Here is a 60,948-nt window from a genome sequence, read left to right on the forward strand (position 1 = left end):
CAGCAAACAAGCTGTTGTGTGGAGGTTAACCCCACAGAGCAGGATCTGCTTTATCAGGGCTCTGGTGCTGCCAAGTCCATTCATTGGGTGTGTCATTTATGGAGCTAATTGGGTGGTTTGAAACTGGTCATCATATGTGTTAGTTCTGAAGCCTCTTAGCAGTAGCTCTAGTGGAGACCCGGTCCTGGGTCCACCTGGTAGGAGTTACAAGGTGATCTGTGGTTGGTAGTTGCCTGTGCTGGACTTAGAGGTGCCTGAGAGTTATGCTGTGAACCAAAGCCAGTTGCCACTAGTGTCGAAATTGGGGCCACTTAGCACGAGGTATAGGGCATGCCGAGGCCAGTCACTGCTTGTTTGGAATTTGTGCACCTTTGAGAGATTTTAGGAAAGTCCAAAGCCTGGGCCAAGGTAGGCAGCTTGTGAGGAACAGCTACTGAAAGAGATTTATTCCCTTCCTGACTGCCTGCTCTGCAGATTTTGAACTTAAACCAACCCTCACACTTCTGTAACAATTCCTTGTTTTACACACATACACACACACACACACACACACACATTCATCCTACTGATTCTACTTCTCTGGTGGTGAGACAAGATAGAATGAAGTTAGGGAAAACTGACAGTGAAATAAGGAAGAAGAAGCAGACGTCACAGGCTGATAAGCCACTAGGTCCTCTCATCAGAGCCCCACCTCCATGCATGATCAAAGGAAAAGCAGCTTATGATAGGAAGCCCCTGCACTGGTCCAGTGGTCACAGAAGTCAACAACAGCAAGGACTGGCTAAAACCAGATCAACCCAAGATGGAAGAAAACTGACCAGAGAATGGCCCAAAGCCATTACATCATCATTATAATGAAAGCTGACACCACAAGTAGAAGGAGACGAGGGAGAGGAATGACATGACACTTCTGGACAACCATATTAGGAAAAAGACCCCCTTCCAAACAAAAGGCAGAGTCAGAGCTTGGCACCACAAAGTTCAGAAACAACCCACCCTTAGAAATACATAAAATCCCCCAAAACTGACTGACTCAGGAGGAACTCACTCACCTAGCCTGCCCACATCCACTCAGATACGTACTTTCACAGCAGCACCCTATGAGACTTGCAATGGGGAGTGAAGGGATGGAGGGGGTGGGGGTAGCGGCAGATCAACCCTTAATCCTTTTTTCAGGTACTCATGTCCTAGACAAGGGGTGGGCAACCTTTTTGTGAGTGCGTGCCAAAACCAGCAAAATCTCTGACTCAAAATTCTTCTGCGTGCCAACCCTAATTTTTTGAGAACATGTTACGCCTACTTGATATCTCTTAAGGTGTACGTATGTGAAGAACCTTGAAGAAATAATAAAATTCATTCGAGCGACAAAAACACAGTATATGATGATGAAAAATACATTTATTTTTTAATGTATACATGTACACTGATAGTCCGACAGAAAGCTTTATGACGACTCCGTTTGATATTATCAGTGGGACTTTTGCTGCTGCATCACTGATGACAGAGATTTTACATCAGGTTTATATTTCATGACCTTCAGAGATATGCACGAGTTACTACTTTCATCTGTCAGGCTACTCCTATTACGAGACTTAACAAAATTCATCACTGAGAACAAAGATTCACAAGCATATGTGGATGAATCCAAAACACTGGTCGGATCTAGGAAGGCAGGGAGAGTTAAGGCAGAGGCATAGAAATTGCTCTTCCCCTCTCTCGTCAATCCATGTCTATGGTCTTTAAGATAACTTGTTATGTAAAATTATTTATTTATCTAAGATGCACCTACACTGAATTTATCTGAAAAATAAAAAAGTCAATATTAAGAAAAAAATTGTAAATGGAAGATTGTAAGAGAGGGTTTCGCGTGCCAGCAAAAGTTACTGGTGTGCCATGTTTGGCACACGTGCCAGGGGTTGCCCAGCCCTGTCCTAGACTCATTGTCTCCATCTGAATAAAACCTGCTTTTGCCCCTGATGGGGCAGCTCAGTTGGTTAGAACATCATCCTGATTTGCCAAGATTGGAAGTTCAAACCCCAGTCAGGGCGCAGACATGAAGCAACCAATGAATACATAAATAAGTGGAACAACAAATCTCTCTCTCTCTCTTTCTCTCTCTCTCAAATCAATAAAATTAGATTTTAAAAGAAAACTTGCTTTTGCTTCACTCAAACCCTCACTGGGGCTAATTATTGAATTCTTTCCTGTGCAAGTCAAGAGCCTGGAGGTCCGGACTCTGTTGGGCAGGGCCAGCCCCCAGCATGGAACCGGTCCAGTGATACTAAACGCTGACTGATTCAATAGTAAGTGAAGAGAACCATCTTTTCTTTTTGAAACTCCCACCATATAACACACACACACACATATATAAATTCACATTTTACATACATAATTAGTATCACTAAATAAACCTAAGACATTAAAATTGTAACAAAGCATTACATACATGAAAAAAATTCAGGATAAATTGGGTAAACAACTGCTGAGTAATAGGAAAAAAATTTTACAAGAGTAAGCCAGTATAAATCATGAACTCTGTACAAAGAAAACTTTTGAATGAATTCAGTGAGTAAATTTTGAATGTAAACTGGTTGGGATGATAGTGGAGAACAAAATGAAAAATATACTTCTTAAACAGTGGCAGTACAAGTAAACGATGAACCATATGTATATCCACATATTTATGTGAACATAGTTCCAAACAATTAAATTGCAACAAAGCATGTATTTTATCCAAATTCTCAATTTTGGGTTCATTCTATCAAGCTGTCATAGTGATAGGAATAATTGATGTTTACCATTTTAATATTAAAGTTTTCTCACTAATGGTATTAGATATAAATGACTTTGGTTAGTGATTTTCCCCCAACACTGTGCTTTTAGAATGCATGACATGATTATGTATGAAATGGGAATTGGAAAGTCCCTTAATATCCATGAGCATGTATTTATGCAGTCTTTAAAATTTAGAATTATGTAGGTTGTCTAAGCACTATATTCGAACATTCAAGAATAAACGATTACATATATATGGTAATTGTCCCATATGTGAAGGAACTGCAAGGACCAGGGACAGAAGCAGTGAGTACGGAAGTTCAAGGTTATAACTTTCTGAACATGCCACTATCTACAGAGCATGCACATTTTTAAGATATTCTAAAGCTTGCAGTTAACTCTGCAATGACTCAGAACTGGCACACAGCATCACCATAACCAAACAAAATGCTTTTGGTTTGAAAATTGGTTTCTTGTGTCAGCTAAAATTCAGAAACACATTTGCTACTCCAACCTCATTCTCCCCCCAACACACTATTATGTAAAATTCTTTTAATCAAATGAAACTATGTAGATCCAGCTTAACTTTTCACCAAGTTGTAAACCCTGAGTACAAGATGTTGTAGTCTTTTTATTATATTATTTTAGAAGCTAGAGAAGAACTTCTGCCCCCAAAATATTAAATTTAGTTCAAATTCAATTGAGCAAACATATATGAAGTGCCTACTATTTATTAGGTGCTGAGTTGACAAATGTGACTAAAACACAGTTGTTGCCCTCAAGAAGATCTCTGTGTAATAGAAACAACAGCTATAAAGCAATGTGACAAGTATAATAACAGCGATCTATACAGAACATTATAGGACCAGAAAAGAAAGTCTCCTTCGAAGTACAGGAGTGTCGAGGGTGACCTCCTAAAGTGGTTATCTCTGAGCTGAGTCTCAAAAGATGAGAAGATAGCCAAGCAAAGAAAAGGGAGGAAGCCCTTACAAAGGAGGGGATGGCATAAGTAGAGCAAAAAGCAGAGTCAGCATGCTGGGTGTAAGCCACTGTAGGTACTTCAGGGTTGTTGAAGCGGAAGAGTGGGACAAAGAGGGCCAAAAGGTAACAAACACCAGCATGTTGACTTAAGTCCATACTGAACTATCCGCATGAGAGAGAGCAAAGCCTCTCTGACTGAATAGAGGCACTTGACATCTAAGAGCGTGGAGAAAAGGAAGACCAGCTCCAAAAAGAAGCTTAAGCCATTAAAGACAAGCATTGCTCCTTTGTAATTTTGGTTAAGCAGGTCCTAAGCAGTTGTAGCGATAGATAAACAACTTCCCTGCTAACATCAAAAAGCACCATCCACATATGATTAAGCTTGCCTACAACATAAACACTGTAGCCACAGACACACTTAGACAATCTCAGAAATATCAGCAATGTTATGATTAAGCAAAATATTATTTTGACGGTGGCATTCATTCTCATTACAGAAAAACTGTCCAAGTTGTATAATATCTCATATACTATTAAGTCATTATAATGACAAATATATCCCTAGGCATTAGATTCCCTAATTGTTTTCCATGAACACAATGACAATGCATGTGACAAGTAATGCTTTCCTTCAAGAGACCATAACTATTACATTTGCTGTAACTAGTCTGGGAACTAGTTACTAGTCTGGCAGGAAAATCTACTTGTTAACATCTTAAATCCTAGTAGCAGTCTAATGATGGATAGAATTGAATAGACGTAATGACCAAACAATAATGCATCCTATTGCATCCTTGAATTCACTCTCCCTGCTCTCTGTATCAACTCCCTCTCCTGCACTCTAGCTCCGTGAGTGAAAAAATACCCAAAGAAACTACTTCCAGGCTTTGTTCTAAAGAGACACTAAGTTAAAGAAGTTGAAGCTATTGACTTACTGTAGAGTGAAGTCAAAAGTTTTCAGTTTCTCACCAAACTAGAAAGGTTCCCAAGGAATCTAGGTCCTTCAAGGGTCTGGAAGGGAAAAAGCAGTACTGAATTAGATACTTGGGCCTTTCCAGGACATTTTTCCCCTCAGATGTTCCCTATGTGGCCAGGAACAGCCGCTTCCAGCTGCACCAGGAGGGCTGCCGTGGAAACATGCAGCCACTCCGGAGCATGAGCTCACCTGGAAGTGTGCAGCAATCAGCACACCCCACCAACAACTCAGGACCAGCAGGGTTGGGCATGCATGGCCTTCTCTCACCTAGATTGTGCAGTCATGAGTACTTTCATAAAGCACCTTTTGATTGGCTTTCCCTTTTCCCTGGTTTTGCACCTCCCAGTCCCTCAGTCCTTTCACTTGGAGTTACTAACCAAGATAACAAGCAGAGTCAAGTCTTATGGGGTCTATAAGAGGGGGACAGACTAATGTCTACCAGCAGATTACAGAATACAATTACACACCCTAGGAGCAGGTCATGGCCTCAGGTTGTCCCAGAGGGTTGGCCTATTATGGTCAACAGGATGAATCCCTTAATGGCCAGACACATGAAGTGTCACTATCCCTTTAAAATATATAGTAAAAATAAAAAATTAAAGGGCAAAAAGCATACATTTCAAGTATAGCATTGGCTCCATACTCAAACTGTATGTTTCATGACCAGATTATGTCAATCAGGTTTATTTTGAAGGCCTCCAATCTTCAGCTATGTTGGGGGTAATCTGTTGATGAAAGTAAAAAGGTCTCATCATAACTGACATTAGTTCAGGAGACTCCCAGCCTCAGTGAGATGTTATTCCCCTGACCTATTACCAAATCAAATGCCAGGGGCCTTTGTTTAATAGAGGAAACAAGACATATAAGTTTAAAAAATGGTACCAATGTATAATTTTATGGATATTATCGCTTATAAAAGTACATATATGTATTAACTATTAATAATATAATTATTAATATCAAAGGAATATAAAGGACTAATAAAATCTTCAATTCAATGAGTTAGATAACAGAGTGGAACAGTAATTATGAAGTTTAAGTGGAGGAAATGTACAAGAAAAGGATATAGCTTAGCCGGTGGTGGATTCTATATTATCCCTCTCAACCACTAATTGAAGGCCAGTTAGAAAGAGTAGTCCATGGTTACTTATAAGCCATAATCAACAAGAACTGAATTAGTTTACCCTCCTCAAGACAGAGATCTGTGGTCCTAATGAAGAAAACTAAAAGAAGCAGGCACTAATAAAACACAAAAAGATGGGAGATGTTAGGAGCTCTGCCCACCAAAAGGGGAATGGACACTTCAGAGCCCAATATAGCTGCATTGCTAATACACAAAGTGGTTCAATCCTTACTGAGGCACATAACTTCCAGTACACATCTCCTTTAATGTGAGTGCAATTGAGGGAGAGAGGGAGGGAGGGAAGGAGGGATTGGAGGAGGGGGGATTACCTAAACTAGTATGGATTCTGTAATTTGCCAGGCATTTTGCTAAATGGTTTACACTGACTACTTATGTTGGAATATTCATATCAAGTAAATATTATAAATCCATTTTGCAGATGAGAAAGCTGAAGCTTGGGTTTTAAGCAACTTTCCCCAAGACGAAATAATTAGTAAGTGATAGAGCCAGTCAGGCCTGATTGACTCCCGTATCATTCTTTTTCACTACACAAGGCTGCTCATCTCTCTTTTTGTTTAAGTCAGGGAAAAGTCTTACCAAACTTTTCATTTATATCCCAGATTTCATGTGTAGAGAAGTGCTATCTCTACAAGGATGCCAGAAGTGTGATATGTGGTGTCTAACCAGCTTAGTAACAAGAATAATTCCTGCACGTTCCAATATTTACACACACATTGAGAATTGTAGACCGTGTTTCTGAGTTAAATTGAATTACATAGATATTGACTAAAATAGGCCTGACTTAATGACTTTGGAATACAAGTAATTTGGAACTAAAGAATTACGTTTTTTGATTTTATAAATTAAAGAAATGTTCTGAAGAGGAATAAATAGCCAGGGCTAATATCTTTTCTTAAGAAGAGATAAAGCAAACACAGCAAAATGAAGTCTTGAAATGACAGGTTCTGGAAATGAAATTTAAGCTCCGGGTCTTCGATGATTTTTTTTTTCTAACTCTAAGACCACTTTCCAGAGAATGATCTGGAAGACTCTCCACTCTGAGCAAATCTCTTTGGAGACAGCTCTGCATTTTCCTGCTCAGCTTCTTCCCTTTCTAAAAATGTTTCAGCTTGTCTTTGAAATGTTGTGGCATTAAAATGCAATTCTGTCTTCCCTCTTGCCTATTCTCTGAGCAGCAGTCCATAATTACTCCCTCTACCACCACCCATAAACCCCTAGAATGTCTGCATGTATAATGTATCATGCCTGTGCTCAACAGAATTTTTCTATGTAGAGAAAGCTTTGGAAATCTGACAGTCTTCAAGTTTCTATAACAGTATATTTTTTCCTGCATTTAATATTGACCCCAGGCATCTTCTGTGGCTTTAAAGTCTACAGAATTATTATTCAATTTACATTCTTAGGGTTACATGAATGCCAGTTCCTCACAGGCATTGTGGCTGGCTCATCCTGAGATACTTGAGTGGCTTTACCCCCATTTCTCTTGCAAACTTGGTCAAGACTTTTAAAGTTCATGATTTTTATGAGTCTTTTGGATGTTATGTTTCATGAAGTGCCGCTGGTCTGGAGTTCTAAACTGTGTGCACAGTCACGTGCATCATCAACAGAAGCAACTTTGCTTTGGGTGTTACACCACTTGGGAAAGCTCCAGATAGAGAAAAATCTATCACAATAATATTATAGTATGAAGTGATTTGCAAAGAAATGAATTACCAGATGAATAACCAGCATGAATATTGGGTGGATTAGCCCTGCATGCCATTTAAAGAAAGAAAACTACTTTGTAATAGGAAAATTATTTTTATATCTCAGATCTCACCTGCTGCATTTCCCTTCTATTCTGCTGATAATTTCATACACTTTTATGCAGAGCAATTCCAGACTCCATTATTGTTCCAGAAGTTCTGATCGTCTCATAGAAAATGAAAACCTGCCATAACCGTCCTTCCTGCTCATAAAAGTCTTAGAAAAGGTGAATCATACCAGAGGATCTTGACTTAGGGTAATTTTATTTTTTATTCTTCTACGTAAGTTCCCCAGGCAGGAAGAAGGAAGAAGTATTTCAAACCCAATTCCAAATATTTCACTTGGAATCACTCCTTGAGAAGAATGGAGCAGCTGCCAATTAGCATATCTGCAAATTTTCTGAACAAACTCAGTAATATCTATAATAATAAAAGCATAATATACTAATTAGACCAGACATCCTTCCAGATGACCTTCTGGATGAAGCCAGGGCTGCAAGGGAAGCCCTGATCCTGGGTGCCAGAGGGAAGCTGGTGCTGGCAGCCGGGGGAAGGAAGGCCTACTCTTGCACAAATTTCATGCATCGAGCCTCTAGTTTTCATTAATAAGTTGACTGAACAGAGCCCCCAGCTGTCTGTCATCTGGGTACACACCCAACAGGAGAATTTTAAAAATAAAGAAGGTCAGGTGATTATTTCTTAAAATGCCTTTGTAAGACATGGAGTCACAGAATTGAAAGGGTTCATAAAGTCCAACTGGTCTACCCTAGCTCTCTTATTTTATAGATGAAGAAACTAAGGTCCAAGGAGGTAAGGAGAGCTGTACAAGGTCACAGAACCAGCACTGGTGCCCAGTATCCTAACCATTGATCTCGGTTTCTTCTCATGCTAATAGAAATAATCTCTAATAAGTTGTTTCATTATTTTCATAGCTTAGAATTAAAACAGTGATTTGTTTTGTGTTTCTCAAGAGTTTAATTATACTTAGTAATCACATGTTATTGCTCTTTCAGATATCCACTTAAATTCTATAATGTCACTAAATGTAAATGTTGTGGTCCCATTTTCTTTTTTAGCCCAAATGTTTATTGCAAAGGTCTCCCACACATCTTCATTCAGGGGCTTTTAGTGCTGCTTCCTGCTGAAGGAGCATCCTCCTGTCAGCCTTGCTTTTCATTCTGGAAGCTGAGAGAGCACAGTGGAGCAGCCAGCACACAAAATTGCCCTTGTGCGTGGCTACTGGCAGTGATGGCTTTATAGCACCCGGGGAATTTCATATTCATGAAGTAGGAATTGGGGCTCTGCACCAGGCACTTCTTGTAGTTCCTCTTTTCTTCTGGAGAGGGATAAAATAAATCTTTTATGGGAAGCATGTTCTCATGGGAAGGCCGTCTCTGCAAGCAAGGTTACGGTCCCATTTTCCGATAAGAATACTGATATCACAATCACAAGGCTCAGTCTATACTCTCTCCAAAATTATATTACAGAAATCAAACTACACATTATACCATAACATTATCTAGTTTTTGTTGTTTCTTATTGCTCTCTGATTACCTCATGGATGCAGCAATTCCCCTCTTTTATCATGTCCTCATTTTGTGCATAATCCTTGACCTGTAACAGGCACTCTTTTCCTATTACAATAAGTTGAATTCCTATACAAGACTTCCTTGGTGAGCAAAAGTAAATAAATAAAGTCATAATTTCAAGAATGTTTGAACATCCCTTAACTGATTGAACATCAGAATAGATAGGAAAGGGCAAACATACGGCCATGAAAATCTTTGGAGTAGCCATGAGTTCAGCAGCCCCAACATCAAGCTTCAGAGGAGCCCAATTTGCAGAGCCCATTTCAGATGCACCAGGAGCAAACCATTATGTAGATGGCTAAATGAAAGGAAACTTCTTTCTTCAGAAAAACAAGTCATACTATTTTGCACTACCATTAAAAGCCTTTGCAAAGAAAAGAAAAGAGATGACAGACAAATCAATGTAAGATCCACCCAAACTTAAGTCAAATACAGTATATCCTTTTCCCTGGCCCATGTGACTGACTCAGTTGGTTGAGCGTCATCCCATGCACTGAGAGGTCACAGTTCGATCCCCAGTCAGTGCACATGCCCAGGTTTCAGGTTCAGATAGGGGTGCAAACAGGAGGCAGTCAATTGATGTTTCTTTCTCATATTGATGTTTATCTCTCTCTTTCTCTCTCTCTCTCTCTCTCTCTCTCTCTCTCTCTCTCTCTTCCTCCTCCTTCTAAAATTAAGAAAAACATATTTTTTTTAAATTAAAAAATATAGCCTCTTACCTCAATAATCATAAAATGGTTCTCTATCCAGCGATTCCAGGGCACAATGAGTGGCCATTGCTTATTGCCAGAATACCTGTAATGAGAGGAGCAGCCAGCAAACCACAGCACTTACCTGACTCAGTTGTCCTCAAAAATCACACCAGCTTTAAATTGCAGTATTCCCAGGACATCCAAAACTCAGGTTGAGATCAAATCGGCCAATACCAGAGGCGGTCTTTCTGAGGACCTTAAATGAGCAGTTAAGTAAGGGCTGGTGAGATACAATGTCCTCAGTGTAAATTTGCCCAAACTAGAAGAAAACATCAAGTTGGATTCCAGGTTTAAAAGTAAAGGAGTTATCTCAGGAAGCATCTTAGCTCAATCTGCTATAACAAAAATAACATGGACTGTGTGGCTTATTAACAACAGGAATGTATTTCTCAGTTCTTTTTTTAAAAATATGTTTTTATTGATTTGAGAGAGAGAGAGAGAGAGAGAGAGAGAGAGAGAGGAAGGGAAAGGGGGAAAGAGAGAAACATCAATGTGAGAAAAAAATATCGATCAGTTGCCTCCCGCATGCACCTGAACCCACAACCTGGGCAAGTGCCCTGACCAGGAATTGAACCAGTGACTTTCGTGCAAAACTTTTCTGTGTATGTGATGCAACCAATGGAACTACACTGGCCAAGGCTATTTAGCACAGTTTTGAAGGCTGGAAGTCTAAAATTAGGGTGCTAGCATGGTTGAGTTCTGGTAAAGCTCTCTTCCAAGTTGTAGACTGCTGACAACTTGTCCTTATACCCTCACATGGCCAAGAGCAGAAAAAGGAAGCAAGCTCTCTCATGACTCTTATAAGGGCATTAATCTCACTATATGCATTCCCACCACATGATCTCATCTAATCCTGATTACCTTCCAAAGACCCCACCTCCTAATAAGGGGGATAAAGTTTTAAAATATGAATTTTCGAGGACAGGACAAATTTCAGCAATTAAATTATCACTCTTCAGGAAAAGTATGTACTATTTAATAATTCTTTAGATTCCATTACATTTATGTTTTGTGCTTTGTACTTCAGTTTTAAAATATGGCCAGATACATCCTTATTAACCACTTTAATCTTCTGGTACTTCAGATATTGCCCATAATCTACTCCAATTTTAAAATGCTCCTATGTATACATGTCAGCAGGGGTGGGCAAACTTTTTGATTCGAGGGCCACAATGGGTTCTTAAACTGGACCGGAGGGCCGGAACAAAAGCATGGATGGAGTGTTTGTGTGAACTAATATAAATTCAAAGTAAACATCATTACATAAAAGGGTACGGTCTTTTTTTTTTTTAGTTTTATTCATTTCAAACGGGCCGGATCCGGCCCGCGGGCCGTAGTTTGCCCACGGCTGGCATAGACACACAGAACACTTTGCCAATAATTTTCCTCTTTTTTAAATGCATTTGTACCTCTAGGATACAAGCTCTAAAGTAATCTATGAATATCATACAAAAATAAAATTAAGATATGATATGATTAATATCATACCAAAAATCTAGAGAAAGGAAATATGCTGTACAACATTTTAAGTATTTTACCATGACATACATTTTTACATTAAAAATTATATCTGGGAATTCTAATAGTTCCCAAATTACCCTTTGATGACAGACTTCAGAGACTGAATCAATTGGATTTTAGTAGCAGCAGGTACAGCGATGTTGTGTTAATAGAAACAGTAAAGTGGTCCCTTCTTTTAACAACATCCTCTCCTTTTAACTTAGTGCCAAATAAACACAACTCCTGGAATAAAGATTTAATAGTGGGGTGGGGGGGGGAAACTTCCCAACAAATAATAGCAGCAGCTCTTAAAACACACGAAGAATTAAGATACATCTCTGCCACCAGATTAGGAATGAATAAACAGGGCCCACTAATTTTTATTGTGCTTGCAGTAAAGCAGACCACACAGGCCTTCTCTTCTGGAATCTGTAAGTGGTACTTTAAAATCCTTACATGGCTTTAGCACCTGTAATGACTTAGGATGTTCAGGGATGTCTAGAGGAAAAGGTACTCAGCATTTTCTTACATATCCAGTTAAAAATAATTTCCTCGGTGTTAGCTACTGTGACCCGGAGAACAGCTTCAGGCCCAAACACCCGGTGTATTTTTCTCTACTCGCTTATTATCTCCATCAGCTTTTCTTTAATGTGACTCATCAATTACCTCTATATAAATTCATCCTCCATCCCTAATGATTGATATAAATGTTCCCCATCCGCGATAACATAATTTACAGTACTAACTTCCTTTCATCTACAATTCTGCATAGGTTTTTGACTTGTACTAACATCCCATATCACTTTAATTTTTCATATTGAATTCATTTCAGGAAGTGCACCCTGGGATCCCCACACACATGACATCTCATTTTCAGGACAATCTGTAAACACTATGGCAATCTGTAAGCCAACCTGATAGGGGGCTGTGTTTATAGAAACCCTAAGGAACTGCTGCTGCTGAAGGAAGAATCTTCTTACTGTGTGGCTGGCCCATATTTGTGAGTTCCTGCTACCAGCTGTGTTTTGACTGATCTGGTACCAAGCTAATTCAGGTATGACAGAAATCACTCTCTGGTGGATGTTTGGACAGTTGTACAGCCTTTAGTTCTCCAGGAACAAGGGAGGAACAGTAAGTTTATACACAGGCAGAAAACCCCTGCATTTCCCCCTTCCCAACCCCAAAACTCCCACTGTCGTCCTACTCTCCAGCTGTCTATGTTATGGAGGAAATTTGACAGTAGATAATGTCAGGGGGTCCCATAGATTCTGTGCATTGGCAACTTTTTTTCCTATAGCTCAATTCTAAGACTGCTGGTTTTTAAAAAGAGGCATGCTTTTTAAAATTAAAATTTGGATCTAGGACCTATGTCATGTGAAAACCCACTGAAATCACTGGGAGGCATATATAGGACATATTTAAGAGGGCATGAAACAGAGAGCAAAAGCCTGTCAAGGCAACCAGTGAACAGCTTTTAACCAAGGGCTGCTGATGTCATGGGGGGTCGCTGATGGCAACACACAGGAAGTAACAATAAAGTAAATGACTTCTGAGTAGTGGGGAAGATGTTTTTTCATGTGGTTTTTTTAACTAGTGCTCAGCCTGAACTTTGTTCCATTTCCCACCCCTAGAATCCAATAGGATCTTCAAAACCTCTCCATTGTTACTGCAAAGGAGAGAGATTTATTTCTAAGCAGCTGTAGAATAACTGAACAAGTACCAAATGGGAGGCTAGTCACATTTCCAGGATTACCATGAATCCATGTAGCAGGAGATGGAAAGCAAATAGCTGAAGTACATAGGAGTTTGCACTTCAAATGCTAAACTTTGTTGTCATAGATAGAGTAAGAATTCTCCATAATTCGTATATAGGCCCTGACACAAATAAGTGACCAGGCCTATAAGGACCTCTGTAATAGTAAAGCATCAACATGGGACATGGATCGATGGGACACCAGGTGATAGAAAAAGCAAGTGGCTGGACCTGGGGCAGGGCACAGATGTTTTCCTAGCCGTGCCTGCTGCTTCCCGTGGATGTGGTGAGAAGAAATATAGAAAGACCACAGAACTGGAATATCGTTATTTCCAAATATTACTTAGAGGTTTTTTTTTCTACAGCTGTGTTTAAATTAATGATTTAGTAAATACAGTATTTCATTGTATAATAAGCACTTAATTGTTAATTTCTTTACCTTTTAAAGAATATTGATAAATATTTTCAACAACTCCATGTCACCATTTTTAAAGAGAGAAAAGTCTACCAAAATGTCCCAAATTAGGTTTTCAAATAAGGTCTTTATGTCCAGGTAAGCATGTTAAACAAAATGATGTCTAACCTAGGCCTAGTTCTGTGCGAATATATCTTACAATACTTATTCCTTCATGCTGAGGGCATAATATTATCTCATATAAAACATATGTGTAACCTATGCTGTCTGACCAAACTGGACCTTCAAAAATGACTAGCATTTTGCATTTTATGTAAAGAAGTATGACGTTATCTAAGCTTATTTATCAGTGAGAGCTGCTAAGGTATCAGTTATAGAACTGATGCATAATTTGATTTTCCCCTCTTCAGCAGAAAATGCTTAATTTGATTTTCCCCTTTTCAGCAGAAAAAAAAATCCTCTGTGAAAAGAAAATGCTTTCTCCACCTTTTAGAAACCTTTTTTATGTAGAAATATTACCAAACTTACACAAGTATTGCAAGAATAAAATAACTTTTGTATTCACCCAGATTCTGTATTTTATTATATTTAACTTCTTTTCTCCCTCTCTCTCCTAAACTACTTGAGAACAAGTTGCACACATCACGCCCTTTATCACAGTACGGTTATCAAATCACAAAAATGAACATAGATGCAAACTATTTTTTAATATATTGATCATATTTAAATTTCACCAATTTCCCCCAGTAAATCCTAAAAATAACACATTTTTCTTTGATCCAGGTTCTAATAAGGATCATAAATTTCATCTGGTTGCATGTCTCTTTAGTCTTATGTAATCTGAAACAGTTCTTTGGCCATGCTTTGTATTTCTCAACATTGATATTCAGACAGGCCACTTGTTTTGTATAATGTCCCTAAATTTAGGTTTGTATGATGTCTCCTTGTGAACATATTCAGATTGTGCATTTTTTACAAGATGTCAAAGTGCATAATGACAACACCAGTGACATCTATCACATGGGGGGTTGGCACGTGGAACTGGTTAAGAGAGTGGGATTCAGTAGCAACTCCATCCCATTATGGAAAACACAAAGAACATTTTATTTACTTAACCTAAACCCAAACAGAAAATAAGCTGAAATCATCCTTTATACTTTGACTAAAAATAATTTATACTATGTACTGTTTTACTTGTATATTTGTGCTTTAAAATACTTAATTTATAATAAAGAGTGAGAAAACTGCCGGATGTCAAGAAAACATCAAGTAGAAGAGATATTTAGGAGGAAGAAAGACAGTCTTCTTATGTCTCGGAGTCTTACTTAAATGTCTGGCTGACTCTAATCTAAACATAATATTTCAGAGTCCTAAAGATCAGGCTTTTAGTAATAAAGAGCAGTGCTATTACTAGCCATTTCACTCACTTGCTCATCCCTTAATCCAATCTTTCCTTTATTTCTTCTGACTTTCTATCTTGCTTTCCTTTCTATCCTTAAATGCCTTCAATCCTTCCTACTTTGGACAATCAATTAACTTATTTTTTGTATTTCTATGCTTCACAGTCCCGATGGTTAGAGGCCAGAAAACCACGATATGTCTCAATCAGTACCCTTTCTTTCTCCAGTACCACTACCCTTGACCTGGACATAAAAACCCTCCTTAGGTACTAGATGGTTGGAAACACACACACACACACACACACACACACACACACACACACACTTTAAAATCATCTAATTCATTCTTTCATTATTCACCTAAATAGCTCCAAACTGATAACTGTGCATTTTGTATTACCATTCAGAGGACTCTAGTATGGCAGGGTGTCTATTGCTAATGTGAAGTCTAGAAGACTTCCCAAGAATCAGCTGAAAATCTCTTCATTGCTTATCACTGGAAGAACCTATTAACTTTCTCCATCCTCCCTTTATTCAAACAACTCCCTGTGACCCACAGTATTTCCTAGAATTTGTGGAGGATTAAATGAAACTAAATATGTAAAAGCACACTATAAACTGTAAAAAGCTAAACAAATATCAACCACTGTTTTCATTATACTTTTCAACAAAAGATTTTCCTTTGAGTTTGCTTAAGGCCCAAACTAATATGCATGCTTATGGACTGGTTTTGAATATACCAATTAAAAGAAGACATAGTGGCCCTAGCAGGTTTGGCTCAGTGGATAGAGCATTGACCTGCGGACCGAAGGGTCCCGGGTTCGATTCCAGTCAAGGGCACATGCCCTGGTTGTGGGCTTGATCCACAGTAGGGGGCGTGCAGGAGGCAGCTGATTAATGATTCTCTCTCATCATTGATGTTTCTATCTCTCTAACCTTTTTCCTTCCTCTCTGAAATCAATAAAAATGTGTTGTTGTTGTTGTTGTTTAAAAAAAGAAGACATAGCATCTCAAATGGAATGGTAAAATTTTTAAATACCAAAATATACATAGATTTTCTCTATGTATATCCTAGGAGCTCTACCTTTGAAAATGAAGATTTGGTTAAGGAAGATGAAAATGGAGAAGAATGTATTATATATCTATATCTATATCTGTGTACACATATTTATATAAATAGATTATATGTGCATATATGGAGAGAGAAATGATAGATAGATAGATCGATAGATAGATAGGCAAACAGACAGAGGGAGAGAAAACTTTTCTTGGTTTCACTTATAAATGTTCCAGAAGAAAAAGAAGAAGAACAAGACCAACAACAGCACTAAAAGACAGAATATCCCTGGGTCTGGACAGTTCTGACAACACACTGAGTATTTCTTATATAATGAACCCAACTTTAATGCTGCTTCTACAGTATACCTGATGATGACCCAGTGTCTTCTGCTGGATGCTAAGTGTTAAGTTGCTTGTTTTTCTTCCCTAAACAAAGAGCCAAATACATTGCCTGTGCTTTGCTTTCCTTAATGCCACTATTGTTCAGGGATTCCCTCCGCGAGCAAGGGGAATAGCATGTGGATACTGAATACAAAGAGGCAGCAGGTTCCGAATGCAGCCTCCAAAAGATGAGGCTGCTCCTGCACTCTTCATGGGATGAAATGAAACTGTCTTGTCCAAAATTAGAAAGCCTGACCTGTGGGTCCTTAGAGGAGAAAAAGATTTCCTACGAGGTGACATCTGGATTCTTTCCTTGCTTCTGCTACTACTGCTGTTTTTACCACCATTTTCTATATTCCCATTTCTTTGCTGCAATTGTCCAAATTTAAGTTTGGAAATATTTTATCCGGTCCTCTTGCAGTAAATAGTTTGGGTAAAGGGAAAGCTTATGATTTCTCAAGCGGATGTATTTTAAAAGGGTTTAAAGGCCCCACCATTTCTTCCAGAAATTTTAATAAGCATATAGAAATAGCCAGCTGGCTAATCCTGGGAATATCCCTCCTCCCTGTTCATTTTATAGAAAGATCCTGTGGTCAGGAAATATAAAGCTTTCAACACATTGACCACAGCTAGGATTATAGGCTCATATGGTAGAGATTTTTCCCACTGCCTTTTTCTGGGTGTTGGCAATACCCAGCCATCCTCTCGTCATTGTTGAAATCACCTTCACCCTTCACTCACCGAGGAGAACTTCAAGATTGACTGCACTAATGAGGGAGTCTGGAATTGAGACATTACATGGAAATCCATCAGTGTGATTAAACTTAGCATGCACACTGTGCATGCTTCGTACTTTCAAAGAGCCTGGCTATTAAATGGCTTCATATTTTTATACCTTTTGGCACCCTCATAAAAGGACTTAAGGAAACAGAACTTTTCCCTCCACTGCTACAGATGGACTAAGGCAAATCTGTGCTAAGAAGCTATAAAATAATTTGAAACGTCTCAGGTTCATTGATAAACCAAGTCAGTAGCTCTGCAGAATATTTTTAAATGTATAAAATCATATATTTTCATATGTACATGTAAAAGCAGATATATGGTGCAAAAAGTTATTAAATTGCAAATACAGTAAAACCTCATTAATTTGGACTCACTTAAATCAGAATTTCTGATCTAACAAAGGTCTGGCTGAGCAGAAGTTTGCCTTTACCATATCAATGGAGAAAAGGCTTGCTGAACAAATTACTAGTGTAAATAAAGATTATAGGGAGAGTACATAAACTACTTAAGAGGATACACTGTTTTTAGTATCCTCAAACATTTAGGAGCACCCATTTACATACAAATAATTGAGAGTATAATTACAAAGCAACCTTAGGTATTAATCAAAGTTAGCATTGTAAGGACTTCTAAACAGAATCTTTCATTACCGCAAGTCCACTTCTATATATTTGAAATAAGTTGAATCCTTTTAAATATTGTATAGTTCAAACTTCTCACATATGTATGCACATCTTTGTCCAGTTGATATAAATTAGTAAGCTATTAAAAATATATCATGTTATGTATTCATTAATATGCTACATTTGTTGTTTTTGCATTTCAAGTACTGTAACAAAACTTAGTATGTCTGCATTTCTCTGATACGTATGGATACATACTTACCTTATAGCAGTATGGAGCACAGAACTTAATCTGCTCCACCACTTTCTTGCAAGGTGAGCTTGGGTCCCAACCAAAGCCTAGGTTTCCTCACCTGTAAAATCAAGAGAGGGGCTTTAGTACTCATCTTACATCTCAGATTTGTTGCAAGGATAACATTAAATGATGTTACCTAAATAAATGAAAGCATTTCATAAAGTGAAATGCAAATAGTTTATAATTATTTAATCTATATAATAAATACTTGTCTTTGACTTAGAAGGAAATGTTGATGAGGCATACCATATTAAAATATTCAGATATAAATGTCTAATTTCTGATTACCTGGGAAATATACTGTGTCCTAACTCAGGGTGAAATGACAGTAAAAGAAATGAAAGCAATCTGTAAATACTTACTCATCCTACTTATCATCTAGAGTGCAGCATTAGGGATTAAAACCATAAGGTATTTTAGTAATTTGTAGAAACCTTTTAGATTTTGCAAATCTGAAATTCACTGTGTACCTAAGTGGGTTTTAAATAAAATTGTCACAGATGTACAGGATTTAGGAATCACAAGATGGGCCAATCCAAAGGGCGAATAAAACAGTCTGCCCAAACCAGCCTGGTTCATCTGTCCTAATACAGCCAGGACCTAGCACAATGTCTGGAACATACTAGTAAGAGGCACTCAACAATTATGTTGTACTAACATGCCTCTTGGCCAGCTACCAGCTAACCCTAGATAGATTCACAAATTCAGGATCAACATACTTGCCTTCAAGGATAGAAGACTATAAATTTCACAAGGTCAAAAAAAAAAAAAAAATCCAAGTCTGTCTTATTACTGATGTAGCCCCAGATTCTACAACTTAGTAACTGTTCAGTAAGAATCTATTGGGTGAATGAACAACTACTACAAGCCACATTTTACATAAGCTGATTAAGACATGGTCTTTACACTTAATATTTATAATTGAAGTGGCCAGAGAGAGACTTATAATAGAAGGGTAAGTGACATATTATGAAGAAAGTGCTCTGAGAACATAGGCATTGCTCTGTCATACCAGTTGTACATTAGAATCACCTGGGGATCTTCTGGAGTAATACCAGTGTCTCAGATTAAATAAACCAGAGGATGTGGCTTGGACATCAGTATTTTTTGAACTCCCTCTAGGTGATTTTAATGTGCAGCCAGGGTTGAGAATCATGGCAATAGATTTTAAAAAGATTAATTATAACAGGAGGTAAAAAGAGTTAGGAAAGAAATTTCTCCCAGATGAGGTGATAATTACATTAAGCTTGTTTATTCCTATGACCCATCGATCCCAGAAAAATGCTGAGATTTCTTCCCCTTCCTGATTTCCAATAGAGTATCTCTTCTCCAGGACTATGAGGACCAGTTCCTCCCACACGCTGTTCTTCCAGACCCTTTGAAGTTCTAAGTCCCAAGAATTTAAAGGGGCCTCAAAGAATCTTAGGAGTCCTAAATCACACTTCATTGGAGAATAAGATTAAATATCTCAATGTGAAACAAAGCTGAAAGGGAAGAACTAGGGCCTTGTGATTCTCAAGTGGATGAACTGCCTTATATTGTCTAATTTTCTTCACTTTTGGAGTTTTTCATAAGTAGTCATACTCATGGTTTCATAATTGCATGAGGACTGGCATGATCTGAAAAAACATTGTCTGTAAAATTTCAATCATGGTCACAGTTATGTTAACTTATACTCTTATTTATAATAAGTAAACAACCTGGTGCATTATATTAGGAAAGAAAACAATGGAGTTCTTTATCTTATTATCCTGATCCTCCAATCCCAACTACATTGGAGGAACAATTTTCACTCTATGCTTATAATTTATGCCAAAATCAGTGATGCCAAAAAGAATTTGTTGTAATGGATCTCATTTTTAAAATACTATACTTTTGCCGAAACCGGTTTGGCTCAGTGGATAGAGCATCGGCCTGCGGACTGAAAGGTCCCAGGTTCAATTCCGGTCAAGGGCATGTACCTGGGTTGTGGGCACATCCCCAGTGGGAGATGTGCAGGAGGCAGCTGGTCAATGTTTCTCTCTCATCGATGTTTCTAACTCTCTATCTCTCTCCCTTCCTCTCTGTAAAAAATCAATAAAATATATTAAAAAAAAATAAAATAAAATAAAATAAAATAAAATAAAATACTATACTTTAGTCCTATGAGGTCTGAAGTTTTTAAGGCCTGTTATTAGAACTACTGAAAGTCATGCAGAAAAAGATTCCACACTAACATATATACTATATAATAAAGAGCTAATATGCTAATTAGACTGGACGGCAGAACAACCTTCTGGAAAGACCAGTGGGCGGGGGGCGGGGCCAGCAAGCCTGCACCACCAGGCCAGCCATGGCAATCCCAGCACCCCCCCTTCTGAAGAGGAGGTGGGACAGGCAGTGGCGCCTTCTGGTCCTGGTGTCGCGCCTTCCACTGAGGTAGCTGAATAGGTGGCAGGAGAGGGGGCTGTGTGGTCCTGGTCCCGCACCTTGCACCTTCCACAGAGGCGATGGGAGAGAGGGCGGTGCAGTCCCGGCACCTCCACTGAGGTGGAACGATGCGATCGAGGCACCTCAACCTCCCACGGCCCCTCCCCTGGCTGCTAAGGAGCAGCAAACCCAGCTTCTGGTTGAGCGGCGCTCCTACCCCCTCACAAATCAGCCAGAAGCCAGGCTCACAGCTAGTGAGCACAGCAGCGGTGGAAGGAGCCTCTCCCACCTCCATGGCAGACAAGCAGTAAGAAGCAAGGGGTCCTGGACTGTGAGAGGGATGTCTGAGTGCTGGCTTAGGTCCGATCCCCAGATTGGACCTAAGCTGGCTGGCGACATCCCCCAAGGGGTCCCAGACTGCAAGAGGGCACAGGTCAGGCTGCGGGACCCCCCCTCCCCAACAGTGCATGAATTTTGTGCACTGGGCTTCTAATATATAGATATAGATATAGATAGATAGATAGATAGATAGATAGTTAGATAGATAGATATAAAAGGCTAAGTGTCCGTCCATCCGACCAGTAGCTATGATGCTCACTGACCACCAGGGGCAGATGCTCAAAGCAGGAGCTGCCATGACGTACACTGGCCATTTTTTAAAAAAATGGCACCACGGACCTGGCACTGACAAACCAACACTTGGTTTCTCCCAAGTGGGACAGGCCCCGCCACAAGCCCAGAGCAACACCCCACCAAGTCACAGCCAATGCTGCCAACACCCCATGGCACAAAATGCGGCTCACAGCCCAGCCAAGCCCAGAAACAGTTGCTGTGGGTACCAGGTAATGATGTCATGTAGCAACGCCAGGCTTCCTCTCCCTAGCGACCAGCCTCCTTGGAGTTTCTTCAGCCCTGGAACCCAACTTGCTTTATAGCCAGGTGCAAACATTTTACAGTTTAACCAGATATCTGTGAAGCATTTTCCCATGCCTCATCTCACGTGATCCTCACAGAAGTCCTGGAGTGGGTAGATAGGAGACTTGGTAGAATCCTATTTTTTTTTTCCGTTAGCAAGACACGAATAGCAACATTAAAATATTTCTTCTAATTAATTTCCTTCAATGTGCACAAATCCATGCACCGGAACGCTAGTATTAAAATAACAACCAAATTCCTAAGCTCTTTTGTAGAGGAAAAGAGCACTCTGGAACTAAAGTTCTAATTGCAGTTCTAGCAGGAGCTTCATGAATAAGGTTGGACAAGCCATTTTCTAAGCATCTGTAAAATGAAGTAATCAGGTTGATCATGTTACAAGAGCTTTTCCATATTAGTAGTCTATCCCATTTTAAACTCAACATATTGACGATTTCCAAATGCATTCAAGGCAGGCAAGAGAATATCCTGAGGTAAGAATAAGCCAAGCCTCCCCCTAATGCTTTCAACCTTTGTTTATAGATTTCAACATTAAAAACCATTTGAAGTTTGATCTCACCACCACCACCACCTTTGGATAGGGCCTTTAATGTGTCACTCTTAGTATCTTAGCACCAAGGCAGTTCTATCCTGACTAAGCTCTAAAGAATCCTGGAAGACTTTTTACATAAGTAATATATACCTGTAATATATACAAATGTAATATATATATTATGGGGATGGGCAGCCCATGTGGACATTATTGGTCCCTAGAAACTTTTTCCTACACAGCTATCACCCACCTAAATGAAAGAGCCATAGCTCCTATGCTCTAGTTCTCTGAGTAAATAAGGCTGTGCATGGATAAAACAAAAGGGCTGCTAGGTAGAGGGCAACATACAAAAGGTAGTTATTATTACTCTTACAGGTCTCATCATACTTATTCAAGGACTATAAATCAATGAATAAAAAGTACATGTGAACAGAATGACAGGACAGGTTAGACCTAAAGACCGTTATACCTTCAGGCCAACCGTCAATGGATCCAACAAGTGTGTCTAATTCAACTGTGCACTTACAGACCCAGCAAAGCCTGGAAAAATTCATGACCACAATTGGCTGTGTAAACTCAAAAAAAAAAGGTGCTTCTGAGGGAGCATAAACTCCTCTCTCTATCCCTATGATTTTCATAGGCCCTTTTCTCATATTAACAAGATTGTGTATATTACCTACAGGACCCCTAAAGCCTTTACTATCTGCCCTTTGTGGACATGTGCTTAGGGACCCAAAACTTGTCCAAGGACCAGTTGGATAGAAAAGGAAATTAACATGCTTTTGATCAGCATCATGAATTATATCATTAAACCAACCCAGGGTATGAATGATGGCAGATCCATAAGAGAATTAAAATCACCCAAATCATCCTCATAGCTGAGAAGGGCCACAAAGGACCTGATTGTAAGGTTAGAAATTACATTTTCAAGTTCCCATCTGGAGGCATGTTTGTTTCTTGCTGTGTAAGTTTGCTCCTCAGTTCTTCAATGGTCCGTTTTGAAAGGGTGAGACTGACTGAAACACATGCTTCTGTCTTAGGACTTAAAAAAAAAAAAATCACCGAAAACAATGTAGGATATAAATGTCTGTGCCCACAGCCAAGATAAAATATGCAAAGTCTGGGCCACCTTGCCTTTAATTTTCTAACTGCTGTTTTGTAAGGCTGTGTCATGCTTCTCAGTTCAAACACGCTTTGGCTCTTTATTATTCATGGACCTTTTTCTCAGTCAGTGGTGTTGAATAATAAAACAGCCCAGGATCAAATGGGCCAATTCTCCACGCCTGACACCAACTGCTACTGTTCGCTGGGCTCTGCCAAGCGTTGCCTCTGATAATGAGTGGGATTTGGTTAAACAGTAAATTAATGAATAATGAAATATCCAGGTTGATCAGTTAGAGAGCACGCTTGCTTTGCCCTGGGCTAAACGCTCGGGGCAGAAATTACTCTCAAACGGCACTTGCCTGGCTGCTGGTCTGGATAACTATTTTACAGCCTATTGCTTGACAGAATGCTGGGGTGGGGGAATCAGTGGGGGAGAGGCAAAGAAGGAGGACAGAGTTATTAACAGGGGGGAAAAAAGAGAGAAAGAATAACCTAGTTATCACCTTGTAGGTTTCTAAACTGCATATGTAAGAACAAAGTCACAAATATGATCTAGTGCAGTCAGAATTCCAAAATTCCCAACACATGTTTAGCATCAAGGAGAAACGATGAATGAAAACAGTCTTCTGTCTGTGCCTATACACATATGGGATTATATGTAGAAAAATTCACCTGTAAACTTATGTTTCTGTATAGACCTTAGAATGACGACAGGCCGGAAGGACATCCAGTGTCCAGTTGACAGGAAAACTCTACCCTCACTTTAAAGTTTCATTCTCTGGCTCTTAGACATACCCTTCTACAAACTTGAGAACATTAGACAAGACAGAGGATGGGTTTCCCAAGTCATCATTGCAACTGAGATTCCAAGAGACAGATATACAGTTATAGACAGAGACATCGTTTCACTTTTTCAACTTTAACATCACCCAGGAGTTTTAAATTGTTATGATTCATGCACCCATAGGTGGCTCATTTACGATCAGATGTATGTCCTCTATAAGAAACTAGCCTTGGATCATAAAATATCCACAGCAGAGTGCCATAGGGACAAGTTGTACTGAGAAACGTGTTATTGCACTCAACATTTGTTTTGGAGATACACGTCTCTAATTGGTTATATCTGTAATATCTTCTTTCAGAACGTTAACCCTTTCAAATGGCATCAAAATTGGTGGGTTTTGCAATTTTACACACTGGAAAGTGAAACACTTCGATTGATTAACATGTAGTGGGTGTTTATGTTTTGGCAAATTGTTTGGGTTTAGTTTGATTTTAGTTTGTTCTTAGGTGGAAGAGAGAGAAGAGCCTTAAAAAGGAGGGAGAATGTATTCAGACACCTCACTGAACAGTCCTCACAGCTGGAAGTAAATGCAAAGGCTGGAGTGAGGTAGACATTATCTTCTTTTCCTGGTACAGATGTGGCAAATGATAGGATTGAGGAGGAATGTCCACAATCTAAGAAGGAAAGGAGCAATATGACTTACCTGTAGCCTCAGTGCCCGTAATTGCCACCCTAGATTCCCCAGAGCCTGCAAAGTACCAAGGTCTAGTGGCTGTTCCCTCAGTTTCATCGTGCAAACACAGTACCATAGACAAAGTTTGCACCTCTCCACACCGGCACCCAGACCCCTCTACCCCAAGAAAAAATAAAAAGCTCTAATTGTCTTTATTACTTTCAGACACTGGCCACGGAACACAGATGTTCACTATTGGGAATTAAAGGAAGGGGGAAAGGTCACAGGGACCCAGATCAGCTTGATCCTTCTTTGGATTATTTGGCCCCATTGTCTTGAATGGCCCTGATCTTTGAAGAAGAGAAGAATATTTAGATTGAACATAAAAGTAAATGAATCACTCAGGGGTCCCATTTTGTTGGTAGGGCTCCTGACTTCTATACCTCCCCCTCCTAGAAATAGCAAAAAGGGAAGTGTGTGAAACCACACATAAAAAGAGTGAACTGTGCTTCTGCCTCAAACCGTGAACATTTCCTGTCTTTAGGAATCTCTGGCCAAAATAATTCTATCTTGAAAGCAAAAGCCCTAATCCCCAAGAAATGGAAAAAAAATCTTTTCTTGGAACCTTAACACATGGAACTCTCATGACAAAGTAAATTCACATGAGTAAATGTTTTGATATGGTTGTTGTATTAGTGCAGGTATTGGGGAGTTCCCATATTGTGATATTATGTGTTTGTTCTGTGTGTGTGTTTGGGGTGTGTGTGTGTGTGTGTGTGTGTGTAAACAACCCCAACTAAAAAAGGTCTCACCTGGTAGAATCATTTGTCTAGGACAGTGATGGCGAACCTATGACACGCGTGTCAGAGGTGACACGCAAACTCATTTTTTTGGTTGATTTTTCTTTGTTAAATGACATTTAAATATATAAAATAAATATCAAAAATATAAATCTTTGTTTTACTATGGTTGCAAATATCAAAAAATTTCTAAATGTGACACGGCACCAGAGTTCAGTTAGGGTTTTTCAAAATGCTGACACGCCGAGCTCAAAAGGTTCTGCCATCACTGGTCTAGGAGGATAACATGTACACAAAATTCATCCTAGTCCAAGATTGATACCTTGATCTCCAAGTTAGTGCTGGCACTTTTGGGGGGAAGAGGGTTGCTGGAAGGGGTGGGGGGGCGAGGAGATGGAGAGGCTGACTATTGGAGGGCTGAGATTTGGTTTGGTTTCATGGTTGTTTTCTTTGTACTGACTGGGATTTTTCCAACCATGTGGTACAACCCCTCTCTGCCCCTTTCCAAACCTAGAACAGCTTAGCAGTAAAACCCACCGCTGTGTATAAACTATCTAAAATCCTATTTCCTTGGAAACTCGGATTTCGCTGGCACTCATTTTGCCCACTTGAACAGCTCGGGCCCTTCCTGTAATGGGGTGTTTCCCAGCTGCCCACCTCTAATTGCACATCTGGACTCAGAGTTCTCGAGCTAAGGACTCCGTGGTTCACATGATGGGCGCTAGAACTCATTGGGTGAACCTGGTCCTCCACCTCAGTCTACGTAGTATACCCCACCTAATGTGGGTCCTAATTTCCACCCCGGAAAGACTTGCATGCCCGTGCCAGTCAAGCTCCCCTTCCCACATCTCTGTATCCCATTGCTCATGTGCCAGCACCCAGAGAGACGTTGCCCTGCCCTCATCCTTTACTCCAGCCACTCGATAAATGTGCAACTCAGAACATGTGGCTGTAACACAGGACAGACTCTGACCTCCCCAAAATACCCTACGCACATATGCCCCGACCGTGCCCTCCTCCCGGTTAAGTGCGTTGGCTAATGACATCTGACAGCCACACCCTGGCAATGTCTGTTAATATCCCCGTGAGCAGGCACGTCCAGGACGTTACCTGGTGGTCCAATCACAGATGACTGCCAGAGCTGCCCTCCGTGCGCCTGGGCAGGTCACGCTTTGCTAAGTCCATTGGCTATTCCACTGCTTAAAAAAAAAAATTTAAGAACATTTTTATGCAAAGGCCTCTCCCGGCAGCAGGTGTGACCCCTATTTGGGTTGGGTCGCCTCTCGCCTGAGTTACAGCTCCAGCCCTCGGAAGAGATGAGAAAAGGCAGAGTGCGCAGGGACCAACAGGTTTCGAACAAGTGGGCAAGAAGTTGCGGCCTGACCTTGCTCGCCTCTGACCAGCGTGGAACGTGCTGAACTTGTGTGACAAACCGGCTCCCACAGTCTGCGTATGAACAGCGTGCCCGCGCAGCAGTCCTTCGCAAACTGCGCCTTGACCCCAGGGCGCGCACCAGAAGCCCGGCGGGGAGGGCGGCTGAGCCCTGGGCCGATGCGGGGGCTGGAATTATGCCCGGGGGAGCCCCGGCGCGTGCGTGCGTGCGCGCGCCTGTGGGTGTCCGCGCCTGCGCGCTGCTCAAACCCTGCCCGCAACCCCGGGAACGTGCCTGCACGCGGGCAGCGGCGCCGTGCGCGCGTGCTGGGCGCAGGCGGGGGCGGCGCACGCGTGGTCCGTGCGCTCGCAGACCCTGGCGGGGTGTGCGGGTCCAGGCGCTCCAGCCCCGTCTCCGCATGGCCGTCCCTTTTGAAAACGGGCGAGTGCACCAGGCGGTGACCTGGGGAGGGGCAAGGAGGGCCGCGAGCTGAGCAAGTGCGCCCGGAGAGACGTGGCGCTGACCTCGTCCCGAGGCAGCCTGCAGGTTATTTATGAGGTCTGGTTTAAAAATAGTGGCTGCCAGGGAAGTGAAAAAGGAGCTCACCCCAAGCTATGAGGGAAGGATGGTTGCAAGAATGCTGTTTATGACGATATAAATCAACGTGGAGCTGGTGATGGGCAATAAGGAGTTTGGGAGAGAAACAAGGAAACCAAGTCAAGAAGGAAAAATGAGTTTTCCTCCTCTGTCCGGCCCACTCCCGCCATCCCTCCCTTCCCCGGGCGCCCACGGTGCCAGCGGGGAGGCTGGCGAAGGGTGAGCGCGCCCGTCCCCACCAGGGTCTCCCCTAAGTTAAATGAGGCTCGTTAGAGGGCGAGGGAATGAATACATGTAAATAAACAACTTGGAAGATTTATGGGAAGGAGTTCAATTTTATAGGACTGTATTTATAGAGCCAGCGCTGGCTCACTTATAAATAGATTAATGGGAAGCTAAAATTAATGGACTTGTGAGCTGCGCGTTTAATTTCTGAGGCTTCAACATGACGGACAAGCGCCCTGGAAGACCTGGCGCGGGAGGCAGCTTGTGTTGGGGAGTCCAGAGCGCCCTCGAGAAGGGGCAGATCCCATTGGGCCCCGCATTTCTCTGGTGGCTCTAAGCTCAGGCCGCCCTGGGTCCCTAGGAAGAGATCCCACGGAGCTGTTATTTGCACATGAAGAAAAAGAACGTGGCCTCATAAAAAAATAATGGGATCTTCCTCCTAGCATTATTTTTAACCAGGGCCCTTAAGCCGCTAATACCGGCAGGCAGGCCGGCTTTGGGAGAACTGTAAACAGCTCGAGCGCATGGGCTGCCTCCAGGCAGGCATGGGCAGCAGCCACACTTCTCCCAGGTCACCTAGGGTCCCCGCGCTGGGCCTGTGGTCAGGGTCCACTGCTGCAGGTCTTTCTTCGCCCCCTCCGCAGCCGGGTAAGACAGTAACAAAGGGGCTGAGGAGCTCAGACAGGCAGCCCAGGGCCCTTCTGTTAGCCAAGGTTGTCTCCGGCTTTCCGACCCTTTCCTTCCCTTCCCAATTTTTCCTTCCAGGTCTTTCCTCTAGATTTTTGTTGTTGTTGTTGTTGTTTGTTTGTTTGTTTTTCCCCTCATATTCAGGGCCCTCAGGATCTTGGGTTTTACTCAGTAAAGGTGATTGTCTCTGATCCTCTCCTTGTCCAGTGGTGATGGGTAGGGGTGAGGGAGGTCTATAATTTACCTGTGGGATAATAAATGGCAGGTCTGTTTCTCCGGAGCTAGAGCTAAACTTTATGTAGAGACATTTGCCATGGGATATGGAAATTACTCACCACCCTCTTTGTGTAATCCCCGTGGTAACCAAACACTCACTCTCCAAAACGCAAATGAAAAGGAAGCTCAATATAATACCGTTGAGCCAGAGACATAGATTTACGCCTATATTCTTTCTAGATGAATGGATTGTATGCCTTCTTTATCACACTTCCCTTGGTTTTCTTTCCTTCCTTCTACTTCCCTTCCTTTGGAGGGGGGTCTTTTCTTTGATTCAATAATGTTTAGTTCTAGCCATGATGCACCCCCCTTTTAATTAATAAAGAAGACCTGGAGTGGGAAATCTCACATAAAGCAGATTACATTGCCCCTTCTGTCTTTCCCTATAAGGAAGTCCAACTGGGAATGATTATCTGAAAAACACAAAATTGATACAGGAGGCATTTTATTAAATAACTGAGCACCAACTATATGTGAAGTACTCTCATACCCTGAGCTTATCAAGATTTAACTTTGCCTATTTTCCTCAAATGTATATACATACTGCTTTTTCTGCTTTTAATGATTAGGCAATGTTGATGTTGGAAAGGACCTTAGGAGGCCCACATTTTATAGATAAAGACCTTGAGTTACAAAAAGAAACAGTGACTCCTCCAAACTGTGTAACATCTTGGACGACTTTATTTTCCTAGCCTCGGGGAAGACGCCCAAGCCTTGGGATGGAATACAGATTGAGATGTTTGATCACTGCAGCCCATTAGGACTGGGCTGCAGCCCATTAACCCAAATGAGAAAGGCTCTGGCTTCTCTAAGCCTCTGAGCCTAAGGTAGGAACCAACCTCCTAAGACAGCTCTGCCTTTGGTCCTCTGGGTCAAAGGTCTTTTTCCTCATTTGTTTATGGAGGGCCTTGCACTGCTTATGACGTCAGGGTTGGGCTCAATCCTGAGGTAAGCCAGTTCGCTCCTCCAGATCCCAGATCCCAAGGTTTTGGGGTGCGGCAGCCATACCTGGCCCTATGGGCATCTCTCGTGAGCCCTCTCCTTCAAGGAACACTGTGCCAGAACGCTGTACTACCAGCAGTGAGGAGAGGAGCATCATCTTTTATTTGCACCCAGAGCCCCTGTAGGTGCTGAGACATGTCACTAAATGTATGTATTGGGAAGTAAGTTGGACGCCTCATTCTTCAAAAGGGCAAAATAAAGCAAGAGATACCATTAACATGAGCTTTTATTGCAACTTGGTTAGAAATAGGAGAGAAGAGTGTCAGTTTGGAATTTTAAAACACCTCTACTGAAAACAAAAGTGTCAGTTTTTCTGAGAAGCGAAATTTATTGTATTTATGATGTAACAAAGACATTGCCTGTGTTTTGGTGAGGGGGGACAAAAACCTCTTGGCTAGGGTTGGAGTTTTCTGTCTGTTAACTTCTGAATTAAACAATTTCCACATTCAAGAAACTGAGGATGAAAACACAACAAAAACACAACGATCTTTTTATTTATGTAAATCAGATCAACACTGGACAATAAACCAATTTCTACCCATTACCATAACAGCTTGTCTATAAAGAACAGAAAAAGTCAGATAGGATTCTATCTAGGGTCAAGCGGGGTTTTTGTGTGTTTTTTTTTTTTAACCACCCATTCACAGAGGTATAGATTCACAGATAAATAATCCCAAACTACTTGCTCGCCATATTTACACATTCCCATTAAATTAAGCATAAATAAATATATACAAACTTAACATGGACACCCTCCCGCGCCCTTCTCGTGAAGAGTCAACAGATTGAAGTTATGTGGCAAAACCTATGTTAGTGAACTAGAGACCAACTCAGCAGAGGAGTCAATTTTGACCTTTAAAGAATAGTTCTTGTTCCGCTTTTAAAAAGAAAACAAAACTAATTTTGATATATTTCCCCCCTCCCCCCATAATTTAACATACATCAGCACAGGAGGGAAAACACTGTGTAGGCTCTTGAGGCAACATCAGACGGTTTAAGGTTATTTCCTTTCCATGTAATGTATTACCCTTCCAGGATATCAGATGTGATGACAAATTCTCTATGAACACTCCAAGGAGGAACAAGTTGCCATTTTAAGTAAGGCTTTGAACCAGACAGAGACAGTGTGTAGATAAGTTTGGGGTTTCAGGTTTTCCATTCGACCAACGTTTTCTTAGGATATGAAATAATTGCTCGAGAGAAAGTAGTTTCTGTGGCCAAAGAAAATAAAACAGCCCCCAGTCTCTGAAAAGCCTCTTCGGTTCTTTATGTGGAGGGGTGGAGAAAGCTAAGGATGTGGAGCCAGAGAGGGAGAAAGAAAGTTCAAGGTAATTGGGGCAGGGCAGGGGTGGGGTACCCTCCGAGTTTGGGGGAGAAGTTCAAGATCACTTTGAGATGGGATGTTCACCCAGAACCAGAACCACTATTTGCGGGGCAGGGGAGGGAAGCGCCCCTGAGACTGACAATTTCTATAGGAAGAGGCAGGTGGACGAGAATGGTTGGGAAATCTTTAGAACCTCCAAAGGAACTTGCAAAGTGGAAAGTGTGAGGGGCTGCGGGCTGCGTCCTGACTGCTCCTTTCTATCTTCAGTGCTTTTGGTTTGGGCCCCGAGCATCAGGGAGGAGGCCGGGACCTGATAAAATTGTCTAGAGAGAGTAGGGTGGGGGAGAGCTGCAACTCACCTGTTTGGTTTGAAAACAAAACTCAGAAAAGCTCGCTTTAAAAAAAGGCAAACTCTTGCGTTAATCCTGTTTATTGATTTATGGGCCCGAGGAAACCCAATCTTCTAATAACTCAATTACCAGATAAACATAGCGGGCCTGGCTACGGAAAGCAAGGGGGCGGGGTGGTACAGGAAAGAAGTGCAGAAGGGCGAGGGGGCCAGGGCTGTCTCCACCCGGGGTTGGGGGCGGAGGAAACTCGCATCCAGCCCTACTGGGTGGGGCGTGGGAGGGACTTGGGAATGAGGGTGCAGGACCACGGAAGCCTGCGCAGCCAAGTAAGACCATTCCTATTCCATCACCCGCTTCTGGAGCCTGAGGGTGGAGAGAGTTTTCGTCCTAGCAAAGGTGGGGGAAGCTCCGGTTCCCTGGACAGTTCTAGGCCACTCGCCGCCCTCCAGGAGCAGGCGCCCCGGGTGGCCGCTGGGAGCAAAGCGCCTAGGCGGTGCTGGGACCCCTCCCCGCCTGCAGCCCCCAGGACGCCTCCCCATTACCTACTGGAGAGTGGGGCTATCTCGGTCGCCTTAGCCCTTAAGATGAGACCGAGAGCGGGAAGGGCCCAGGCGGCCCGCGGCCCCTCCAGCGGCTGATTCTATGTCCTCAACACGACTGGGCGCGAGTGGCCCACGCGCTCTCAGGACCTGCACAGTAAGAGCAAGGCGCGTCCATCGCGTCTCTCGCACGTCACACGCGTGGGGCGCGTTGCCCTGCAAGGAAAGGAGACGATGGTTTTCAGTGTGGTTTCTCCTGGCCTTAGGCAATCAGAATACATCTAATACCAGCGGCCAGGCCCTGGGACCAAGGCGCAGGCTTCTGAGCTGGGGAGAGATGGAGTGTCTACATAACTCTCCCTAAGGTCTAGTTCCCGGCCTTGGTACTCCTTCCACTCTTCTAGGGCTGAGCCCCCCGAAGGAGCTGGCAGTGTCACATTAACCCTTGCTTGGGCCCTCCTGGTGACCTGAAACCAGCTCCCTAACTCCCTCCCCATAAAAAAAATGTCTGCGCAAAGCTCTCAGCAGCTTCCTAAACCCAGCCCTTCAACCTTCCGAGGCCAAGACCCACCCTGGCGGCAGAACTGAGCGTCCCAGAGGGTCCTAACTGGAAACCCCTTAATCTTCAAGGAATATTGCAAAGGTCCTAAAGTCTACTTTGTATAAAGAGGTGTCTGTATGGATACTAAATTCAGAGAACTACCTCACCCACCCCTCCCCCAGGGGACTTCCCACAGCTTTTGGAAGGGTGGGGACAATGGGTTCCAGATCTTATTTCCAGATAATGCGCAGATAAAACTCAAGAAAGGAGAGGGGCTGCCAGGAGAGAGAGAGATCTTAAATGCATGAAACTGTACCCACTGGGAATAGCCCCAGTACTGTATATCCAGACGGTGAAATTCAAAGCTGAAATACATCTCCTTTCACTTTGCATTATTTTAGCATCAGATACCAAAACAAGTGCACGCCTGGGAGAGGGAGAGTGCCTCATTCATAAAGCATCTTGTAAGAAATCAATTGTTGCTGAAACATGGGAGCTTGCCCCACTCTCTGCCCCATGACATTCCCAACGCTGCTTCTCTGCCCGCTAACATAGCAGTCGCCAAAGAGCCCAAGGAAATAGAACCCATTTTAAAGGCAGGGCAGTACTGTTAAAATAGGGGGCTCCAAGAACCCTTACTCCTCTCCCCTAACATTCGTTTTGCAGTTCAGCCGTTCCACAGAATTCTGCAATGAGGTATCAACATGTTAGCAACTAGACTCAGAGCTGCTTCCATCTCTTATTGGCCACTTTCTAAATTATTCCCTTTGAGCTTCTTTAAAGAAGTGCCCCTGCAGAATCCTGACACACAGGCTTTGATTAAAAAGGGATCGGATTTTTTTTTTCTCTGTACCTTATAGATTGTGTAGGAAGCCCCAGTCCTCTTTGAAGAAGCTCATAAACCATGCGGGCAAAGCTTTGGAAAACAGAAGAGAATGAAATGGTACATACCCCTCCGAAGGAATTACATACTAATCAACGTATTCATATTGTGGTGTGGGTTGGTTTTTTTTTTTTTTTTTACTATTATTCTTAAAATTGGTAGATGACACAAAAATAACAAATGCAAGATTCTCTGTATGCCGATGCTGGCAAGGCTGGGAACTAGTAACATTTCTGAAAAGAACTGATGATGAGTCTGAATCAACCTATTGGTCCGGATTTGGCTCAGGGCGGGTACCAGAAGCTGCAGCCGCCGCCGCCTGCATCTCCGATGGCCTCCCACCCCGCCCGCCCTCGCCCTCCCTAAGTAGGCAAGCGGCTGGCCCGGAGCCGGCACCGGTGAGTTTGAATCTCGGGGCGGGGCAGGGGGGCCGAGGGGCCTGAAACACAATGCAAAAGGCCTAACCACACTCTCGTTCATCCCGGCAGACTCCCGTGACAGCTCGAGGGAGGGAGGGAGGGCAGAATAGAAAAGGGTAGTTGGGAGAAGGGCGAGGTGAGGGGGGAAGGGCGGGGACTCGCGAGACAGTTTCCTAAAAATATATCAAAAATTAAAAAGTTCGTGCGATTCAGTCAACCAGCTGTCAAAGCACTGACACCAACAGTTTCTCCGATTTTCTTCCAATAAGTTAGCGTTTTCTCATGTTTAGTCTTATGTTTATTTTTCCAAAGGGGGTGGGGGGGAAAACATGGTTTTCTTTTATTATCAGTATGACTAAGCTCGAAAAGAACCGAAGTGGAAAATCCGGACGGTTGTCTCCAAGTGTATCTTGCAATAGACACTGAGAACCGATACTGTTGCTCCGTGGTACGCCTCAGTTTTTAAGTTACTTAGCTGTTCTGTTTTAATTTTGATTGCATATGTATTCTACCTAATATAATTCTTCCAAAGCCAATCCAGTATTTTAAAGCTAAAATTAATTTTTTTCCTGTTTTCCTTTTGTATTTAAAACATTTTTTCCTTTTTTTTTTTTAATTTTTCATTTCCTGTGTTTCTCCTCCTTGTCGCCAGTTTTACTACCTGGGCCTTCCCCAGACGTGTGCCTGTTAGTGGCGGTGTTGTTCAAGAACATCTTGTCCATGCCTTTGAGCGCCTCGGTGAGATAGTTCTGCAGGGCCGTGAGCGCCGCGCAAATGGCCGGGGCGCCGAAGCCGTGCGTGATGAGGCTGAAGTGCGTGAGGCAGCTCTGGATCCCCGGCTCCAGGATGGGGCTGGGCCGGCTGTTCCCAATCGGCGTCCGGTCCTGCGCCAACAGATCTGTAAATTCTTTACAAAGTTGCCTGCAAAGGGGTGGGAGAGGAGCAGGAAGGAAAAAAAAATCACCCTTCAAGTCGTTGTCATTGACATTAGAAAGGAGATGCTCACACAAGCCCAGAGGCGCCCGGTCACCGTAGAGCCAGCCGGGGAGCGAGGCTAATGTGAGCGATTCCGCTCTGTTTCCTTTCCCAGCGCTCACCCTTCTAGAGCAGCTGGGACTGGAAGGAAAGCGGGGGTGGCGAGAGTATACACCCCTTGCATCCCACCGCCTATCCTCCCCCCACCCTCTCCCTCCAGTCTTCCGCACCCCGCCCCCCCCCCTTCGTTCCAGGACTGCGTAACTGCTTTGAGAAATCTGCTAGGCTTTAGCGATTGATTTTGAATATTCAGCCATTTTTAGCTCTCACCTGGCTGTTCTTTTAAAAACCCTTCCCCCCTCCTTCCCTCCTCCTTTCCCCTGCCTCTCCAACCTCTTGGTTATCAGGCTCAAAAAGCCCTGAAAGATTTCAGCCCCTGGGCCACACGCCTGTCCCTGGCACAGAAGCAGATTGCTGGAGCCTTGCATGGCCCAGGGCAAGCAACTGTTTATTGCAGAAGAGAATGCTGATTCCGTTCAAAGCAAAAATCTGTTTACCTGCAGTATTTGGGAAGGGAGGTATTTTTCCAGCCACCCCCCCTCCCTTTTTTTTTTTCTTTCAAGTGTGGGTGACTGAAAACCTTTGTACAACACAATTGTCGTCAATATAAAAGGATTCCGACACTGTTTAAATAAATCCTAAAGGTAGATGGTTAAGACACTGGGAGGGGTAGATTTTTATTTGTTGAAGGTTTTTTCTTTTTATTTCTTCAAGGCACCTACAATTTAGAGGAATCTCCCAGCCTTAAAAACCCTGTGGGCCTCACTATAGATTGAGCTTATTTGAAAAATTTTTCATATAGGAGGTGGGCAGGAGGAATTTAGCCCGGCAGGTCCCATGGCTTGGCTCTGCTGGCAGTCAGAGGCATGGCGCCCAAAGGCCACAGCCTTTTACCCACTGGCAGGCTCATTCCATCAGCCTCATTCCTCCACCAGAGCTAGCCGGGGTGGTGAGAAATGAAAAACGACAGAATTCCAGCCCCAGGCCCTCTTGGGATAACCTGCCACCTGGTGACACCTGGCCTGGCCAACAGGTAATGCAGGCAGGTACCTGGAGGCTAATGGGAGTGACCCTTGGGCATCCCCTCCCAGATTACCTCCAGGAGGAGTAATGGCGAACCTGGGTGGAGAATACCTCCCCCCCCCCCCCCCCCAACCACCACATATGAAAGGTTTTTTGTTTTAGGGCTGGTGGCTAGAGAACACTAACAGACATCCTCTCTCCACCCCCTTTCTTCTGGTTTTTCCATTCAAAATGCACACATACATCCTCACACCAAAGAAGAAAGATGTACCAGTTCTGACCTAAATAGGGCCGTTCTTAAACCCGAGGTATCCCAGAAGCATCATGGGGTTCAAATGAACACCCACTGATTCCAATTCAGGGGGCTTTGGGCTAGGTCCACACACAAAAATATCTTGATACAATAAAGAAAAAAAAAAAAGGAAACAAATATCTTGATAAAGCTCCCAGATGGTTCTGAGACTCACCCCAGGTTAAGAAGTGCTGGCCTAAGAGAAGCCACAAGGGGGGAAGTTCCAAGCATTCCTTAGGGAGGTGACAGAGTGGTTTGTGGAATCCTGTCATCGAATTTATACGTTTGGTTTTATCCCCCCCCCCCCAGTACCTTTACTCCTTTATAAAGCACCACTGGTCCCCCCCACCACCACCACCACCACCAGACATAAGGCAAGGGGTAGGAGGGCAATTTACTGACAAAGATCTATTCTATTGCTACTGTTAATATCAGAAGAAACCCTTCTAAAAATAGGGTGGGTGCCAGGTTTTGATCGTTGGAAGAGATGGTTCAAGTCTTTCCTTAAGTTTGTACTCATTACCGAAGTGCCAATAAGGAAATTCTGAACTGGGGAGAACAAATGCTTAAAAGTCAAACATTTTCCATCTTCAAAGCCCAAACCAGGGTCTGTAAGCAATTAAAGTTCTGGGACATTAATATTTTTTGACCCTGCGGAAAGGGGCAATCAAATTCCAATCACGTCTCAAAAACATCTGGACAAATTTGAGCAAATGATTTTTCAGCCTTCCATATATTTCTTTAAATTACGCTGTCAACGGAGCAAACCGCGTCCTCCAGCGCTAAATAAATGAGCGCGCCGCTTGGGCCGCGCCTGCGAGAGAAACGTGCGGGCGCACGCAGCGCCGCCCACTGCAGGCCTGAGCCGGCCATAAAACACCAACAATATGACACGGAAGCCAAAGACGGGAGTAAATCAAATAAATAGAAAACCCACTGTAAAAGTTCAAATGAGCTCTAGACCTAAATTTAGCCAGAGATTTACTATTTTCCCCTCTGGAGTTGTAGTAAATTTAACGTCTCTGGAAGATGCCAAACAGCAACGTTGGAAAGAGAGTAATTAGAGCTGCGGGTAGAGATGGGCACACGTGGGAGCCCTACAGACACCCCGAGTGAGCACACGTGGCTGTGTGGATATGACAGGGAGAGGTGAAACCCAGGCAGAAATGTGCACATCGGGATCCAGGGAAGAACTGGAACAAGGACCCACGGAGAAGAGATGGGCCTGCTATCCCCAGGGTTGGAGAAGAGAACTCTGAAAAGCCTGCATTCGGAAGCCTAAAGCCATCCTTCCCAGAAACTTGGAAACAGAAGAGACAGAGACTACCCCAAACCCACAGCCCATAATTAACAGGGGGAGGGGGGGAGGGGGAGGAGGAAGGGGGAAGGAGCAACTACCGGCTGAGAGGGGGAGGGCTTCCAAGCCTGCAATACACAGGCTGCCAATCAATCCTACTTATATGGATGAGCACTTTCTCTGCCCAAAAAAAGGAGGTCTGCCCTGCCCTCCCCTCCCCCCCTACCTCCCCCCAAGCCAGGTAAGGTCAGGGATTTGCGACACTCACTTGGTGGCCAGCAGCATATTCTTTCGGGAGTGCAGGTCGCTGGGGTCTGTGTGCTGCCGGTTCAAATATTCAGAAACAGCTTTGGCGGGAAACTCTGTTTCGCAGATGTAGCCAAAATCCCGAGCTAAATGAACAGCTTCTCCTGCAAAAGCAGCAGCAGAGGTAATCATCAGCACCCAGCCTCTCATCCTGCCAGGGCAGGAGGGGCTCCCTAGGAGGTCAATTCTTATTATTTACAGAAGAGGCCAGCTGTTGGGAGGCAAAAGCAAAGGTGTGACAGATGCCTGAAGTAAAAATGAGTCTCAGGCTGTAATTGACTTGATGGAACAAACTTTGCTCCTGCCTCTTTTTTCAGTCTCTCCCTGATTATCCTTGCAGCCATTTCTTAGTTAGATATTCCCTGAATAGCTTCAGGCCTCCCACACCCCATGTTTTGTCTTAAGGAAAAGCTGGGCCGATATATTCAGAAGCCACTTTACAATTGCCCATAGACACTAGGTTGGATATGCAAGATAGCTACCACTCTTCTTAGTAGGATTATACCACTTTAGATAAATATAAAAGTCTTTCCTATCTTTTGTGTTATCTTTTGTATCTTCCTATACTTGTATTAGGAAAAGTCTCTTATTCGTAACCAATATATACAAACACAAATCATGTGTGCAGATATCCACATATATTAAAGATGTCCCATATGGAACATTAAAGATGCTATTCCATATACATCTTACACATACGAGTATTTCTATCCAGCAATGGAATATTTATTCTCTGTGTCTGTGTCTGTTTCTAGCTAGTTAGGTTTCTGGTTTCTCCTCTTCAGAGGTCCCTGTTATCGTCCTTCTACTTAAGGACTTTCAACTGCACAAAGGTGACAGGGCAGCTATAGAAAACTTGGTCCCAGCTTCTGTGGAAGCCCCTCTCAAACAAGGCATTATCACCCTTTAAAGCACAGCCTTAGGGGTTCGAGGGAAGATCCCAAACATGAAAAAGAAATACATTGAATTCTCCCATAGCCACGTTATTTTTAAGGACCATGTCTTACTTTAATCATCATTATGACAGTAACAACAAAAGACCAGAAATGGTGCTTGCAACAATTCATAAAACTGAAAACTGCCAACCAACTGCTGGAATTTCAGTTCCACCCTTTTCCATCCAAATCCTTGTCTTGGGTTGAGATTACCATGACTGCTTTTCAAAATGAGGATTGTGATATTACCCATTCCCTGAAGGGCAAAAAGTAAACCCCCCAGGCTGAGAGTCAACCACTAATAAATGTGGTCTGGACATTTGGTGACTGTTGCCACTGGAGGGTACGTTTGGGCCAGGCATCTTTGCCCTAAAGCTGGCAAAGTGTGGTGCCTATAAATGTGATGACTTTATGGTTGCTGCTTACATAGTCTAAGACCCTGTCCTCCAAAAAGCAGTTCCCCACATGAGTGTCATAATCTAACACCCAGGAAAATAGAAGGAAAAACATACATGTTAGCCTCTAGACAAAATTCTACAACTTCCCCCATTAGGACCATCTGGATGTATTTCCTGTCCTTTCCTCGTCCCACAAATTCAACAGCAGATCCTCTTGTTCTAGACTTCAGAAGATCCTTTTTAATATATACCATAAATATCACCCCCACCCCCAAAATGATGAGCAAATAATAATGCGTTTGTTGTAATTATGTTCATTAATTCATAACTGACGGATCTAGATTGAAGATCATACATGACTCCCTTCCATGTTTCCTCACGCCCCACCCAATTTTCTCCTAGGCCTTACTAAGCTGTATTTCAATAACAATAAGTCCCATGTAATCAATCAGCAGGAGATAGGGCCCTGAGAGTGACATAAGTTTAAAATAACCATTGAGAATTATGAACGTAATAATAGTTTCATAACTAGACAATGTATTTGCTACTCCTGATTCAGGCGTAAAATCTGGGAAGGAGAAGGGGTATAGAATGGATTGCTATTTACAGTGACCCTTGCCAGAGTTCAGAGGGTATTTCAGACACTCTGCCCTGCACCTGGCAGCAGAGGTGACCCCTGCACTGGCTTGGAGGCTGAACCTGAGTACTCTTCACAGCACAGGGACCCTTATACACCTCCAGTGGCCTCTCTACAATCGCTGGCTCCCTCTAAGTAAAAAGACCTTTGAACTTCTCTCTCCACCAGTCGCTTGACATCCACTCATAAGGGCACAACAATTGCAATGATTTCCAGTTAATCATGAAATGTGTAAAATGTCAGCCTTCAGCCGACAGTTAAGCTCAGCCACTTCGTGAAATGGCCACACGTCTTGCTTACCTTCCACCAGGGAGGTGAGTAACGTGACATTTGCTGCTTTGCGCCTGCCCGCGGGTAAATTCAAACCGATTTTTTCTAGCCTTTCCCGCAAAGATCTCCCCCCATTTTTCGATTTGGCTCTGAAATTGCAAGAATTAACATTCTGATTAACCTCGGAGTGTTCCTGAAACAAAGTTTAGACTTAGCAATCTAAAGCCCAGTGGAGCTTGAAGAGGTTTTAACTTGAGGTTAGCACATTTCCCCCCTTCCTTTTGGTTATTTGCTGACAGTTCGCTGAGGTTTGCTTAATTTCTGCAATACAGGGCATAAAAAAAATTGCGCATTTTCTTTTGTTTTATCTCATGAGGAAAAAATGATAGCAGATGGGAATAATTAGGGTGTAGGTTGTGGGTCTAGAGAAGGTAGATGATGCACACACTCAAGCTCTTTCCTTGTCACAGAGCCAGTTAGGTGAGCAGAAACTGGGCGAGCACAACCATGCAGAAAAGAGGAAAGAACTGGGTGGTTCAGAGAGGAGGAGGCACTAGCTGAAACAGGTGGGCTTTGCAAGGAAGGGGTTAAGAGTTGCTATATGCCCAGCCAGGTGTGGCTCAGTGGTTGAGCATCTTTGACCTAGTAACCAAGAGGTCACCAGTTCGATTCCCACTCAGGGCATATGCTGGGGTTGCCGGCTCAATGCCCAGTGCGGGGCAGCCAATCAATGATTCTCTCTCATCATTGATGTTTCTATCTCTCTCTCCCTCTCCCTTCCTCTCTGAAACCAATTAAAATATATATATATATATATTTTAAAAAAGAGTCACTATAAAATGGAATTGGGTTAAAAGGGGAAGGAAGATAGAAATATGAAACTAATGGTGATGCTAATCATAACAACAGTAAAACTAACACTTTAGGGAGTTTAGTTATGTGCTAAACACTTTATATTATCTCACTTAATCTCATAGAAAGTTTTATACACACACGCTTACGGCCTGGGGGTGACTGAAAGAAACTTCCACACTCTGGGGCTCAAAGGACTCACTTGAAAACTGAACCGAAGTAGAGCACAGCTAGAGGATTCAAAGTGAGAAAAGCCCGCAGGTCACACCCTTACTTCCTCCCAAGGCTCTCCCTGTACCTGCTAAGGTATGGGCAAAAATACAAGAAGAGAACCGGCTACTCTGACCTCTCTTGCTATTCCCACAGCCACTTTTCGGAAAGAAGGGGGCCACCAACCCCTGAAATGGGCTAACCGGAGAAGTTCACCTCATACAATGTCACCTTCGTGTCAGTGCCATTACCAAAGGGTTCAGGCCTTGGCAGGGACTCTGGGGGAGGCTTTAAAGCTTAAGATAAAAGCCACCTCAACTTTCCACAAGGAGCCTACGGATTGTCTTCCTCCACTATTAGGGCGTATCTTAATAGCCCCAAGGGATAACTACTGATACTTCTAAAGCGGTGTCATTGCTATTATTGGTGGTAATATCACTAAGGAAAGAAGGTCACAAATCTAGAACAAAGTGTTACAAACTGTGGGCACAGTGCATTAGCGGGTTGTGACCAACTTAGACGCCAACTGCATTTTAATCAAAATAGAGAGATTGATCAGAGTACCTTGCAGGTACGAAGGGGGTTGCTCCGTGAAACTTTTGTTTCAGGTAAGTGTGTGTAGCTTTTAGGTCTCACTCAGGCTAGCATGCCCGGGAAGTGTCCTGGGGCTAGGAGGGAGCGGGACGCGGGCTAGGGCTGGGAAAGTGGAAGGTTCCCAGGGTCCAGCACCGCGTGGCCGAGCAAGGCAGCGCGGACCTGCAGAGCGTGAGCCGAAGAAGGCGATTGCGCCCCCGGCCCCACCACGTGCGGCCTGCAACTCCTCCGCTCGCTGCGCTCTCTGGCCGCCCGGTTGCTAGGCAACCGCGTCCAGCTTCCCAGCGGTTTTGGCGCGAACCCTCTCCCCCTCGCCCCCTAAAAACTAGGGTGGGGGCGTTTTACCTCCTGAGGACGCCGCCGAGGAGAGACGCATTGAGGCATTCGGGGGGCGAGAGCCGTCTCTGCACTTCCCCCACAGTTACTTTGTACTTTGAAGTGGAACTGAGCAGAGACAAACGGCCGGGAACCGAGCAAAACACCTCGCCGGTGTTGACGGACATGCCTCCCAGGAAGCCATCTTTATTCATCATCAGAGAAGTCACAGATTTGGGAGGAACCGGAACTAGAGAGAGAGAAAAAAAAAATATATATATGCCATAAAGGTGACCGGGTTTCGATCCTAGTGACCGGCTGATAGAATGTGTCCGTGCGTGCGCAGGGCCCAGGCCACAGGACGCGCGCTGAGCGGAAAGCTGGAGGAGGAAGTGTTTGTGGCGCTGCGGTGCGTTCAGGGCACTGTGTACCAGCGAATGGAAAAGCCGTCAGTCCTCTGGAAATTTACCCCGTGTGTGCAGACAGAGGAGTGTCGCTGGCCACGGCCCCCTTCGTTACATACATAAATAAAGACGCAACCCAGAGTTTGGATTGTGCTAGGGAACCGGGAAAATCCTATTCCATCACATACTGGCTTGGTGACCTTAGACATGTCACTGAGCCTCTATGGATCTTGTCTGGTTTCTTCATCTGTCTCCTGAAGGTGATTGTCACTCTGCATGATATAAAATGGTAATGCAGTGGGGCCCTCTCTCCTCTCCCGCTGGACCCAAATCCTGGTCATCACTGGAGAGGATCAAAAGGGTGGGCCCCGTCAGGTGCTGTGCCCAAGACCGACCAAGTAATAAATACCATCAAGCTGGGGAGCTGGGCCCCAAAGAGTTGCTCATTTCTCTAAAATGAATCGCATTCTTTCCTACATCATAACAGCAGATTCATTTAGAAGTGAACCCAAATGCTCCTCTCCAGTGAAAGCAATTCCGCAGTGACATGAATTTTGTTTACAAATTAACATAAAGCACCGGCTGTGATTGTTTGGAGCCCTTATGATTTACAACAGGTGCCCTGATCAATCAACCAATCACTCTAATTCATGTGAGCTGCGGTCTTGCCTTGCCCCAGTTGTTTCATTTCGGCAAGTAATTGATAACAAACCGCACTCAAGGTATGTTTTATGCAGAAGTTAATAAGAGCTGACAGCTGGTTGCCACTGCTACCCAGGCGCACTCAGTGTCTCCAGCCTGTATTTCTGTTTAATTGTCTCAGTGTCATCTGCACCCCAGGCAGAGGCGGGGCTCAGCAGAACCAGAAGGCTGGGAATGAGGAACAGCGAACGGTCAACCACCCAGTTCCCTGGCACTCTGGCTCCCTTGGACTTCTACACTGCCGAAACCCATTTGCTTTCTGCAAGCTCTAGAAGCTACTGTGCAGGCGGCTTCTCCCGACTTGCCCTATACCTTAGCTTCTTCCATTGGGTAAGGAGGCTCCAAATATTCAAGCAGTATCCGCTGATCACCAGTCCAGGAAATTTATTGAAAAGGGAGGCTTCCGTTCCCCCTCTTTAATAAGGACTCTGCCTCACCCTGTAATCCTGGTAGTAGAAAGAGATGCTCTTTCTGCCATCGGGAGCCTAGAACTCTACATGTCAAACAAGTTGTATAATTTCCCTGGTATCGAACAGACTAACCAGCACAATATTTTGGTAACAGCTTATTCTCTGTACCACAGATTCCAGCATTCAGACCTTAGAGCAGCGGTTCTCAACCTGTGGGTCTCGACCCCTTTGGTGGTCGAATGACCCTTTCACAGGGGTCGCCTAAGACCATCCTGCATATCAGATATTTACATTATGATTCATAACAGTAGCAACATTACAGTTATGAATTAGCAACGAAAATAATTTTACGGTTGGGTCACAACATGAGGAACTGTATTTAAAGGGCCAGAAGGTTGAGAACCACTGCCTTAGAGCCTCCTAAAAGCCAGTTAGGTCCCAAATCTTTCATTTACTATGAATTGTATTCGGCCCTTTACAAAGATTTTGTGGAAGGGGGCTTTCCTAGGGCAGTGGGTGTAGGGACTGAAGCATTCCCTTCTGCCAGTGCTTAGCAGATATTTTTGGATTTCTGGCTCTGTCCACAGAGTCCAAGACCTTATCCCAGGGCAGATGAATGATGTCAGCTAGCAGAGTGGATCTTGTGCACTGATGTGGTGGAGGTGGTGAGTTACAGAGGGACTTGCCTTCTTTCTCATTCCCCTCATCATATTCTCATCAGTGATGCTGCTTCCCACTTAAGAGGGAGCCAGTAAAAAGTTGAAGTGTGAGTATTAATTAAATTTGAGTTAAATTCACTTAATAGACAGTGATTGGGATGGGACCATCTATCATTTAATTCTCTTATACAGCATCCACATCTGTTTTAATCAATCTTGTTCCTCACAGCAGTTCCGATTTCCATATGTCAGATTCATATTCAAGCATTATAAACAAATAAATTATGATCATGGAAACTGACATTAGATCACCTTGGAAAACTTTCCCCCAAAATATAGATTGCCCTTCATATTTTGACGTGGTATGAGCTGTAGAAATAAACTGTATAGAAATCTCACACTTGGTACTCAGCAACATTTTCATATTTAAATACTACTTAGAATATTTTAACAGAAGAAACCCCACTCATCTAAAAATAGTAAGTTCAGTTCCTAGTTCCTGGGTAACTGAATATATCTCCTTGAGGATTGGAATTGTACCTGCTTCTCACAGCCCCAGATGCCAGATCTCTTAAAGAGCCAGGCCTTTAGAGACACTTTATAACTTACCCTCTAATTTCACTATTGTTAATTGCCTGATTTACCTGACAAGAGCTATTTCCTTTGGGGAATGTGTATTGCTCTCTCCCGTGGGCTGTAACTTCCTTTCCACATATACATTATCACCTAAATATCACCAATCCAGTCAGCTTCTGTCAGCACACTGCTGTCTGGGGGAGAAGGGGAAGGCGTTTTTTGTTTGTTATTATCCATAAACGACTATTTGAACAGACATGCATCAGATATTTCCATTTTTAAATTTAAGTGCCCGTCCTAGTCCTATCCTGTATTTTCTCCACCTCAGATTATAAACCTCTTTTCCACCCGGGCCTTAGCACTGGTCACCTAGACTAGAGCCTACACATTTCTAGTCCCAACTTTCCTGTAAGTCCATACCACTGTTATCATCTACCTTCCCCTCCACTCTCACACCTGCTTAGCTCAGCTGATTAACCCCATATTTTATTCTTGGTCTTTCCCCTTCTGCTTTCCTCCAGTTTATCAATAAACCCAGGGAGCAACAGGGCCCGGTTGATTTGGTAGTAATTATGAGTACACTGTTCCTGCTCACGGAACCCAGAGATGACTAAGATAGGTTTAAAGCGACAGCAGGAAATGGTAAGGAAATGGAGCATAGCAAAACTCAGCACGAAGCTTTCAGTTCTTTACATGTTTATAATTTTCTGTGCATACATTAAAACTGTTTTGTGGTGTGTGTGTTTTTTCCCTCTCTTCAGTTCTCAGTTGGATGGCATGGCCAACTTCTGGATGTAACACCCTCAAAACTTGCTCCCCTCCTCCCCTTTCCCTTGCATTATTTTGGGGAGAAGGAAAAGGCTTAAAAACTGAATAATATTCCATCACTGTGACTGGAGTTTTATTTAAGAAAGAGGAAGAAAAATGATTAGAAGGGATATTATTTATTAGTGGACTATATAGAGCCAAAGTGTTAATAGGCTAGCTCTTAATCTGTATCCGTTAAACTTAAGTGTGAAATTGTAGCTTTTAGATCTTTGTGTTTGACTGGAAACAGACCCTCTTAATCTGATCTGCTGGTGGGGGAGAAGGGAAGAAATAGATTCAAGGGCTAAGTCCTTTTGAAATGTATATGGGCTTAGATATGTAAACTATACCAGGAAGCCTCCAAGAGGTTGAGCATTGCTTGAAATACTTACTTCTCACCAACAGAGCACCCCTTTCCTTACACTTGCATTGTTTCTCATCTACCAGAGGGCTACATTTGATTCCAAATGTATATATAACAATTGTACAAAATGAGGACTGAAGTCTTGGAGAGAAAAATAAAAGGATTCCCACAAAGAAAGCTGGAACAGAAGAAAAGCTGCAGACACCCAGTGCTGGCACCCTTTAAGGACAAAGTCTAAAGAGGCTAGAAACTGAGTTGGGTCCCATGGCTTACTCGACGCCTGTAAGTAATGACTCGAGAAAGTCATTGACCGACTCTCTGAGTTCCCACACGGGAGGCGGAGGGAGGTGGGGTGTGGAAGAAGCGTGGCTAACCTTCCCAGCTTTGAAATTCTACACAAGCTGATTCCTCCCTGGGTGGCGGGAATGTATCGCAGAGTTCCTACTTGAATCAAGAGGGATCCAAGTCAGCTCTGGAAAGGCACACCTCTTCGCTGGAGAGGAAACTCACACCTTTTCAGACTCTCAGTCCTTTTGACCTTTGAAGTCAGAAGGAAGAATCCCAGCAGAACCTGCTGTCATTGAAATGGGCAAATTCTCTATTCTCCCCCACCCAAAAGAAAATCCGCACCAATCAAGGTGTTTTTGTGGGGAAGGGGCCAGAACTAACCGGGAAAAGGGAGAGAATGGAGGTTACACTGAAACTAACCAAACAGGATATCCCTAAGACCAACGAAAATGCCCCACAGTCACATTTGGACCTTGGACTCCAGCCACACGAGCCTTTCCAAGAAATCCCAGCATTTTTTTTCTGATGCCTAAGGTGTGAAACCAATTGCATATTGGCCTCTGATTGCATCAAAACCCTTTTTTCTTAAAATCTAGGTGAGACTTTTTTAAAATTTAGTCTGTAGGATGTTGGCAGTGATCATGGTATTAGCTAGGCACCCCCACCCCCAACCAGCCCAGATTCCCAATCCTAATGGAACTGAGAGTTAAGAATTATTTTTTAATGTCTCGTTGGATTTTTAGACTGTTAATGTACCGAATCCTTCTCATTATTACTTTATTGATTGCTCATTGACCAGCCCCCTTCAAATCGTATTAACCACCCTCTGCCGGTTTAGATTAGGAGAGTTTAAAAAGCACCTTTCATTATTCCCACCCCCCACCCCCCCACTCCTGCCATGGAGTTGAGACTCTGAGACTTGGCAGCTTAATGGGAGCTCTAATGGGGCAGCTAAGAGGAGAGGGGCCACGGTCCCTGCCGATTGCATTAATAGCTCAAAGGGGGCCAATCCAGAAAATTAGCCGTAAACGAGCTCTGGAGATCCTCAAATGAAAGAGCCATTTATCACGCTGGCTACCTTCACTCCACTCGTTTGCTCTCTCTACTGGGAACAACTCATTTCCTCTTAACTAAATTACTTCAGAAATGTCAGCTAAGCCCAGATAGCAAACATAACGAGAGAGCTGGCCTATAATCTATGGGGTGATATCAACATGGCTGAAAAATTGGAGTGGTCAAATTTTAAAAGTGGGGTGTCTTTCCATAATGAGAGAGAGAGAGCGAGCGAGAGAGAGAGAGAGAGAGATCCTTTATACCTAAATTTCCTGGCTTCATAAACACAGGCAGAGACACCCAAACCTGGGCCAGTTGGGGCAATTTTACTAACAAGGTAGAATTTTTAAAAATCTCTTTAAAAGCCCATTAGAAAATAAATTAAGCAACCGAGTCCCCTGCCAGTTGTTGAAATTTAGAATATTTTTTTCAGAAAACTTTCTTACCTCCTTTTTTATGAAATTAATCTTTTGGAGACATCCCTCAAAAGGTGGGGGGTGGGGGTGGGACAAAGATGGAGACCAAAGAGCAGAGAAGGAGCTAATGAACTAACTCATAACCTTATTTTAAGTGGTACATAGTAATTTACAAAAGTCAATCAACCACTTACTCCTATTTCACCCATGACTCTCTAAAACTGAAAATATGATATTGGGATTTTTTCTTCATGTAATAATAAAGCAAATACCTAAAATATTAAATAATGGAGTAAACCTAACACTTTCTATTCATACCACACCCCCTAAATCAATAAAGTGACAAGGGTGCCACTTAGATGTTTTAAGATGCACATTGTTTTAAAAAACAAAAAAACAACAACCTTTTAGGGCCATAACAAGTACTGCATGTTTCCAAAACAAAACCAGTAACTTGAGTCAATATCCTCCTTTTCTTATTCCTGAAGATACCTTCACACATAAATATTCACATTCTGATGACAAACACATACAAGCCCTGAAAGGAAAGCCTCACACATCTGAGAATATGTTCAGCTCCCTTTGGTTAGGCAAGCTAAATTCCAATTATGTTTACTGGCCTGGCTATGAGTAACATTTCTGATTGGTCATCGGTTGGCATGCCCCACTGCCAGCCCTAATGCTGCTTCTAGGATCTGGAACTCTGAGCTAAGGCTTCTGGCTTTCCATGAAAATGGATGGGAACTAAAACAAAAAGAAACAAAAGCAGCCAATGAAGAATTACACCTCCCATTCCCCCCCCCCCCCCCCCCCCCATTAACCAGCAATTAACCAAAAGAGAAGACCCAAGAGGAAATGGTGAAAGTGAGCTGTCAGCACAGTTGCAAATCTAAGCAACCAGACACTGGAGCAAACCCAAAAGCTGGCATTAAAAACTGAAGAAACGATACTATCTAAAGAAGAGAGGGAGAGATATTTAAAGCAACACTTAAGTAGCTTTGCCCCAAACCTTACTATTCTTCGGTCATTCCAAAGCCAAATGGCATCATTTTAAGCTTCCACCTCCCAGCTCCCACCTCTCAGAGCTACGTTCTCTGCCTTTTGTAAAAGAAGACAATGTAGAAAGCCTCACCCTCCTTGGAATCCCCACTTCACAACCCTCCTACTCTATCAGCTCGACTCTGGATTATTTTCCAAAACATCTTTCATTGTTTTTGTGCAAGTCATGTGGCTCCCATGAATCATAAATGACTGAGGCTGGGGCTTGTTGACACCAAACAAGGACAGGTCTTCTCCAGCATAGATAAGAAAGGGTTACTGTAGTTAAAATTGTATCTCCAAACACCAGTTCTTGTGATAATTAAAGATCGTTCTGTTTACACATTCAAGCTCCTAAATTTGTGGCATGTGAGTGACATCCGGGCCCTGCGACAGCCACACTAATCGCCACGCATTCTCTCGGTGACAGTCAGAGAAGAAGGGGGAAAAATTAAGCAGCTGCAATACGCCCGAAATGAGTTATTGTAATTACATTTAATTAGTTTAATTAGTTAATTATTTTGCTTACAGCTGTACAAGAGACTGCAAACATTTGTTAATATCGCATGCCCTTTAACAGTATGGGGTGATTCCACAGTCACACTAAATCATGAACGCATATGTAGGAAGACTTAGAAATGTGCATTGGCTGGCTCGGCTTCTCAGGATGCGCATATTTAGCGACACATTTGGCACAATTAAACAAAATAAGGAACAACTCATAAAACACAGAGTCCTGGGAACGGAGTACCACCGAAAAAAACAAATACAAAAACAAGGAGAGAGGGAACTGTCTCAATGACCTAGGGTTTAGTTCAGCAAACTCCAGTTATCAATGAAATAATTATAGTACATTTTGGAAAGCAGTGTTTCCCAGCTAGTCCCATACATGATGGTAGTGCAATTATTTGAGAGAGTATCTAGAATTGCTGCCAAATGTACCAGGAGAGAAATGGCAAGAGTCTCTGTCCCTCTGTCTCTCTCATCCGGGTTTCCGCCTGCGGTTTTGTTTTTCCCGCCTCCCCCCATTTCCTTCTTCCCCGACATGCCCTTTCACCCAGGCAGCCGCTGTTCTGCAATTGTGAACAAACATTTGTGTCTTATAAAATAATGAATTGCCCAAAGTGAAAAACTCATCATGAAGACATGAATGCACAGGAGAACTTTGGTTACTTTTGGGGGAAAATAATCCGTACCTTTTTTTATGACAGACTGGTCCAATAGATTCATGCCGCTGTTATTGGCATCTTCAACTGACTGTGAATATAAAAACATCACTATTCAAATTGACTGGATATTAAAGAATCGCACACATAAATCATGTCATTCCAAACTGGAGTGTCTGTTATTTCCATTTATATTAATTCACAAGGGGAGGTTTTATTATTATCATTATTGTCTCCAAATCGACATTGAGATGAAATTCACCCAAATTATACATTCTTCCCATGAAAGAAGAGGAAAAAGGAAACTGGGAGAGTCATCTGGGATGTGGTATTGGTTCAGTTATTACATTCAACACAGATATTACATAGACATATAAACTTTTATATTATTTGCTCTTATGAATTGTGAAAATTTGGCAACAGCTGAAAGATTTCCACCAATATTAGTAAGAGCAATTTCAGTTTTCTATTCTATCCCTGCGCATCTTAACTCCAGAATCATTTCACAAATACATAACAGTTTACATTATGGGATTTTAATTAAAGTCTGAGCAATTTGGAATGGAATGCAAACAGCAACACATAGGAACATGTTTGCAAGCCACCAGGACCGCACACCCACTGCAGTCCACACACATCCCGGAGCGCTGTGAACTTCCTGCTGCACAACAGTCCCTCGGAGGAACGTGCACAATTTGCTCCCCTCTCAACCCAGCTGCCCAGCAGGAAGCACACCTGTTAGGAAGGCAGTCACTACAGATACACAGACACACACAGAGGCCCGGATGCTCCCAGGCAGCACCTGGCGATTGGCAAGAGCATTCATCTTCCGTGCCACAGTTTCATTCCTCAGAAGGCAAGTTTCCACCCTGGGTGTTGGCAGCACTTCTGAGGGGAAAGAGCTGTTGGAATGGGTTTCTCACTGTCTGGCTGTGAATCCCTGGGCCTCCAAAAGCAGTGGGTTCCCTTCCCTGCCCGTGCGTGCAGTGAGGATAAATGCTGGGTCCTTCTGAAACGGACAACTGCTTTCCTTGATCCACAGGAATCTAAGTTTGGACCAATTCGTTACCCATTGTACAGAGAAGTCCTAAGCAAAGGGCCCGGGAGCGAGGCCGAGTTTGTACAGCACTCCACCCCCCCTCGTGCTGCATCCCAGACAAGGTGTGTGCTCCTCACAGGGGAGAGACTGCCTGCCCCAAACAAGCAGCGCGTTCGAAACTAGAGATGAGATGATCTAATCGTGAAGGGGGCATGTTACTCTGTTTCTTTGGGTATTTAATAGTCACTCCTCCATTCTCGGAAAGGTGAAGGAAATTGTTATTCTCTTGGAAATTGTTTTCCAAGTTGCAACATGCCAGGCACATCTTAAGAAATAGCAAAAAGCATTTAAAAAAAAAACGACTTCATGGAACTTGTTGGAAACTCCTCAAGAGACCCCACCGCGCGCGCGCGCGCGCGCACACACACACACACACACACACACACGATTCACGGCTCTCTGTGCCCACGTGTCTACAGTGGCGACGTGTCCACGCAGGCCCAGAGCATTCGCCTGTGTCCGGGGGCGGGCAGAGCCCCGCGATCTCACGCGCCCGGACCAGTGCGCCCCCCACACCTCACCCTCACGTCGGTACGTAAATATGTATATACGCCTCATCAGCGACGTGGGGTAGTTGTGGTAGTTAATGAGAAGGCTCTTGTCTGATTTTCTATCTAATTACGGCCGCCTGCTGGGTTTTTGTACAGGATATTCACGCAGCATGCTGGCGCTTAATCGTCACAGGGAGGATCGTAAAGATTTAATTAGGACTGCATGCGGAAGCGCAGAAAAACAACTCAGACTCGTAATTACTAGACTTCTTTAGTTAAAAGTGATACCAGGGGTTGCTTTAAGACACCGGGGTGTGTGGGAGTGAGTGTGTGCGCCTGTGTGTGGGGGTGCGCGTGCGCGCGCCTTGGGAGGTTTGACCGAATATCCTCATGTGTTTATACTCATGGGTGGTAGAGGTGATGAGAGGTGAGAGAGCAAGGGATGGGAAGAAGAAGAGAGGTGATCCTGGTAACTAAACAAACTCCAAACGAGGTGTCATCTCAGTCCCTCTTTCTTTCTGATGCTGTTTGTTCTAAGTTTTTTTTAAACACTGTCCCCCTTCCACCACCACCACACACACACACACACACACAGTGGGTGAAATGTAGCATACCCAGAACCCAAGCAGCGATTTGCTAGTTTAATAGCCCCTGTGAGTAAATTGAAATAGAAATTGACAGGGTTTTATAGTTTCATTTAAAAAATATTAGGAGCATTTGGTTAATTAGCTCTCCTCCGTCTCTCATGGTTGGGGCGGTGGCCATGAGTGTGTGTGTGTGTGAGTGTGTGTGTGTGTGTGTGTGTGTGTCACAACAGCCCCCCAACCCTTGGCCAGATGAGGACCCCTGGTTGTGAAGTCCGCCAGCAGGCAGCACTCCCGGGATCTGTCTGGTTGGCGGGCAGGGTGTGGGTCCAGGGGGTCCAGAACACACACTAGGCCTTTGAGACTGAACCAGTGACTACAGCCCAGGCCTGTGGAACCCCGCACAGCAAGCCCATTCTGGCTGCAGGGAACTTTGAGACCCAGCAGGTTCCTGTAACTTTGGGCCCCCCAAGCTCCAGATCCTGAAGCTGGAAATGGAACCTCTGGATTCTGGGCTCTGGTCCTGGATACATCTCCTCTCCCCCGTCTTTGTCATCCACCCTGTGTCAAGACAAGTACACCTCACGAGATGGGCCCCGTCTGGGAAAGGTACGGGGTATGTCTTTCGCCACCCTTAGCACAGGGGACCATCCACACAGAGTCCCCAGAGCCTCCCCACTTCCCCGGACTCCTGGCTGGGATGCTTCTGGGGAAGGAACTGGGCAGAGGTGGGTGGGGTGGGGAACCCGTGAGGCTGGGCCTGCACCAGCTCCCCTCTGAGCTACCTTAGCCTCTGTGGTCTGTGTCCCACCTGCAGCAGCTGGGCCCACCCCACGCTTTGACAGGGGTGCTCTCCCAAATGCACAGACCTGGCCCCGTTTTTTCTCTCGCCCTTCGCATTTGGCCAAACACTCAAAGCGCCTCACAATGATCTCTTTCTTTAACATCTAAAACCAAATAAATATGTTCCCTCTTTGGGGGGAATTCCTCTGTTGGGTCACCTGAGCCACTCGGCCAGCAGGGTGGGGGTGAGGTGACAGCCAGTGTCAGCACTGCCAACAGCAATGGTGATGAGCTGATCCACTTTCATTATCTAGCACTTTGAACCGTACTCAGAAAGGTTAATTTAAAAACTCCTTCCCCCCAGACACACATCACCCCAATGCATTAAAAAAACCACAACTATTAAATATTTTCTCATATGATATTCTGAAATGAGCATGATCTCCAGACAGGGACAGTCAAGCTCGATTAAATCAACAAAACTATCATTCTTATTACGGTGGGTAAATTCAGCCACAAATCAGGTGAGACCGTCATTTTTTGGAAACAATAAATAACTGAATTTCCTTTAAAACAGTAAACCATCACAGACTACCCACAGACAGCATTTGATGCTGCCACCGCATGTTAACTGTTCAGCATACATTTTTTTTTTCTTCATCAAAATAGAGAGGAAGGACTTATGCACCCTTTTCCCTTTCCCATTTCATTTTTCTTTGCCTCCGAGGTATGCCTACCATAATGCACAAAGTATACAACTATGCCAAGGAGACCAAAGTGTCAATTAAATACCTTTCAACCGTATTTATCTTTTCTGGAGACTATTTAAACTAAAGAGCCAAAGGAAACCTGCTTAGAATCACCCAGACAGGTTTTAAAAAGCATTTCTTTGATGTCTCTTTGTTTAGTTTAATCAAGTATTCTCAACCAAATCAGGCTCCATTGTGTAGATTGCAGATGGGATGGTGTGTGGGTAGGGGGAGTGTTTTGAGCCTTTTGTTTTAAGAAATAAACACGTGATGCCTTTCCATTGGGATGGTAACATTGAGGAGGAAAGAGTATTAATGGAGGGGGAGGGTTGAAGAGGGACGTGGAGAATATTGCTCCACAGGCATTTAACAGACCGAAAGGTGAACAGGACCTCTCAAATAGTAGTTGTCCTCGTGGACTCTCAAACAGAATTGTGGCTCTCTGGGTCTCTCCCCACAAATATTCACTTTCTTGGGTGATGATTCTGGAATTCAAACATCTTGGCAAAGGGACCTGCAGGTTATGGGACATTCAGAAGGATACCTGGCTTGGATCAAGGCAGCCCATGTTTTTCTTCCAATGTGCCCTGTCATGCTTAAGTCTTTGCAAATCCAGCAGAACCTCTGAGCCTACAGAGGACCCTGTGCCTCCGCGCAGTAGCCCCAGCCCCTAGGCAGCTGGGTCTTCACCTGCCCAGTCCTGGGGCCAGGCCCAGTCCAGGGCGGGCTGGGCGAGGCGGTGCAGTGGGGAAGGTCCCCAGGTCGCTCACACAACACACCAGCGAACAGGAAGGGGCCGGTAGCGAAGGCGAGACAAACACATCCAGCCTTGATGCTGATGATGCTAAACGATCAAGCTACACACACATATTTCCCTCCTTCATGATTTCATTCCTAGCGGTTCTACTTTCATAATCGGACCTCCAGACATCGCCACTAGAGAGCCACACACGTCCCTACAGACAGAAACAGTTACACATGCTGTGTCTAGCGGGTCCCTAAAGATGCAAACTACCTCCCCCAGGAGACAGCCCCCCTCCCCCGCCGCTCCCCTCTCCCGGAGCCTTCGCGATACATTTGCTGTCATTTTCGTTTGTTCGGTGGTGGTTACCTGGACGTCTTCCATCCCGGGGTGGCCGAGGCCGTGCAGCGAGAGGCTGTCACCCATGCCCGCGTCCAGGCCGTGATGCGCCGAGTGCAGCAGCACGTCGGGCCGGCGGACCGAGTGGTAGTCCCTCCGGGGGTCGAGGCCCGAGAGCTGGGGCAAGGCGGCCCGGGGCTGGGGCAGGAGAGAGCCGGCTTCCGAACCCACTTCTTGCCGCTGCCGTTGCCCCCAGGGGTGCTGCTGGGGCTGGTGCAGGGGGTTCAGGGAGTAGGGGTCGTTGACGTGGGAGTAGGGGTCCTGGCTCTGGTGGTAGGGGAGCGGCTGGTAGGGGGGCGGAAAGTAGGGCGGCTGGAAGTCGGACGACGGGGTGTGGGACAGCGGCGGGGCGCTCGAGTAAGGTCCTTGGGACACCGAGCCCAGCTGGGAGAGCCGAGAGCTGTGGCTCGGGACGCCATCGTGCCGGTCCTGGGAGCCGAGAGAAAGGGAGAGAGAGAGAGAGGAAAGAGAAGGGGAAGAAGAAGAAGAAGAAAAAAAATACAAGCGACAAATGGAGAACCGGCTTCAGTGCTTCTTCCCGGGACGGGGGAAGCAGGAGTCTGAAACTTACACGGCCAAGTTGACTCAGAGGGCGAGTGATTTTCAGCAATTCCAAAGGCAAGGCTTTGGGGGGCAGGGAATGGGGAGAGTCACCCACACAACCGACATCGGAGCCTTCCGTGGGGAGTGCAAAGCCAGCAAAAAGGGCGAGGGGGAAATCGCTGTGCATGGGGTGAGGTTCTCAAGTCCTTCGTTAAAAATAGAGCCGGCTTACAGATCGTCTTTGCTCCTCTGGGTGTTTAGGGCAATTGTTTCTAACTCTGCCAGGGTCCCCAAGCACAACAGAGGAAACTGCACCCTGTCAGCTGTGCTGCTCCTCCAGTTCAAAACCAACTTCTTCCTTCACTGGCAACCCCGGGGGGGAGGGGTGGGGGCTGCCCGAGGGACTCCCCTCACCGCCGGACAATTCCAGGAGCTGCGAGGAATCTGTGTGATCTGGGTCCCCAGTCCCCCCTCCCGCCCCAAGAGGAATGAATTGAAATCGTGTTTGATTGAAATGGATCTCATTAGGAATCACATCCTAAGCCCCTGTGAAGTTGGGCTGTGGTTTGAAGGAGCTATTTCGAAGGTTGCCTTTCTCTATCTAATGCTATTAGATACTCCAGGGTGTGAAAATGAAGGACTTGGGGTTGGAAGGAGGGGAAATAAAAAAGCCCAGAACTCCCTGTTTGTCCTATCTGGAGTGGTAAACTAAGTGGAAAAAAAAAAAAAAAAAAGAGGAGGTCTGTGTGAGACAGAGAAGTGTGTCGAAGTTTCTCCCTCTCCGCTGTGGAAATGCCACGGTAAAGTCCCTGTGTTTCTTTTTGGAGAAATAGTCACCTCAATTTCTAAACTGCAGTGGCAAATGAAAAGTTTTCTCTTTGGTTCCCCCCCCCCTCCCCTCCCCAGCTGACTCCAAGAGCTCAGACGGAGAACACACAATGCAAGAGAAGCAGCTGCAGCCTCGTCCAATTATGGTGCTAAATTACCAAGCCAAAGGCGCTCCGAGGAAGACAGAGACAGAGAGAGTGAGACACGCACACAGAGACGGAGAGACGCAGAGAGACAGCGAGAGGGAGCATGCAGTTCTGGTACAACGTGAATCCAAACTCACCATGGATGAATAGGTGTGGACTAACATCTGGAAAAAAAAGCCTGGTTACTGCTCAAAATCAAACAATAATTTCCAAAAAAAAAAAAAAAAAATCAAGGAGTCCAGCAAAGAAACGAGCTGGACACAGAAGCCGAGCTTGAAGTGTTTCCAGGGCCAGCCATCAAAAAAAAAAAAAAAAAAAAAATCCCCCCCCCCACCCCCAAACAAGATTGGCACTGCCTGTCACACACAGAGCTGTTCACCGGTCTCTTGCTGTCTTTTTGGCCTTTTTTTTTTTCCTTCTGCCTTTTCTTTTTTTTTTTTTTTCCGGGCTCCAGAAGCAGTCCTCTTCCACCCGCAGCTGGGCTCAGACTGCTGGGGCGCCCCTTCCTCCCTCCGCTTGCCTACACCGCCTCATAATAATTGATATTCATGACTATTAATATTACACGAGTACTTTAAAGGGAGAATGGAGGACAAATGGAGCGTGAAGCAGCAGCCAGCGCAGAGCTCCCCTACTATTGTAAATGACGTTCATTCAGTGGAGAATTACTAGATGTAATCAGACGAGGGGGCTGGCAGAGGCGGACGGGGGGGAAAAAGTTTAGCAGGAAAGAGGCAGAACTTCAATGAACTGAGCTGGGGACAGCCGCCCGCTCAGCAGCCTCTGTTTCCTGGGACAGGGCAGGGAGGGAGAGCATCGCAGGGGGCTGGTGTAGCAGGAGGTGTCCTGGTTCCTGGAGAGGGACTTTCCTGATGGGAAGAACTGATGGCCCCGAGGTGCTTGGCGTGCAGATTAAAAAACAGAACAAGAAGGCGTCGTCTCAGGGTTTGGAGGGGAGAGGGGAGGAAGCCGGTGGGCCCCGTTGTTTACAGTGATGTGTGGGGACATCCACCGAACGTGGGAGATGATGCTTATGTGTTAGAGGACAGAGGCGACGTGGGGGCTCGTGCAGCCGTCCCCGCTTTAATGCTCACACACTGAGTCTGTGATTTTTACCTCAGTTTAAAATACATGCCATCAATCTTCAGGCACACTAAACCTATCCTTTCCCGGCAAAGCCAGGGGCAACAGAAAACCTTTTCGGATATTTCAGGAACCCGTTCGACTGGCTTGACTGCCATTTCTGTTAAAGTTCAACCTTCCTCCCAACTTAAATGGGCTCCTTCCACCAGGCTGCGGGTTCTCCTCTATTTTTCAGCACAAAATTTAGCAGCTGGGAATACCTGCAATATTCTCTCTCTCTCTCTCTCTCTCTCTCTCTCTCTCTCTCTCCCCCTCTCCCCCCTTTATTCTCTTCCCCTCTTCCACGCCACCCCTTCCTCTTCCTCTCGCCCTCCCTTCTTTCTTCTCTCCCCCCTCCTTTATCATTTAGCCAGTTTACTTTTCACAATCAAAGAACGAGTTATGTCCTGCTTACTTGTTCGCGCCCACCGAAACCCGTCCAGATAGACCACGAGCTCGGTCCACCAGGCCCCCTCGCCGCCAGCGTCAGGCCCACCAGGGCCGCTCACCTTTTCTTTCTAGCGCTAGTCCTGCCGCCTTCCACCCTGCCCTCATCCCGCGCGTTAGAGCAAAGGAGGCCGAACCGAAACAGGCACCGCCAGGCGGAGGCCAGGCTCTTGGTTACAGTCGATACAAAACCACAAAGAGGAAAGGAAAGCCCCAAGCATCATGTGTCATTTGCAGGAAGAACTAACTCTCTCTCTCTCTCTGTATCTGTCTCGCTCTGTCTCTCTCTTCTCTCCCCAAAATTAGGATCCAGGGCTGGGCAGCGCTGGGGGGCCCTGGGCGCGAGCTCTGCCTGCGGGCGCGGCAGGCGAGCCCCGGTGTCACGCGGGCCGGCCTGGGCCAGCGGCGTCCGTCGGAGCTCGCGGCCGCCCTGCGCGCCGCCGGGATCCCAGTGTCCGGGTCTCCCCGGAGCGGCGGAGTCGCGTTTCCCCCAACTGGTTGCGGGGAGAGAAGGGGTCTGGGTCTGGTGTCCTACCGCGACCGCTCCTCCCGACCCGGCACCGCCGCGCTCGCCGCCGGGGCCCTTCCCTGCTCCCTCCTCGCTCCAGTCCCCGCTTTGCACTCGCATCGCCCGGCCCGCAGCTCCGACCTCCCTCCCCAAGTCCTCTTTGCGGGGCGCCTTTCTCCCGGCTTTTCTTTCTTCCCTCCCCCGAAGTCTTCGCCCCACCCCACCCCGCTTCCTCTAGCACCTAATTCGGGGGCTCCGAGGCCATCCCACTCGGGACCCGGGCTCAGCGGGCTGCCGCCGGCCTCTCCTTCCCGTCCAGCCGCGAGCCCCGCGCCCCGCCCGGCCGCCCGCCCGGCCGCCCGCCCGGCCTGGGAGCCGCCCCGCCGCCCCGCCGCCCCGCCGCTTGGCTCCCGGGACCGAAAGGGCGTCGCGGGCGCGGGCGCGGGCGCGGCCGCTCCGACTGCGGGCGCCCCGGGTGGCGGCCAAGTTCTCCGGCCGACGGAGAGTTGCGCCAGGGAACCGCGCGCACTGAGCAGAGGCAGCAAATCCGCTAAAAATGCCCAAACGTGGGGTGGTGTGGACGCTCTGGCCCTCAGAGAAGCAAAACCCGAGAAAAGAGAAAAAAAAAATAACTGTGACGACTCCTTGGCGAGGGCTCCATCGACACCCATCTATCTACCTCCCTCTGTCTATTTCCCGTCCTCTGTTTGGATCCGTTGATGGTCGATTTCAGAAATTTTATTTGAAAATTTTAAAAAAAATTAAAGCCTGAGTCCAACGAGACTTGAAAACCTACTCCTCGCCCACACTCCTGACCGGGGTTGCCCCTGCCTTCAGCAGCTCTGTCTTCCCTGCCCACCTTCCCCATCGGAGTCTTAGGGGGCAAGGGGGTGGCGAGGAAGAGAGAAAGAAAAAGAACAGAAAAAAGAGAGAAATCTTCTAAGTTAGCCAGATTTCAACCTTCAAGTCCCTTCTCAGAATAGCGAAGTCTCCCCCAGCCAGCTTTTCTAAAAGTTAAGAGAAAGCTGAGAAATCCGACCGGAAATCTGCGAGGAAAACAGCTTTTTTAAAAAAAAACCACACACACAACACAAATATATCAGTTGGGGTGTCAAGAAGCTCAAATTCTCTATCTGCAAAAAGTCTAAGATGCACCCGGGGTGTCCGCTCACCTCATAGATATCTTCGTACTTGACATTCTCCACGAGCTTCCAGAGCATGATGGCAGCCTGGTCTCTAGGAGGTGAGTGCATTCATGTGAGGAGCAGATGTCTGGCTTCTCAGGACTCCGCTGTCTGTAATGATCCATCTATAATTGGAAATGGGGGATACACACCAAATCCGACGCTCCTCTCCCATCGCAACTTATATCTGCTGTCTCAAACAATAGGCTGGACAAGTCAGCCCGAGCAGAGAGGAAAGACATGATTACACACTCAGGAGTTAGATGCAACCCACAGACAGAGATATATATTATAAAAATCATAAACACGGGTTTACACCCAGATGCCCACATTTAGTTATGTAAGCACCCTCTGGGTCACGCAGTCCACAGACGCTACCCATGCATTTGAAAGCAGAAAAGATGGTTGATTCGTGTGATTAATAGAAATATACACATTTTAAAAGCCTCTCTATTGAAAATGATGAATCATGGTAGCCACTAACGAAAGACTTTAAAATTCATAATGAGAAACCAGGGGGCCAACAGCTTCCCCCCCCCCATTTTTCTATCTAGATTTTAAAAGGGAGACCATTAGTGAGATTTTTAAACACAAAAGCTCCTATTCCTCTGTGTTCCACAGGAGGGGATTTTTAAAGCTGGATTTTGGGATTTTAAGGGTGATTTCTCTGTGTGGATGGCTATATAACTTTTTTTTTAAAAAAAAACTGTACCTCTGTCACTGCAGAACAAAAAACCAGCTCATCGGAGTGACCGTTTCTAAAAATTTTTTGGTCATTTTGATGAACACAATGGGTAACTTAAATACTATATGAACACCCCAGTCCGCACTGTTTGTCATTTTATCGGTTGTTTGTATTTTCAACAGATCCCATGAGCCATTTTTTTTCTTGGCTGGAGTCTCCATTTTATGAAGTTATTTTTTTCTTTTTTCATATCTTGGGAGCAACATAAGAACGTGCACCCGTCTACACAATGAGTGAATTTGGAGCCTTCTTTGCGGAAAGGAGACAGTGCATTTTCCATTTACAGCTGTTTGTCTATAACTAACTTTTAAGTGGTTTTAATCAGGGAGAATCAAAAATAGTACCTAAACCTCTGGAAGGTTTGAGCAGAATGCTCTTTTAAGGCATCCTGAAAAATATGTGGGGGTTTGGGGTTTTTGTTTGTTTTGATGTATTTTTTCCTAGTAAGGTGATTTATATAGTGTTTTGTTTTTTTTTTTCTTCATAAGGACAACGTAAACAACGATAACAACGAAGTTCCCCAAAGCTGGAGCACGGGAGCCCTTTAAGGCACAGCGTTTCTGAATTTCATCACAAGGTGAAGATTCACCTCATGCCCCTCTTTCCCACCCCCTCTATTTTTTTCCTATTCCCTTTCAGGGTGCGGAAGGATCCCCACAGCCAGAAGGGAAGTCCAGTGGAGGATCCCCGCCCCTGGGGCAGAAAGTAAATGACAGGAGGGAATGAGGAGGGACCAGGGCAATTTGGGGTGGAAGTTATTAAACCTGATAAGGATGAATCTGCAAAGGGCGACTGTCTGTAAGGCTCAGGACTGCGGCCGCGGCCGCGCTGGAGCAGGGACGGCCCCTGAGGAGAGGGCTCCGGACACCCGCGGTGGACCCCGGCTCCAGAAAAGCCCTGGGATGCTCCA

At 44.4% G+C, this 60,948-nt stretch overlaps 1 protein-coding gene across 5 annotated transcripts; it reads right to left on the reverse strand.

The window, feature by feature from the left end:
• Positions 1 to 33,233: 33,233 nt before the first annotated feature.
• On the reverse strand, positions 33,234 to 59,572 carry TFAP2B (transcription factor AP-2 beta). Of its 5 annotated transcripts, none has more exons than XM_070418438.1 (8): positions 59,282 to 59,572; positions 56,170 to 56,196; positions 54,486 to 54,944; positions 49,699 to 49,759; positions 41,816 to 42,035; positions 39,845 to 39,963; positions 37,537 to 37,678; positions 33,234 to 34,542 (listed from the first exon to the last, which is right to left on the reverse strand). In XM_070418438.1, the coding sequence occupies exons 1-8, from the start codon at positions 59,360 to 59,362 to the stop codon at positions 34,242 to 34,244; spliced, it is 1,410 nt and encodes a 469-aa protein (XP_070274539.1). In that variant the 5' UTR covers positions 59,363 to 59,572; the 3' UTR covers positions 33,234 to 34,241. The 5 variants fall into 5 exon arrangements, with proteins under 5 accessions (XP_070274539.1, XP_070274541.1, XP_070274542.1 ...); XM_070418440.1 differs by lacking the exon at positions 59,282 to 59,572 and adding an exon at positions 57,570 to 58,270; XM_070418441.1 differs by lacking the exon at positions 59,282 to 59,572 and adding an exon at positions 56,400 to 57,384.
• Positions 59,573 to 60,948: the final 1,376 nt, after the last annotated feature.

This window comes from Myotis yumanensis, unplaced genomic scaffold, assembly GCF_028538775.1.
Source record: "Myotis yumanensis isolate MYYU_CA2020_CCGP unplaced genomic scaffold, mMyoYum1.0.hap1 SCAF_6, whole genome shotgun sequence".
Lineage (NCBI taxonomy): Eukaryota > Metazoa > Chordata > Mammalia > Chiroptera > Vespertilionidae > Myotis > Myotis yumanensis.

Coding starts and splice junctions, on each gene's coding strand:
- TFAP2B (XM_070418437.1), bottom strand. CDS start 55,245: ATGCACAGCGATTTCCCCCTCGCCCTTTTTGCTGGCTTTGCACTCCCC. Junction 42,036..49,698: donor CCAGTCTGTCATAAAAAAAG/GTACGGATTATT, acceptor CTCTCTCTCTAG/TTCCGGTTCCTCCCAAATCT. Junction 37,679..39,844: donor ACTCACCTCCCTGGTGGAAG/GTAAGCAAGACG, acceptor CTGCTTTTGCAG/GAGAAGCTGTTCATTTAGCT.